General features: G+C 38.0%; 3 protein-coding genes and 1 pseudogene across 4 annotated transcripts; 3 read left to right on the top strand and 1 right to left on the bottom strand.

The window, feature by feature from the left end:
- The first annotated feature begins 16,587 nt into the window (after positions 1 to 16,587).
- LOC136217336 (cytochrome b561 and DOMON domain-containing protein At5g47530-like) lies at positions 16,588 to 17,789 on the top strand (annotated as a pseudogene).
- A 2,292-nt stretch (positions 17,790 to 20,081) lies between these two features.
- Positions 20,082 to 22,668, top strand: LOC136220885 (nucleotide-sugar uncharacterized transporter 2). The gene is made up of 7 exons (XM_066008714.1): positions 20,082 to 20,376; positions 20,795 to 20,946; positions 21,148 to 21,356; positions 21,443 to 21,536; positions 21,622 to 21,788; positions 21,872 to 22,042; positions 22,130 to 22,668. The coding sequence occupies exons 1-7, from the start codon at positions 20,295 to 20,297 to the stop codon at positions 22,416 to 22,418; spliced, it is 1,164 nt and encodes a 387-aa protein (XP_065864786.1). The 5' UTR covers positions 20,082 to 20,294; the 3' UTR covers positions 22,419 to 22,668.
- Positions 22,669 to 23,237: 569 nt separating this feature from the next.
- On the bottom strand, positions 23,238 to 30,781 carry LOC136219295 (GBF-interacting protein 1-like). 2 transcript variants are annotated; one of them, XM_066006650.1, is made up of 9 exons: positions 30,411 to 30,781; positions 29,638 to 29,687; positions 28,560 to 28,629; positions 27,812 to 27,941; positions 27,010 to 27,614; positions 26,578 to 26,839; positions 25,366 to 25,654; positions 24,220 to 24,678; positions 23,238 to 23,944 (listed from the first exon to the last, which is right to left on the bottom strand). In XM_066006650.1, the coding sequence occupies exons 1-9, from the start codon at positions 30,607 to 30,609 to the stop codon at positions 23,648 to 23,650; spliced, it is 2,361 nt and encodes a 786-aa protein (XP_065862722.1). In that variant the 5' UTR covers positions 30,610 to 30,781; the 3' UTR covers positions 23,238 to 23,647. The 2 variants fall into 2 exon arrangements, with proteins under 2 accessions (XP_065862722.1, XP_065862723.1); XM_066006651.1 differs by having other exon boundaries at positions 26,578 to 26,836; positions 30,411 to 30,780.
- Positions 30,782 to 33,463: 2,682 nt separating this feature from the next.
- LOC136217335 (uncharacterized) lies at positions 33,464 to 41,579 on the top strand (the record flags this gene model as incomplete). The annotated part of the gene is made up of 7 exons (XM_066003934.1): positions 33,464 to 33,525; positions 37,575 to 37,973; positions 38,337 to 38,608; positions 39,274 to 39,431; positions 39,531 to 39,600; positions 39,829 to 40,739; positions 41,511 to 41,579. Coding segments are annotated over exons 1-7 (1,941 nt in total), but the record flags the coding sequence as incomplete, so codon positions are not given.
- Positions 41,580 to 72,089: the final 30,510 nt, after the last annotated feature.

The raw sequence follows: 72,089 nt of genomic DNA, 5'->3' as shown, positions 1-72,089 counted from the left end.
ACAACAACTTCAATAGATAGTCTTTCAATAATAACAAGAATTCAAAAACTTATGCTTATAGTGGTTTTCATAACCATACTGTTGAGTCTTGTTTCAAGAAACATGGTTATCCGCCAAGGTACAAGTGAAGAGCCAAGAATGTTAAAATTAGTTTTGTTATGATAGAAGATGATGAGCAAAATCAGTATGTTTATGGTAATTATGAGAATTTGTTAGTGAGAAGTACAGAAGTTGAGAAGAATTCTATAGTTAATGCTTTTACTCCAGAGAAGTTACAACATTTTGCCTTCATAATACAAAAGCAACAACAAATGGTGCATAATGTTCCTGTTGTTTCGACCAAAGCCAATATTCATTCTAGAGATTCTAATACAATAACTCAAGGGCAAGTGCAAGTTTTTTTGTTGGTGTTATGTCCACTACTGGGTAAATTTCATCAATGGTGTACAATATTTGCCTCATTTCACACTTTGGTATACAACTTTCAATTTGTCTCACTAATATATATGAACTTATAAGTGACTTCCCACTTTGGTGTACAACAGGTAAAAATGACCGGTCAAACCGATCAAACCTGTCATTTCACCTTTTTTCAACTCATTCTTTAAAAACATGGGACCCACTTATGTTCAATTACCATTATACCCTCTCCTCCATCTTTTTCCATTATACTACAATTCCTTCTTCTTCAATTACCAAAACAGCAGCTTCCATAGTTTCTCTTTCTAATTTTCTATTTCTCTCTCTAACTACTCTTCTCTCATTAACTCCTCCCTTTCCTAACCCTTTGCCTCCCTTTCCACGCCTAGACATTTTTGTCGCCTAGATCTATAGAAGAATTATTGAATTGATCAATTAAATTGATAATGATAAACCCTAATAATTGTATGAAATCTAAGAAGCGAATCGAGGAAGAGAAGGAGAAATTGATTCAAAGGACAATCAGAGTTGTGCTTCGAAAATCGAAAACACAGAAGAGGAAATGATTAAAAATTGCACAAGAACTAACCTGAATACGAAAGCTAGAATTGGAAATTTGAGAAGCGAATCGAGTAAGAGAATGAGAAATTGATGGAACAGATGGGAAAGAAATTAGATTAAAAAATAGATCGGAGGTATGGAATTAATGGAAACTGGGAAAATAGACAAATTAGGGTGGAACTTTTGATTTGATTTCCGTTTGATCATAATTAAATTTACAAAATGATGCATCTGAAGAGAGATTGATAGTTATATACAATAGTTTATAGATCTGTTGTTGGATCCATCCTAATTGCTACTTCTCTTACTTCGCATCCTAGCTCCCCAGCTCATCGTCTCTGAATCATAAATTCTGCCATTGCTGCTTCTAATTAGTTCTTCAAGCTGAGATTTCCATCTGTCTTCCAACACTTCTCTATCAACATGATTATGACTCCCTTTCTACCACTGAACAGAGCTCTAGCCATGTCTCTATCGTACGAAGCTCTGGATTCAGGATCCGACAGTGTTGTAATCAGTAGTTAAAATTCCTCTGCACTCTAGTTTATTCATGATGGTTAGATGCTTGAATCGATAAGAAGCTCTACATCATGAATAGAGAGAGAGATGAGTTAGAGAGAAAGAAATTTGAAGAGAGAGAAATAGGTTAAAGAGAGGAGTTAGAAATAAAGAATTTTAAAGAGAGAGAAAGAAATTGAGGGAAGAAGATGAATAGATGGAGAGATAGGGGTATAGAAGTAATTTTAGATTAAGTGGTTGATTTTTTTTTACTTTTTGACCGATCAAAGCTGAGGTGACGCATTGACTGAGCGTTGACAGTCATTTTTACCTGTTGTACACCATAATGGAAGGTCACCTATAAGGTCGTACATATTAGTGAGACAAATTGAATGTTGTACACCAAAGTGTGAAATGGGGCTAATGTTGCACACCACTGATGAAATTCACCCGTCCACTACTTCAGAATCAAGGCCCAAAGAAGTCATGATAACGATCCTAGGTCCACGCTCACCGCACCAATGATAATATGGTAGGAAATTTTGTCTTACCTAAGCTAGTTAGGGATCCTTTATGTTTTTCTCTTGGAGTAGCGTAGGTAAATGAGTAAATTACACCAATGGTACCTGAACTTTACCCTAATTCACACTTTGGTACCTAGATTACATTTTGTCTCAAAAATATACCCGAAGTAACAATGACCGGACAATTAAGTATATTTTACCGGTTAATGGCCAGTCAGTGCGATTTTGATGAGTAAATTACACTGATCGTACCTGAACTTTACCCTAATTCACACTTTGGTACCTAGATTTCATTTTGTCCAAAAAATACACTTCAAGTAAAGATGACTCAATATTTTAGTATATTTGACCGATCAGTGATTGATCAACCCGAGTTTGACCATTTTAAATTAAAAATTGAGACCAATCATACACTCAATTAACATAAAATTATAATACTGTCATTGAGCTCATAAATGACAATATTATAGAGTAAATTACACCAATGGTACCTGAACTTTATCCTAATTCACATTAATGTAATTAACTAATAAAACTCGCGTTGACCGGTCATAACCGGTAAAAATATACTAAATTGACCGGTCATCGTTACTTTAGGTATATTTTTGGGACAAAATGTAATCTAGGTACCAAAGTGTAAACTACGTAAAGTTCAGGTACCATTGGTGTAGTTTACCCCAATATTATAATTTTATGTTAATTGAGTGTATGGTGAGTCCCAATGTTTAGTTCATGTTACTCGGTCACTAACCGACCAAATGAACTAAACCTTTCAGTCACCTTTACTTGTGTTATGTTTTTAGGATAAAATAAAATTCAGGTACCGAAGTGTGAATTATGGTAAAGTTCGGGTACCATTAATGTAATTAACTCATAAAACTCGCGTTGACCGGTCATAACCGGTAAAAATATACTAAATTATCCGGTCATCGTTACTTCAGGTATATTTTTGAGACAAAATGTAATCTAGGTACCAAAGTGTAAACTATGTAAAGTTCAGGTACCATTGGTGTAGTTTACCCATAGGTAAAGTAAGGGCTTTTTTCCACTGGGCGAATGTCCTACAAAACAAAGAAAAGCACTAAGTTAGGTCCATGGCAAGGACACTCCGACGCTCAAATCAGTTCTGGTCTTAAGATAGAAATAGTAATTCAAGAGAGATAAGTGTTATAAGAATATAATATACCTTTTGAAGGGGAGTGAGGCCCATTTATATAGGAGTGGATATTCCTAGTCTAAATAGGAAGAAACTAACTCTATGTCCAACTAGGAAATGACTCCAAGAACCTCGAAATTCCTAATTAGCATGCGCTATCTATGTGCCCTGTTTGGTTATACTAAACAAGAAGAAGAGTTAAACTGACCTTATGGGACTAGAAACTTCTAGATGACCGAACCCTGCACCGATCTGATCATCCACATGGAAGAAGTTAGTCTCAAAGCATAGCCTGAATCTTTAAGATTCGGTTCAAGAGAGAAGTCGAGTCCTTTTTTCCCCTTGTGTTATAAGTATAGCTCGAATCTGAACTTGTTCCTCTGTTTTCAGGTTGGTTTAATTGGATTGAGTTTTGGTGACATGTCAGTTTTTTAAAATTGTTAATCCATGTGAAAAATGTGTCTAACGTGTTGTCCATATGTCAATTATAGTGACTGTTATTTCCAGAATCTGATTAAAATGGCTACAAGAGAAATGAAACACAAAGTTGGAGGAGTTTAATGTTCAAAAATGAAATTTTGTGACTTTAGCATTCTATTTCTGAAATGAGTAAAATTAACCCTCCACTAAACATACTAGAATCTATATTTCTTCTTGTATTTGCTAACGACATGAATCTCAAAGTACTTGTTTGCTAAATCTAAAAGTCAGAAACATTATTTGCAATACCAACACACCACAAAGTTGTCGTTTTTTTAAGTTTAAAACTATACGAGATTAGACAAGTTTAAGAGATATCTCGATTATTTCTGATTAATAGATGTGATATAAAAAGAGAAGAAACTTTAGGATGGATATAATATTTTAATAATGATTATGACTTGTTTTGATAAAATGTTGATATCAATATTGAATTATAGATTGGTTTGATAAAAAAAAAGTTTCATAAGATTATGACTTTACATTGTTTATTTCGGTAAAGCATACATATCTATTATATATATAAAATACGGAAACAAACTAACACATGGCAGAATATTAAGCTCCCTAATATGATGTGGCATGCTAAAAAAGTAGGAGGGTTATGTATCAATTTAATAGAATTTTAAATTTTCTAAAAAATTATACAAATTTTTAATAGATTCTCGCACCTTCTTTTTTTTTTTTTTTGGCAATTGATATTATCTTGGAATGATAGAATGTCTAATTAATTCAAAAATAGTCCCTTAATAAAGTATAGGGTAAATTCCAAAAAAAAACCATGTGGTTTCACCGATTTCCGAAAAAACCCATGTGATTTGTTATTACAAAAAAAAGGACTGTGTTATACGCCGTTACCCAAAAAACGGAAAGGGCTTAACACCGTTAAAAAATCTGACGTGGCACAAGGGTAAAATTGGAAAATTGATTTTTTTTCTCTCTCTCTCTCTCCTCCTCCTCCTCCTCCTCCTCCTTCTTCTTCTTTTCTCCTTCTTCTTCCTCTCTTCTCTTCTTCTTCTTCCTTCTTCTCTTCTTCTTCCTCCTCTCTTCTCTCCTTCTTTTTTTCTTCTATTTTTTTTTAATTTTCGATACTCCGGAAATCTGGAAATTTCCGAAATCTGGAAATTTCTAGATTTCTGGAAAAATTTGGAAAATTTCCAGATTTCCGACGGAAATCTCAAAATTTTCCAGATTTCTTCGGAAATTTCCAAATTTCTGGAATCGAAACTTAAAAAAAAAAAAAAAGGAAGAAGAAGAAGAAGAATAAAAAAATAAAAAAATTCGTTTTTCCAATTTTACCTCTGTGTCACGTCAGTTTTTTAACGGTGTTAAGCCATTTTTCGTTTTTTTGGGTAACGGCGTATAACACATTCCTTTTTTTTGTAATAACAAACCACAGATGTTTTTTCGGAAATTGGTAAAACCACAAGGGTTTTTTTTTGGAATTTACCCTAAAGTATATATAATAGATCAGCACATATTTAGCGTATAAAAAATAGATATCAAATTGTATTACATGATGGAACCAAACACTTCTACCCCATAAACAAAATAAATAATATATAATAGGTACATAAATAATTTCAAACGATTTATCAAATTACAGTCCTTAATGGAACCAAACACTTCTAACCTATTATAAATAATAGATGACATCAAGTAACCATACACATTTTTCCATGAGTGAATTCTTTGCTGAAATAATATCTTATTTGTTTTTCCTGTTTTTATTTCTTAGTGTCTTTCAAATAATCTGAGATTTTTTGTTTTTATTTTTACAGGTTGAACAATCCAATTTGGCAGGAAACAGTTGATATATTAACCATATTCTAAGGAAAGTTCCTCCTTTTTAGCTTATAAAATGCATCATCCACGAATTGATCTAATGAGAACAAACTCTTTCTACTGCATCTTCGTGTTAGAGATAATGTTCCTATTATCTCTGTAAATAGATTCTTATCTAGTTAGAGTTTCAATTTGTCTATAACCCTAGCTAGGTAGAGTTCTAATACGACTATACTTGTGTATTGTATTCCTATACAAATTACTATTGGCTCACTATAAATACAAGGCCTCTGAGCCATAATCATTAAGGTGATTCAAACCATTAATTGTGTTATTACTTATCTCTCTCTATCTCCATAATCTTCCCTATATTAAACTATACATTCAACATGGTATCAGTAGTATCAACTTCCGCATCTTCCGAATCCTCTGATCATCCTCAATCACCAACCTATTCTCAGTACAAAACTGCAGTCGCCGCCGCCACCGCCGCAAATGCTGCTGCGTCCGCCGCCGCCGCCGGTGTGGCTGCTGTAACCATCGCACCTACCGCCGCTACAACATCCGCGGCCGCTCAGAACACGGACGATGCCCTCGGAGGCTCGTTTGCATCTTCGGGATGGCGGTTCACGTCACCCTTCGTCACCGGAGAATCCGACTTCCTAGCCGCACCCGCCGCCAAACCCGCCGCGACAGTTCCACCGCCACAGCAAACGGTGGGCGATTACTTCCCTTAGGAAGTTCGCAAAGCACTTTAAGCATACCTGGCGGCCAGCGCCCGTGCACCCACTACGGTTTCCCCAACGACTGCGGCTCCTGCATCGTCTGCGCAGATTGCGCAAATCACAACTGCGGCAGCCGCTGTGAACTCACTGCCTCTAGAGGTACAAGCTGCGCTCCTCGCATATCAGACGGCCAGCGCCCGCGGGCCCACCATCGTTCCTCCAACGACTGCAGCTGCTGCCCCATCTGCGCAGATCGTGCAAAATCCCACCATGGCAGCCGCTGTGGATTCGTTCTCTCCGGAGGTCCAAGCTGCACTCCTGGCATTTCAAGTGGCCAGCGCCCGCGCGCCGACTGCGCTCCCAACGACAACCATGGCTCCTGTCCAACCCGCGAGCCATCTCCCTTCCGCGGCTCCTGTACAACTCACGCAAGAACCTTTAGCGACAGCAGCACGTGATCAGCGGTTTGTGCAAACCGCAATGCTACCAACACCGATAACGTCCGCCGCTGACGCTGCGGTGCTAGCCGCAATTGCGGCATATCAGGCGGTCGTTCCGCCTTCATGGAATCAACAACTTCCGGTTCAGTAGCCATCTATTCAACCGCAACAATCCTCGACTCCTCCAACTCTATTTTCTCCATCAGTTCTTGCTGCCCTAGCAGCATATCAGGCAGCTGAAGCCAGTAACAAACATCAGGTTATTTCTGAATCTAATACTTCACCGTTTTGTTACAATACTCAATTAACCCATGATCCCTCACCATCTTTCTTCTCAAATTCGGTTCACAATACTGTTGATGCACCGTCAAACAATGTTAGACACAATTTTATTTCCTCCTCCATCCCTCATACTACAAACAATCCTATCCATCCAGAACCTATCTCCACTCATGTTGAACAACCAAGACAACCACCCACAAATATCAACATTAACATCAAATTAACCCCGCACAACTATAAAGCATGGAGAATGTCCATGGAATCTACCCTTCAAACCTATCATCTTCTTTCTCACATTCTTAGTTCAACACCACCTCCACCCAAATTTATTCCTAGAACAGGTTTTGTGACATCGGCTGCGGATTTAATCATAAATCCATCTTTTATTCAATGGGATGATGTAGAAAATGTGGTTAGGACTTTGCTCCTAAATTCCATCACCGAAGAGGTGTTTTCTGAGATTGCATATCTCAAATACTCACATGATATTTGGCTAGCTTTAGAGGATGCCTACGGGCTTATTACAGGCAGCAAGCAGTTTCAGATGGGAGTCGAACTGCATGAGCTTGAGCAAGGGGGAATGTCAGTCACTGTGTATATGCAAAAAGTGAAGTCCATCCTTGATGATCTGGCTGCCTCAGGGAATCCTTACCCTCGACATCTACTACCGTCAGTTCTTTACAAGGGTTTAGGAGAAGAGTATCGCTCCACTGTCCAGAATCTTGTAACTCAGCGCGGTACAAACATCAATTATCAAGAGATTTTGCACAGTTTGAAAACAGTTGAGGGCATGATTCAATCAACCAGAAAGACAACTCTGCTTCAAACCGATGGTGTATCAGCACATCGGGAGGCCAATGTGTCCACCATGGAAACAAATCAAGCAAAGAAGCAGAATCCAAAGAAGAGAAGAAGTGGCAAGTGCTACAATTGTGGTGATCCAAGTCACTGGGCTGATAAGTGCAAAAGACCAAAGAACAACTCAAGAGCACACTACAATCCTGGACCACAAGCGCACATGGCATGGCAACAACCACCAAATCCATTCATGGGTCCCAATCAGCCCTGGTATCCAGACACAGGAGCAACTAATCACATGACGGCAACTCCGAATCAACTTCATCAAATGCAGCCATATCCAGGATATGATACAGTTCAATTTGGCAATGGTCAAGGTTTGCAAATTTCTCACTTTGGAAATTCAAATATCAATAATTTGAAAATTAATGATGCCCTACTTGTTCCTAAGCTTACCAAATCTTTACTATCTGTTCAAAAATTTACCCGTGACAACTCATGTTTCTTTGAATTTTGGCCTAACCATTTTCTTGTGAAGGACCAAACAACTGGGGAAATCCTGTTACGGGGCCCGAGTAAAAATGGACTTTATGTGCTTACACCCACCCTGAAGGAGGTGCTAGTTGGAGAGAAGGTGTCTTTTGAAAGGTGGCATGCACGGCTTGGACATTGTCAGAATCAGACAGTCAGCTCAGTTCTCAAAGGAAACAATCTATCCTCTTCAAAATCAGTTAGCAATTGTTCTTTTTGTCCATTGGGCAAGCTTGCTAGAAGCCCTTTACCCTCTATTTGTCGCTCTAGCACATTTATTTTTTAGAACTTACATCTGGATGTTTGGGGGCCAGCTCCAGTTGTTTCTTATCTTGGTCACCGTTATTTTTTAATAATCATTGATGAATTCACTAGATTTGGATGGGTTTTCTGTTTAAAGAATAAGAGTGGTGTTTTTTCAACCTTCTGTGATTTTTATGCCATGATCTCTAATCAGTATAGTGCAAGGGTTAAGAATATTTACTCAGATCTTGGGGGAGAGTTCCAAAAACTACAACCTTTTTTCAAACGACATGGCATTATACACAAAATTGCATGCCCTCACACTCATGCACAAAATGATATAGCTGAGAGAAAAATTAGACATGTCGTTGACACCTGTCTTACTTTGTTAGCCAATGCAGCTTTACCTCTCAAATTCTGGAACTATGCCATGATACACAGCATTAGGCTAATCAACTACTTACCCACCAAAATACTGAACAACAATTCACCATATTTCTTGTTCTACAAGAAACAGCCTGACTATAAGGCATTACGCATCTTTGGCAGTGGTATCTATCCTCTCCTTCGTCCATACAACCAGCACAAATTTGATTTTCGTTCCAAGCTATGTGTCTACCTGTTGAGCGATTTCCGCAAGTGCACGGTACGCTTGTAGTAATAAAAGATATCGATCCCATAGAGAACGTTTTTTAACTAAACTTTATTTAATTCGGTTTTAATCACGTGTTTAGGTTTAATAAAAGAAATTCGTTTAATTGATTAAATTGGTTTTGGTAAATTAGGATTAGATAGAAGTATTATATCGAGTTTAGAGAACAGTTCTGTCTTGAGATTTTGATTACAAGACAGATACTTCCGTAATTGGAATAAATAGTAGGTATAAAACTTATTTTCATAAAGCAAAGAAAGCAACTTTAACTTTGTAAAGATTATGGACATGTAACAATATAAGGATTTACTCAATTAAATGGCTTTGAACCGTAGAAATCTCTCTAGATCGGAGCAGATTGCTACCTTAATCAAACTAGTATTTTATGTCTGATAAGCCGCGATCAGCGATCATGTCATCCATAAAAACTAAATCTGTCAATAGAACGTTTTAATAAAAACACCAATTTATCATTTTGAAAATCATTTTGTCAGAACAATATCAAAATAACAACAGTAAGAATGTATTGAGTAAATAAGAATATCATTAATGAAATGTGAATTTTCACAAGTTAACAGAGAAGTAGAAACTTGGATAGCATTGTAACGAAAACTTTGAGATCCGGGTCGTCAATCTTTCCCTCAAACTCCGTAGGTGCGTCAAACCTCATGCGCTTCAGCCGTCAATTCTTCTCGCTGGATCTTCGGAATAGAGACTGGTCAGTCCACTACCAGAATGAAAACTTGTCTCTGATCAACCTTAGAAACTAAACTAATACTGTGTTTATAACTAATCTAATAACAACTTGTGTATAGCAAGTTTGTTTACACAGAAATGAAATCTAACTTTCTGATTCTTTTCTGAATCAGAAACTCAACATAATAACTTTCTTCTCTAATTTCTCTAACTTTTCCAACCTCCTCAATTTCGGAAATGGATCACTTATTTATAGTTGTTGAAGGGTTGTAAATGATGGGTCGTGTCCGCTGGTGAAGGGTCGCTTTTATCCAAACGAACAGACGCGTTTCTCGGATAAAACATGTGATTTATGTGCAGAATACTTCGCTGTCGCGACTGAGATTCTGAAAATCTCAGTCGCGACAGGGGGTACAGGGGCGAGTTGAAGACTTCCTTCTTCTTCCGTGATGCCTTTCGTAAGTCGCGACTGAGATTATGAAAATCTCTTTCGTGACAGAGAGTTATCTCCCTGTCTCTCGACTGCTTCTCGTCCTCCTTGAGCGTTCTTCTGGCTGTTATGCGTTCTCGGTACGTTTTTTAGGTTTTTCCTCCATTTTAGCTCCGTTTTCGCTCCTATTTGGATTTAACCAAATAATTAAGTACCTTGCATCAAAGAAGTAAATAAAGACGTAAAAGTATTTCAAATGAATATAATTAGCACGATTTCAATGTAAATTTAATGTATTTATATAGGATATTTTAGGTATATTTTGGGCTTAACACTACCTTGGTCCATCAGAAAATCACTCTGGGGATATTTGTCTTGAGTATGCCACCGAACGCATATACATCTGCAAATTTGTGCAGCACAATGAAGAAGTATTTCCTGCATCTGCAGTCACTGCATCATCACCTTCATCTAGCAACTCGGGGGTAAGCACATCGTGTCAACTACCATCTTTACTCGGCCCGTATCCAGGTAATTTCTCTAATCCCAATCCTATATTGTCTACTTCTAACTTAGTTCCATGCTCCCAACCCAACACACCTGTCCACTCTGGACCCCATCCTGGTACCCCAATTACCCCTCCTGACTCTGAAGCCACAAACACTGCTCCACTACCTCCACGTCAGTGTCTGTCACCAGTGGTCACTGCTGCATCAACACCTGTTGCTCAGAATGATCCTAGCACACCAGTTGATGCTATGAACATCACCACACCAGAAGTATAAAATGCAGTACCTCATGAAGAGAACATCTTGCCACAAACAGAGTCTCCTCCTCCTGAAACTGCACCACCTGCTCCTGTTCCAACTACAAGGACCAGACCTTGCAATGCACCGCTAATTGGGCCACGTCAACATTATATGCAGCTTCGACAGTCGTCTCTTCACTCAAGAGGACGGTTTGAGGGACTGTTAGCTACACATCCAAATGGCACAGTGGATCCCACATGCTTCAGTAAAGCCAACAAACAACCTGAATGGCGTACAGCAATGTCTGCTGAGATTCAAGCTCTTCTGGACAATGGCACATGGCAACTTGTACCGAGACCACATGATCAGCATGTCATCACCTCCAGGTGGCTCTTTCGTACAAAGAAGAAGTCTGATGGAACCATTGATCGTCACAAAGCCCGTTTGGTAGCACGGGGATTCACTCAAAAAACTGGGATTGACTACAAAGAAACATTCAGTCCAGTAATCAAAGCTACAACCATTAGGTCTGTCTTTGCCATTGCAGCAGCAAACAACTGGTTCATCAATCAGCTGGATGTCTCTAATGCATTTCTTCATGGAAACTTATCAGAGACAATATATATGGAACAACCGCAGGGTTTTCGGGATAGTGACCGACCAGATCATGTCTGTCTTCTCAAAAAGAGTCTTTATGGATTAAAGCAAGCACCGCGAGAATGGTTCACACGCCTTCGAACATTCCTCCTTTCCCTTGGGTACAAAATGTCACAGGCTGACAACTCTCTGTTCATCAGACGCACCGACACTGAAAAGACTTACATTCTGTGCTATATTGATGATATACTCATAACAGGTAACCACCCTACACACATCACCAACACTATTACAGCCATCGAACATGAGTTTCCCATTCGCAATCTTAGCAAGGCAGAATACTTTCTCGGAATTGAGATCAGATATGAGAAGGATGGCATTCATATGTGTCACGCTAAGTATATGGCTGACATCCTAGACAGAGTGAAGATGATTGACTCCAAGCCCACACTAACGCCCATGGCCACCACGACAACACTTTCAAAGGAGCTAGGCACCAGCTTAACCTTTGGAGATGAATATCGAAGCATTGTGGGAGCACTTCAATACTTAACATTCACTCGTCCTGACATTGCATTTGCAGTTAACAAATTATGTCAGTTTCTGCATTGTCCGACTGATGAGCACTGGAAAGGAGTTAAGAGGGTCTTACGCTATATTTAGGGCACATCAGACTTTGGCATAGTCATGTCCATCAAACCAATATAGCACATCCATTGTTACTCAGACAGTGATTGGGGAGGGTGTCCTGATGATCGATGATCCACGGGTGCCTTCTGTGTTTACCTTGGATCCAGCATCGTATCGTGGCAGACCCGCAAGCAACCCACAATAGCCAGATCCTCAACAGAAATTGAATACAAGGCAGTGGCAAATGCCACAGCAGAACTCCTATGGTTCAAATCTCTTCTCTCGGATCTCGGATTTCCCTTGCCTACCCCGGTTCAGCTATGGTGTGACAATGTTGGAGCAATCTATCTCACCTCAAATCCAGTTTTCCATGCCCGTACGAAGCACATTGAGCTAGATTATCATTTTGTTCGTGAACAAGTTCATAGAGGTTTTCTCAGTGTCAGATTTATTCCCACCGATGATCAGGTTGCAGACATACTCACCAAGCCGCTAGCTCCGGCTCGCTTCACAATGTTACGCTCTCGCCTCTTTGTTCGTGCCCGCCATCGGCTTGAGGGGGGTGTCAGAGATAATGTTCCTATTATCTCTGTAAATAGATTCTTATCTAGTTAGAGTTTCAATTTGTCTATAACCCTAGCTAGGTAGAGTTCTAATACGACTATACTTGTGTATTGTATTCCTATACAAACTATTATTGGCTCACTATAAATACAAGACCTCTGAGCCATAATCACTAAGGTGATTCAAACCATTAATTGTGTTATTACTTATCTCTCTCTATCTCCATAATCTTTCCTATATCAAACTATACATTCAACACTTCGTTGAGTATTATAACATAGCGATTATGCTCTAATCAGTTGTTCATTCTCTGTTTTTATAGGATTGACGAGTTTAATTATTAAATCTACAAAATCAAATTCCAGACTTCAAAAGCACATGGTAAAATTTGAACAACACCTGACGAGGACTGTATTGATGCTGAGATTAAATTCAATGTCTTCATTAATGATTATTTGAGCAGGTATATTTCATTGCAAATCCAAAAAAACCTATCTAAATCCATTTTTTAATTCTTAAAAGTCTCATCATGAAACAGTTCGAGTTATGTTTCTGTATATTTCACTCATATAATGTTTTCATATTGCGTTTTAACATGGTTCTTCCATCTCTCACAAGGATTTTGAGTTCATTTTCAATTTCACAACAGGTGTCTGATTAAAATCGTGTTAATTGGGAAGGTATATTCATCCCGATGCAATTACCCCCTATCTTAATTCCTTAATGAAGTCAAAATTCAAGTATTCACTTATTTATTTTTGTTTCTTTATTTATTTATTTTATTTACTATTTGAAGATCTGATCAGTCCTATTTTTTCGATGCATTTATCTCTTTTAATTTTCTTATTTTATTGAAGATTGTATAATCTTTCTCCACTATTCTATAATATATGTGGTTTAGTAGATATTGTTTTCATTAAACTAATTAATCCGGAAAATGAATTAGTTCACTTTAAACTAAACTTCATTTTAATACATGATTATCAATTATAATTATGTTACAGTAACAGCCTATCAAACATGGGCAAACATTTCTTTATCTATTTCAAACTGATTTTCTTGAATTTCATATATTTGAATTTATTTTTTTTTTAAGATTACAATCTGGCCTTTTTAGCTTTCATTAGGTTTGAATATTCAGCGAGATACATTTAATCATTTTGTTGCAAAAGATATAGTTTAAATAACAATATATTTTATTATGTTTGATACATGACCAATTACGATTCTAGGTGATGTCTCTACAACAACTTCATAAAAGCTAAAGGACCTAATCCATTGAACATGTCTTCAATTTTGAATTGAATTTTAAGTTATTAATAAACCTTTAGTTTCATTTTTCCAATATTGTTTGCATAAAAATTGATTTCTTTTCAAATAACTACTTTATTATTTACGCTGGAAGCTACTAAAAGTTATTAAAAAGATACCATGGTATTTTATTGTTTTGTTGTATTTCATGGAAACAGATACACTGATACAAATTATTAAAAGTTGATATTAGAAAAAATCCGCAGCGGAACGAAATATTTAATTTGGATAAATAGAAAAGAAAAAATGGTAACAAAAAGAAAAATCAATTTTACATGTGCTGAAATTGATAATGTGGCGGATTTTATATATATATATAATTGATAAAATATTGGGTTAAGGTGCAAAAATACCCCTAACGTTTTGGATCATGAGCAATTTTACCCCTAACGTCTAAAATGGTACAATTTTACCCCTAATATGTTGGAAACCAAAAGCAATTTTACTCCTAACATTGATAAATTGGGTCAATTTGATAAATAATTCATCAAATTGTCTTCTCGGTCATGAATCTTGTCAGTAATAAATCATAAACATATGTTGGGATGTGAAAAAAAATAAAAAATATAAAAAATATATATACTGTCTTTTTGTACGAATTGGATAAAAAAAATTCAATTAATTCACCGAATTTATAAAACACACATATTTTGTTCCTTATTCTGCATCAATTGCATATCAGTTAGTTCTAAAAAAAGATTTTATATTTTTTATAATTTAATAATAGAATTGGAGATTAATATTTATAAATTCGGTGAATTTTTTGAATTTTTTTGTCCAATTCGTACGAAATACAATATTTTTTTTTTTTTTCACATCTCAACATATGTTTGTGATTTGTTACTGATAAAATGACGTGTGCAGTATAGATGACAATATTCATGACCGAGAAGATAGTTTGATGGATTATTTCTCAAATTGACCCAAATTATCAACAACAATAGTAAAATTGCTCTTCGATTCCAACGTTAGGGGTAAAATTGCACCATTTTAGACGTTAGGAATAAAATTGCTCCTGAGCCAAAACGTTAGGGGTATTTTTACCCCTTAACTCTAAAAAAAACTGTGCATTGCACAGGTGTACATCAAGTTACTACTTTAAATGGATTGTCTAGATAAATTAACTATTTTAGGTTATCAAACTATTTGTTTTATCAAATAAATGAATAGTACTCATACATCATACCGGCAAATATGAATAGTGATTGAAGAAAAATTTATATAGATTTATTTGTAGTTTTAGAATTTTACTCGAATAAGTTAAGTTATCCTAATTTACAAGGAGAACAAACTGAATTAAAAGCTTTTGAACTATTGGATTAGGGGGTACTTTACATTGATATAAGTCTAGGTGGAAAACAGTTTCTCTAAAATTAAGTACAACTATGAATCTTAATTTTCGAATTGTAATTTAGTGGGATATATAGGAAGTTTGATAATAAATGTCAAATCCAAATCAATTAAATAGATAAATTTTATATTTACGAAGTTACAAGTCGGTAAATAGAAAATGGGTTCGCACTTTAAACTCATAGGCGTCCATTATATTTTCACATTGCCCTATCTGATGTCGTTTAGGGTCAGATGTGACAGACGACACATTAAAAAAGATCTGCGCGGATTAAATTTTTTTAATGACATACTGCCAAACCCAATCAAACTTAAAAAAAAATGATCTTAACCCTTTCTCTTTTTTAATTTGGGTCGGGTTGGTTTAATCGGATTGGGTTTGGTGACATGTCAGTTTTTTGAAATCGTTAATCAACATGAAAATTTTGTCTAATGTGTCGTCCATGTGTCAATTACGGTGATTGTTATTGCCATAATCTAATTAAAATGACTACAAGAGAAATCAAATTTAAAGTTGGATGAGTTTAATGTTCAAAATTTTCTATTTTGGATACTTGGAGGACCATGGATGCAATCACCTTCCACTAGATAATAGGGATCCGGGGGGACGAGGGGGCTGGAGCATCAATTGATCGCCGAAAAACGTTAAAAATTCTATGAAAACCGTATACGAAGCTTTAGTTTATTTACAATAAAATAAACATCCACTGATAGTGAATTTTGGATCCGTTACTTACTAGACATACAATAAAATCTCTATTTTTTTCTTGTATTTTGCTAATGATGTAACTCATTTGTCAATATTGAAAACCCGAAACTGTTTACAATACCGATAAATTCATTTTTTTTGTTAAGTTTATCCTTTATATATTGTATGTAAATAATATTTGTCAATAATGGTGATATTGTTTTTATTTTTTCAAAACATTGAAATCATTTGTCAAGATCGAGAATTGGAGCCGCAAATAAAAAGATTGGAGATTATATTATAGGATTGGGTTTACAGTGAATGTAAAAGATATAAAAAAAGCAATCCTATTAAGATTAGGATTATAAAATGAATCAAAGAACCTATTCATATTAGGATTAGGAAATTTCATCAAAGAAAGAACCTATATATAGATGATAGAAATACCGATTCACAAAATACAGAGAACATCTTCATTCATTCATTGGATCATCATCTTCTTTGAAGCAATTTTATGGCCATGGCTGCTAAATGTTTGCTCTGGTTTTGTTGTGTTGTAATATGTATTTCAATTTCCCCATCTTTGGCTCAGACCAACACCTGCAAATTCTACTGTTTCTCGACAAATCAAGAGTTTCAATCCTGCACCGATCTTCCTGTACTGACTTCATTTCTTCACTGGACATACTACCCAACCACCATGACTGCCGATATCGCATTCCGCAAAACTCAAACATCCACAACCACTTGGGTCGTTTGGTCTCTCAATCCAACCGCCCAAAAAATGCTTGGATCCCAGGCACTCGTAGCTTTCCACAATTCCGCCGGCATACCAACCGCATACACCACTCAAATCGACAGTTATCAGCCGAGTATGCAAAACGGCAGCTTGAGTTTTGGAGTCTCAAACATCAGAGCTGAGTATGCAAACAACCAGATGATTATATTTGCGACATTGCATCTCGATAACAGTTTGATAAAGACGAATCAAGTCTGGCAGGAAGGTCCAATGTCCGGAACTAGTTTCAGCCTGCATTCAATGTCTGCTGCCAATCAAAGATCGGTTGGGACTATTGATTTTTCAACTGGTGCAACAACAACAACAGCTGCTGCTGCTGCTTCCAAAACCAAGAAAAAGAATGTTCATGGTGTTCTAAACGCAGTGAGTTGGGGTTTTATGATGCCAGTTGGAATAATGTTAGGTAGGTATTTGAAAGCCTTCAAAGTAACAAACCCTGCTTGGTTTTACCTTCATGGTGGTTGCCAATCGTCTGCCTATATTATTGGTGTTGCTGGCTGGGGGACTGGCATGTCTCTCGGCACTCGTTCTCCTGGAATAACATATAGCACGCATAGAATACTGGGCATAACACTTTTGTTTTGCGAGTCTTCAAGTGTTTGCTTTGTTTTTGAGGCCAAAGCCAGATCATAAGTACAGAATCTACTGGAACATATATCACCGCACTATTGGATATGCTACTGTGGTAATGAGCATCGTCAACATCTACAAAGGACTTCACATTTTGCAGGCAGACCATATATGGAAGAAGATATACACAGCCATTATCATTGTCTTAGCACTCATTGCTGCTGTTTTGGAGATAACCACATGGCTCCTACTTCTGTGCAGCAAGAGGGAGATAAAAGACTCATCATCATCATCATCTACTAGTGTTTAATTTTTTATCTTTCTCTATCTAGCTACTATATATATATTTAGACTGTTTTTTCTCAAGCTTTATTCTTTCTTTTTTCTGTCTAGAACCATTATTAAGATTTGAAATAGAGGATTACCATTTGATTTTTCTGCATCTTTTTCTGATTCTTTTAATGTAATGTAAAAACAGTTCTTTTGTGCATTGTTCTCTTTTAATTGCTAGTATATGTTTTTGTGATGAAGCATATATTGCATCCTCCTCATTTTATTGGCTACTACTTTCTGTTTCTTAAGCATACTTATATATATACTGCTCCAAGTAATTTCCTATAAAGAGATAGGAGAAGATTTCCATTTCCCTTTCCTCTTTTTCTTCCTCCTCTTAAACAAGTCAATTTGTTCAATTGTGTCATAAACGGACAAAATACATTCCTTACCTCTGAAAGCTAATGATATGATCAAATTTGTCTAGGTTTTATTAAGGGTAATTAATTTATTAGTCTTTATATTTTGACAAAACACACTATTTAGTCCCTGTATTTTCAAAAACACATGGTAAGGTCTCTAACCTTTTTCTCAGTGAACTGTTCAGTCCTTCCGTCTGTTTGTTAGATTTTTTTACTGTTTATGACTTCAAAAATGACTAAATTATCTTTTACTATTTACCTTCAAACTTCAGAAGATGAAATCCAATTTAGAAGAAGAAGCTATTTGTATGGAGAACAAGAAAAAGAACAGAATGCTTACGAATTTGAACGATTAAGAAGAAAATCAAGAAGAAGAATACTCAAAGTTGATTTCAGATGCATTAGAGTTTAAAGGAAATGAACGCAAGTCCAAATTGACTAACAGAATCTTCATGAGAGTCTAACGACAGTGATTAAACAGTTTACCGAGAAAAACGTTAGGGACTAAATAGTTCACCGAGAAAAACATTAGGGAATTTATCGTGTGTTTTTTAAAATACAGGGACTAAACAGTGTGTTTTGTCAAAATATAGGGACTAATAAATTAATTACCCTTTTATTAATTTTGAAAAAAAAAATTGGACTTTAATGTTAAAATTGTGTAAAAATAAAGTTTAAGAGTCACAATATGAGCTAGTATTTTTTTTTTTTAATGTACAATATGAGTAGTATTATAAACCATGAATTACTACGTAGTAGTTGTACACTTAACTCTTTTTTTAAACCTCACGACTTTAAAACGTGTCTATATATATTAGAAACAAACCTTACTAATATGGTCTAATCACTCTCTCTTTATATCCAATGTAGGATTCAACTCATTTTTATCTCATTACCATCTTTTAAGACCGTTTCTTATTTAAACCTTTTATACGGATGCTATCCCCATACAAAATCGGGTCATTTCAACCATAACCATAGTTGTTTCGTATCTTTTCACACTTTAGTGATTGTATATTGATGTGAGAGATTTATTTTTAGGGTATCTACAAAGAGTAGAGAACTAGTTTTGGTGACTCTATTATTTTTATATTAAGATTAAACTTGTTTACGAGTCAGATTGCTTTGGGGTTGAGCCGACCAAATGGGCTTTTGTCAAAAAAAGTCTAGCTCAGACTCTCATTCTAGCCCACTGCTTTTTCGGAACCGCGCTCAAAAATCAAATCGTAAGCTCGGCTCAAATAAATCCAATTAAAAATATATATTTTTTATTAATAAAAAAATTTAAAATTTATATTTAAAAATAAATATATAATAATTAATATTAATAGAGCGAACCGAACTAGGCCAGTTCATGCTATTTTATAAAACCCAAACACATCCTAAATATGGGCAGGCTTTAGCGGTCTGAGTCGGACCTGTTCGAAAGTCATTTTTCCTTGTCTAACTCGGCTCATTGGACACGGCCCTAGGCGAATCGAACGGATACCTTGTTCCATGAATGGATCTAACTTAATCTGTTGAATCAATTTCCAATCCTGTAAATCCCCATAATGCAGCCACAAGACTGATGTATCCACTCCTCCATGGTTGTTTTATGGAGAAAGAAGAACATCCAAGTTCCTTAATTAGGATGTAAGAATTTCACTTTCAAGTGGTTAACATTAAATTACTTAGAAATAGAAATAGTGAATCAGAAGCAACATAATAAAAGAAAATTAAGAAGGGCCCTTTAATTGTTTGATCTTATTGCTTATATCACAATTCATTCCATCATGTATTATTAATTGATGGATCTTTCCTTAACTTGTCAGCAAACCAACATCAATTAAAATAGAAATACGTGGCATTAAAAATCGTAAGTAGTATCTTTTTTAGTAAAAACAACTTTTGTGTTTTAAAAAAAATATAACAAACCATTCTAAAGATGAAGGACTCTCAATCTCATCTTCCTCCTATATCCAAACTCCTTTTGTTACGTATCTAATACCACCTGTTCTGTTATTATCTCATCATCATCTTTTCTAAATTCATTCCCTCAATATTTATTATTAACATGATTTTCATAAAATCGATGGTGAATTCATTAAAATTATGTGTTTGAATATGCGATCAAATCAATGGGGTTGTTTCAATTTTTATTTGGGATCAATACCAGAAGGTTTAACTTCAAGAGAAAAGATAGCGATGCAGGCGAAGCAGGTTTTCAATTTTTCAATTTAATCTGCCATTTAGTTTTCTAATTACTATATTATCTTGTTTAAATGCAAATCTCAGACCCGAATTTATAAACTTTTAAACCACGAAAACTGTTTGCAGATGTGTTTTGTACTTTGCCCTTTGGCATTATTATTTTGTGTGGAATTCAGCTGCCGGCTTTGTAGCTCAAACTTGCATTGATGTACATATGGATGCTTGTTTGGGCCTTATATATATATTGATTTCTATGCCTATAAATTTATTATCTTTGCCTGTCTATAGAAAATGGCAAATGTTTGATAAATTGTATATGATGTCCAACTATATCTCTGTAAAAACTGGTAATGGATATGTGAATTGATTCCCCTTCCTGATTTCAGATTTATCAGAATTCCTTGTTGCTCATTGTGAAAATTGGCAGGTAGAGCATTGGAAGAATTTAGAGGAACTCTTTACAATGATCTTCGAACTTCAGAAGGCGCGAAACGCCAACAGCAACGCTTATGTGGACCTGTTGCGGCAATGTCCTTCAATTTCATTGTTGCTGTTTCAGTTATTATGACAAACAAGATTGTTAGTTCTTCCCCCTCCTTAAATACTACAAAATTCTTTGGCTTTACGTTGGCGACAATGTTTGTCGCTAATATGTAGCTCCGTCCCCTTTGGCGACGGACGGATTTGGGGCAGTCGGTAGAGTTTTTGTTGTAGTGACAAATTTCATACTTTTGCTTACTTTTCCTGATATGTTTAATCTCAAATGTGTGTTGCTTACAGGTGATGGGGCAAGCTGGGTTTAATTTCCCTATCTTTCTCACGTTGATACATTATACTACTGCCTGGATTCTGCTTGCGGTTTTTAAGGGATTGTCGTTGCTCCCGATTTCGCCTCCTTCAAAAACTACCCCTTTCACTTCCATCTTCTCTTTAGGAGTAGTCATGTCGTTCGCTTCTGGCCTTGCGAATACGAGTCTCCAGCATAACAGGTTTCGGTTCTAGACTTTGAGCTAGCTGTGTTTCTGTTTGATGGATTTGTTTGTGTTTTACTTACTCTTCTGCTGCTTATGCTCAGTGTTGGTTTCTATCAGATGGCTAAAATTGCAGTCACTCCTACCATTGTCCTTGCAGAGTTCATCTTGTTTAGGAAAACTGTTTCGTATCAAAAGGTCAGAATTTTAATAGGTGGAAACAGGATCTCCTTTCGGTTTCTTAATTACATTTTAAGTACTTACAGTTACCAGTTTTCTGCAGGTTTTTTGTTTGGCAATTGTATCAGTAGGTGTAGCAGTTGCAACAGTTACTGATTTACAGTTCAACTTATTCGGTGCTTGCATCGCGATCATATGGATAATTCCAAGCGCCATTAACAAAATCCTGTGGTCTAATCTGCAACAGCAAGCAAACTGGACAGCTCTCGCGTAAGTACAAGTACTAGTTGATCATGTTTCAATTTCCTACTGAAAGCGAATCAAGTTAAATAACGCGAATATAACGATTGCAGATTGATGTGGAAGACAACACCGGTGACAGTATTGTTTTTACTAGCCTTAATGCCATGGCTAGATCCGCCAGGCGTTTTATCGTTTAAGTGGAATCTCCATAACGCGTCTGCAGTTCTCATATCAGCACTGCTTGGATTTCTACTGCAGTGGTCCGGTGCTCTGGCTCTCGGGTGAGCTTTCGAAAACGAGCAGATTATTTATCATTATAGACCAAAATGAGTAGACCATTTGAACTGATTAACAATGTTTGGATGCAGGGCAACATCTGCAACATCTCATGTGGTTTTAGGACAGTTTAAAACTTGTGTAATACTACTAGGAGGATATCTAATATTCAGTTCAGATCCAGGGTTCGTGAGCATTGTCGGAGCTGTTACAGCTCTGGCCGGAATGACAATTTACACATCGCTTACCCTGCAAGAGACTCAAGAACAATCAACCAAAACCAAGCAAGCCTTGCCTTTATTAAAACCGAAAACGGAGCCAACCCCAGATGCTCAAGATACTGCAGATTCAAACCCAACCAGTAATGTAATTGTTGTCTAGATTTTTCAGCTAAACTTATAGGAGAGGTAGAATTATAGGAATTTTTAATCAATCAACCAAACTTCAATCATTTTTTGGGAAAGTACAAAAACAAAACTTGTGTTTTCATGCCGACATTTTTGTGAGAATAGTACATGTGATTTTCAATGTTGGCCGAAGTTGACGGCATAATGGAGAGTGTTTATGTTCAATCAAATTTCTCTCATGTAATTTATTTAGACAAAATAAAGAAATACAACAAAAGAAGAGAAATTTCAATACAATAACTCAAATGAAACTCATTCTCTCTCAAAATTTAGCAATGGATATGGCAGCTTGAAGTGATGAATTATGGGTAAAAATAGCAAAATGAAATATTTATACACAGACAAATAATTTAGCAAAAATACACACTGATTTTAATAATATTCCTAAAAATTTCTTGTTTTGTTGCATCAAAAATCACAAATACAATTTGTCGCAAAAAAGAAAAAAGATTCTCAATTCTTAATATGTCAAATAACGAAACAGAGTTTTTTTTTTTTTTGTAACTTATCCCCTTATTATTTTACTAGCTCCCTCTTGCAACTCAATTATATAAATCACAACTCTGAAGATAAAGATTGAACTTTTTTTACAGTTTGGACAATTTTAACATCTCATCAGGTTAAACGGAAAGTCTAGGGTTCATAATATGTTTGGCCATATAAATACGAGAGCTTTTTAATCACCAACAAATAAACATGGCCATGTAGTTTTGTTATAATTAAGAATAACAAATTCATCATTTTCTCATAATCTAGCCAAGAAGAATTACACTAACCAATTAAAAAGAAACTATAACCGCCAATTTGGACACATCAATTACAATTTTTTATACTTCACTGTTCCCAAAATTTAATATACAGGTGAGACATCTGACATGGAAAAATTTGGAAAATCTCACCTACTCTCAATTTCCTATAACATCTAAACAAACGAACAAGTTTCAGTAAAACAGAAAAAAAAAAAAAAAAGGGTTCAGTACCCAAAATATTGGGAAAATGAGATCTAACAAGCTGAACAATGAAAATACCTGAACCTATTCAGAACTTAGTGTCAGCAATTTTGTATCCCCACCTACGATATTAGCCTAAAATGTCTGGGCCGCACTTTATATTTACACTCAGACCAGGCCAATGTTTCAGAAGCATTCTGAGGCTTTCCTTTGTTCAACACATTTCTTGGAATGCAATTGGGATTTCACTGACTTAATAACTAGCATTCCAGTTCATCTGCGCAATTTGAGTCTGCTGATAAGCACCGGCTGGGTGTCCCACGGTTTCAACAGCTGCAGACATTCCCTGAGTTTGTTGATGATGTGGATTAACAGTCGACGGAGCAGCTATTGTCTGTACGGGAGCATAAATTCCAGGATATGGACCGTGGCCAGGTTGGGCAGGGGAGAAAGCAAGGTGCTGTCCCTGGGGGGTGACATGATATAAAGAATTCAGGTGCAAGCTGGATACATCTTGCCCAGGTGCAGAAATCCAAGCTGAAACATCATTCTGCAAAACCAAGATCAGAATATAAGTCTTTCAGAAACATAAAATCACTATCGAAGGAAATTATTAAGGCTTAATCTTGCATGCAGGCATCGCAATTGAGAGAACCCATATATATCTGTCAGTTTCACATTCATATATAGCAGGGTTAACATTAGACAAACTCTAGCTTCAAATTGCAAAAATATAAGGCAAGGCTGCAGCAGTATCGAAATCATATAAATCAATGCAGGAGGGACAACTAAAAATAATATTGACAAAAAAGAAGTGAAACCAACCAGCGGTCCAGTTGCATAGATTTGGCTTTCCTTCAACTGTGAGGCTGATAGATCCTCATTGCTGGCGGAGTTCCCAGAGGTCACAGGTGGACCGGGATTGAAGCCAATAGGAGAGCCGCCATATGAACCGTATAAGGATTGAATTCCAATAGGAGTTGGGTTTCCAGTACTGGTTCCAGGCTTATATTGTGGAACAGGAAACTTCATTCCTGGTGCAGCAGCAGTTGGCCCAAGATATGCATTGCCAGCTGATGGCTGTTGAGGAAGTCCATTGTGGGTTAGGAATTGATGCATGGGCGGTAAAAAATAAGGGTTGTAATAGTGGCCATATGGGAAGTAATTAGGTGGATATGGTGGCCTAAAAAGAATTGGCTGCGGAGAAGCAGCTACAGGGTTCTGCACTGGTGGAGTTGGTGAGGGACTTGGATTCGGACTAGATGAAGTTGTCGGGTTCTCATTCTGCCAATCAAGATGAGACAATTTAGAAGAACAGCATATCAAGTCAATCCATCATAAAACAATGACATCAATTTGCAAGACACAAACAGCATCACAACACTTTGAGTAACCATATATCAGGAAAATTGAAAGCATAACTATACATAGTTCAACAGTCAATTCCCAAAATCTACTATCCTAATACCTAAAATATAAGTATTTTTGCTTCTGCAACTCGTGCACTTTTACCATCCAATATTAAACACTATATATATATATATATATATATATATATATATATATATATATATATGTAGAAAAGGCTTTATACTTGTCAATTGGGTCTTTAGACCTTCCAAAACATATCCAGCAACATCCCCATCGCACTCTTAAAGTTTTGAAGATTTTGTTGTATCTGATTGATTACGGGGGGTATGGATATTAAGGTTTAAGTTCTTCTCAATTTTATCAGTCAGTGTATGCTTTGCAAGTTATTGATATTTCTTCACATTCTCATTAAAAACGAAAGCCTATAAAGGTTATCAACTAAAATGATGGAATTAAATCCAAGTCACCAGTTTATCCCTTGTGTAGGTCTTAATTGTTAGACTGGTTGGAGAAATATCCAATTTGCATGACTCATGAACATACTCTCAGTGCAATTAATTTGGTAAAAGCTTGCTTGAATGAACAGTTTTTACGACTTACAACAAAACCTGAAACGCGAGAAACATCCCGTGCCTGAATCTCATGCCCTTCAAACTGTACAAAGTGTCCTGCCTGCATCGGCATGATTCCATAACCATAGTTTGGAGCAATTTGAATAGTGGGATTCTGATGGCCTTCTGTAATCAACATTATTTCCTGTGCTGCCTTGTCAAATTTTGAGTCTGAAGTGGGAGCAGCCTCACTCTCTGGCTTAGGTAGCTTGTCAAACACTTGAGAAGACTCTAGTTGATCAGGATGATCCACTACAGTTGAGGTGATGCTTTGATCACTGGAAGCAATTTATAGAAAATGATTGGAAATCTTAGTAAAACAAATATACCTTAAGTTCTCAATTACATCTCTTTTATTACTTTCTTTGTCTAGTGAATGAACTTGTTTACCATATTGCATATAAGGTTGAGGTCAGTCTAAAGCTACAATTAAAAGCAATTCATAAGATATTATCAACATTTGGTTAATAAGGATAACAAGCTCCACAAATATATCATTACAGAACTACTAGGCCTAATTAGCTACACCAGACCCCAAGAGAACATCAATTCTAGGTGAATTTTCTGCTAAACAAGCATCTCAGATACTAGGAAGTACTGATATGGGTACCTGTACTAATTTATTTATATATATAAATAACATTCATAAGTCATTATAATTATAAACCGTAAATAACATCCATAATAAGTCATTAATGCATCAAAAAGAAACATTTAATACTTCAAACTATTTGAACTACCAAAAAGTTAGATTTTGATTTCTTTTTTTTTATTTTATTATATATCAACCTCTCTTTTTTGTAAAATTATTTAAAAAAAAAACTACCTTCTAATTGAGTAACTCAAAAGTTGTGTCCCCGACGTGTCCCAAATGTGTCCCCATATTAAAAGAAAAAAAGGAGGGGACACTTATTTTGGAGTGTCAAGCGCATGTCCCCAAGTGTCCCCGGAGTGTACGATACTCGTACATTAACCTCCTAGAAGTTAGGTGCTTCCTAGCTATGAGACGTATTAAAATAGAGGACAAAATAAATGTTTTTTTCTTTTCTTTCTCATGTTTTAATTGATGGTTAAATTGAATCAGCATAACAAGTTAACTGATTAGAACATTCCTAAGACCCAATTTAGGAAAAGATCTAAAACAAAACTTCCTATAAGAAGATTACAGTCGAGTCAGAAAAATAATATAGTGATCACCTACCTAGAAGAAGGTTCCCTAGCAGTTTCATCATTCTCATGTGATGATCCAACAGCATTTGCAGAGTTAACTTCACAACCATTATCACTGCCACATTTTGTCCCAGGTCCAGAAATAGAATCGAAACTTCCAAAAGTCAATCCACTTTTCACAGCTTCGGGGACTTTGAAGTGATCGGGAAATATAACGTGTCCATTGGCAATGGTTTGCTCTGGTAACAATATAGAAGTCTTTTCGATTTGTGCGTCCTCTGATGAGACAACTGCTGACAAAGCATCATCAAAATTTAAAACCAAGACTGTGAGCCCACTAACTCCACAAGAAATGACAGTAGAACAAAATGCGTATAACCAAAACAGAGGAAGGGCACAAATTAGATGGAAATGTCATTCAGGAAGTTGAAACCAAAAACAAAAAAAAAAAAAAAAACAGTACCTTTTAGAGGGGCATCTGATTCTTTTGATGAAGGCATATCATCGACAGAAGAGGCAGGCACAATAGCCAACAAACTGTCATGAGAAGGCAAAGATTGCTTTGGAGTTTCAGATAAGTCGTTTATCTCTGCAGCCTTTAATTTTGTGGTTTTTTCTTTCACAGGGTAAATAATAGTAGAAGCTGTCTTTTCATTCTTCGGCAACTCTGACTCAATAATGGGGGGAATATGTTTATTTCCCAGCATGGGATTTTGTTCTACAGCACTAGGCTGACTTCTCACTTCACGTTTTATTGCGCCCACAGCACCAGGATTCCGAGCAATAGAAGGTGGCAACACAGGATCCGAAGCAGAAGAGTACACGCCGGATAAAGAAGCTGGAATAGCTGGAGATGTGGGATTTCCTTGCTGTGTTTGAACAACAGATTCAGGCATCTGATCAGGTGCAGATGAAGGTAGCAGAGACAAAGAGCTTATCTTCTTTACATCATCATCTGAGATATCATGAATAACATTGACATCTTTGCCAGCAGGAGAGTGGGGTACACATCCAGGGGAACTCCCATTGATTAATGTTGAAGGACCATTAGGCGTGACAGTTGATGCTCTACAAAAGTATATGATGTGATTATTCTTTTCATTGTTATACAAAAATATAAATCAGCCCTTTCCTTTCCAAAAGAGAGGAATTAAAAGAAAGTTTCAAAAGCCGCAGCAAGATAAGGAGGGAATGAATTGAGACAAAGCAAAAACCATATTGAAACTATAATCCATAAACCAACAAAGATCAAAGGATGAAATTACTTGGTCTCAGGTGCAGTTGCATCACTCTTCACTTTTTCCTTAACTGGCAACGAGGTTGAAGAGCCTCTATCTGTCTTTTGGTAGACTCCATTTTCCCTTTGATGTATTGCATTTCTCATACCCGCGCCATCTGAGAAAAGCATTGCACAGGTCAATTCATCCACCATAGAAACATATCTCCGAAGCTGATTCATTTCTCAAATTCTAAGTTGCTTGACTTTGCAATATCTAAGTGAACAATTTGCATAAGCCAGAAAGTTATGTGTGGTAAGATAGCCCATAGGAGAGAGAATTTTCACATAAGAAATAGCAATTCAACTTGAAATTATAAACGTCACATAATTGCTTTTCCTTAATAGTTCTCAATAGTTATAGAAAACTAAGATCTTGGCTTGCACTTTACTCAATTACAACATAATGATTATCTTACCAAGAAGGCGGATTGATTACAGGGAGCGCCGGGATATATGGTTGGTGGAACCATAAGAAATGATAAGTGATAATAAAATCTTAGTCACATAATCAATACCTTAGCTTTTGCTAATAATCACTAAATTTTTTTCCAGTTGTGTGATTTCTTTTTATTCAAAGGAAAGGCCAGCGAAGAAAGTAGCATGCCTTAAAAGGGCTTATATTATGAAAAAGATCCAAGATGAAATCATAAAAGGATTATGGCTCGGAGTGAAACTAAGGTAGACATAAATAAATAAATTGAACTTTCTTGAATAAATTGCATGCCCGAGAGTACCAGCGTAGACATGCTTTGCAGAATGGTTTCCCCGACCACTCCTAGCTCCTCGACTTAAGGTGCTGGAGGTCTGCAGCAAAACAGACACTGTATTATGAAGGATTCCAAGTTTTCAAAGGAACAGCAAACTAAATAAACAAAGAACCAGGTGATTGAATTAGATAGTATTGTCATTACAAGTTTTTAGTAATATCATTAATCAATTTTTTTGCATGTATATATTGAGTAGAAGAGTTCCCAAGTTTCAGAATGTTTCTAAAACTTAAACTCTCAAAAACTTGTAGGAAACATTTCAGGTCACTTTTCTGTAATTTAAAAAAAAAATAGAAACTCATATCTTAGAATAAAATGCATTTTAACTGATGGTTAACTGATAGCTTGATCAAGTCATCATGATCCGCCACATCGCATTGACTTCCTAATCGTTTCTAAATCTTCTTCAAGTTTTCAAAGTGAAACCCCTCCTTTCCCTCTAACATAATATTTTTCGTTTTGTATATAAAATAATTACCTTGTAATTTTAAAATTCATTAATATACCCCTATAGTTTAATTATTTACATGTTCCCATATGTTTCTATTTCCTATATATTTCACAAATCTCATTTCCCAGTGTACATTTCAGTTTTCTTACAACATAGGTTACCCATGGAAAACAAAACCAAGTAAAACACAATAACATAATTTAATCAAGAACTAGGTGAACTTCACTTGACAATGCTATCTGGCGAGCAAGCCTATAAACAGATGCATTTAACAATCTAGGATGAACTTTTACACAAAGATATTAACCCAGGCTGCAATTGACATATCTTCAACATCAGACTGTTTGAAACAATTGGGAATTTTTTGGAAACAAGAGAAACAACACAAACCAAATGCTTCCCCACTCTCTAAACAGATAGGTACTCAACTAAATGATTAAGCAGAGAAGTTTAGCATGTCAATATGTTGACTGCCAATTTCATACTGTCTCTAATGCAAATACTTAGCATTTAGTAAAGCACTGAATTAAGAAAAGAAACCAGCATCCATGTCATAGATAGTTCCAACTGTTGTGGAAGGACAAAATATATTACCTCCTTCTCCTTCTTCTTATCACGCTTTCTTTTGACCTCATGAAATGTATCTGCCAGCCAAAAGATTGATCTTTAGAAGGTGCAAGATATCAAAATACGCTAATGCGAATGTTGTAGACAAAAGAAAAAAAAAATCCATATAGAAATTGTGTGGATCAGAAACCCATACAGCAAACTTGCTAGATAAAGCCCCAAAGATTAGTGCAGACGGCATAAAAAAGGCATCAGTTACAAGCTCAAATATTGAAGTTCGGGATGAAATATTAATTGTAGAGTCCTGTTCTCAATTTAATATTTGCACGAGGCATAATAAATTTTTGAGCAATTGAAAAAGAACCTAATATATATAAGGGAAATTATCTTCATGGTGCGCTCAAACAGAACTTCTGATAACACTTAAGTATCACAGTTCTGAGAAACCTAAGACATTCTAAATTTCTTCATGACACAACCATAAGTGAGGAAAAAAGGTAAAGCATAGCTAATTCACTTGCTCAAACTATCTAGAACACAAAATAATATTCAAGAACCAAATTTCCCTCTTCTGCAAGATTTCAGAAAAAAAACATTGTCTATAAGTTAAGACCTTAACAAGTCGACGACTTTAAACATCACACATACAAAACCCACAAACAAGCAGCAAAACCAAAGCAGATCACAAGCCATAAAACACAAAACACTAATCAAATCTAATACTAAACAGGTAAAAACAGAAAAACAAATAGCCTAACGCAAGAGCTTGGGTAAGCAAAAGCCAATATATTCGAATATACCTAAATAAAGTAGCTTTTGGGTAGTATCATTGGGATCCATAGAACAGTCTTGAAGAACAGAGTAGATGTCTTCATCGGTGTGTTGTTTCCCTGTGATCTCCCTAATGCTTAGTATGGTTTGGCGCACACTTTCCGGGATCTTAACCCTAGCAGCTCCCCCTCCTCCTCCTTTACCACCGCCGCCGCTGGTTCTACTCATATCGTGTATGTTTCTCCAATGTTTGGAGAGGTGCGTATGTGTGTTCTTTTGAATTGAAAAAGGAGAAGGAAAGAGTGTGCAGAGGGAGATTGCGGGAGGAGAGGGATTGATTGTGATTTATATTAATTTCCTTGACCTAACAATTATAACAAGGCAAAGGTCCAAGGTGGTGCGAATTCTGTGTGTGCTTATATATGCCCGACAACTTCATCAACCTTCCCTTTTTTCCTACATTTCTATCAAAATGAAAATTTTATTTATTTTTTGGTTTTATTTTTTTTCAAGTTTTTAATATTTGTTTCACCCACACTAAACCTTTTCAGGATTAATGAAAGTAAATAGGAGTAATGGAAGTTAGCCTTTTTTGGAGAGTTTTTTTAGAGTAAACGAAGGTTAATGGAAGTTAAATTTTTACTTCATTTAACCTTCAAACTCTAACCTCCAAATTGAGAGTTAATGGAAGTGATGTAAAAATTTTAAATTTTTTTCTCTTCAGAGAAAATTTAACTTTTATTCCTCTCCATATTTAAACCCACAAACGAAGTTAACCATTTAGCCTCATTTACATTTTATAAACTTCCAAACAATGTTAATTTTTAACTTTCATTTCCATCCCTTCCCTTCCATTTCCATTACCTCCTTTAACTCTCACTTCCATCAACCTCCAAACTCCCAAACAAATGCTTAATAAGGGTCAAATATACAAATTTAAAATAGGGTAAGTAATTTATTAGTTCTCACTTTTTTACGTAACACACTGTTTAGTTTCTTTATTTTAAGAAACACATTATAAGGTCTTTATCTTTTATCAATATTAACATTTTGGTCCTTTTATCTATTTTTTTAGATTTTTAATCGAACATATCTTAGCTTTTAGAATAGTCATAGTACAATACAAAATGACCATTTTACTTTGTTATTTTCTGTCTGTTTATACCAAATATAACGGTTAAAAGTCTAAAATAAATAAACAAAATGACCAAATGGTTAACCATGACAAAAGATATGGACCTTATAATTTGTTTTTAAAAATAAGAACTAAATAGTATGTTAGGTAAAAAGTAGAGGACTAATAAATTATTTATCCTTTAAAATGTGTTCTTTTGACTTAATGAATTAAATTAAATAAATTAAATAATTAAATATAATTAATTAGATTTGATTAATCCAATAATTAGAATTAATTAATTGTGAGAGTTTGATGAGCAACAGAGATTGAACCCACCAATAACTCTTTAAGATAAATAGTAATTAGTATAAGATAAAGAGCAGAGTGTGATAATTCTTTAAGCAATAGCAAGCCCAACCAATAATGCCACGGTAGATATTCGTTTCTTAAAACAATTGTTCGCAATGTTTGGAATCATGTTTCCCCTACAATTATGTTGGGACTAATTGAGAGGGATCAACATAGAGAAAGCGCCAGCAAGAAAAGAGCCAGAGGTTGGTTCTCAATTAGCATTGCCCGTGAGAAATAGAGCAAGCTGGCCAAAACTACGAGAGAAGCCGCGTTTCTTCAAGACAGCAACTTACTCCATGAATTGAGGATAGAATGGAACATGGGAGAAGAATGTGGGTGGTTCAGGGACGTGGTATGAATCCACAACGGAACAAGAGTTCATTGCACAAAGAGAGCCAATTAAGAGAACATGTGGTAGTGGAGGAAGGACGTAGGAGAATCGGTTATTAGCACCACGAAGCCCCAGTATTTAAGGAAGAAAATAAAGAGGATGAGAGATTCAACTCAACCAATTCAACAACAATGAAATCAAATCAAATCCTAATGGAATTCAAACAATTCTCACATTACGGACTCTAGCTATTCTACAACATTAGTTTTATTCATTTGAATCTTACTTTCAACTTGTAAGCTCTAGCTATAGTCTTTCAGTTTGATTAATATAAACATCTCAATTCAGTTCAAGCAACATTTTCTCTTTTTAAGTTCTTTCGTTTACAATATCTTAGTGTAGTTATAACCAGTCTTCTAGGTTCCACTACGAACTTTAAGCATTACGTCCTTTAAGCTTTTTACACTTTCGTTTGATTAGAAGTTAGATCTTAGCTCTCAGCTCTTTTTGTAGTTTTTCAACAAAGCTACTGGCACGCTCGCAATCCGATCCAATCCACACCAAAAAAGGCACGAAACAAATTTTGGCACGCCTAGTAGGACCCTGTTGAGATGGCAACCAGAAAGCCGAAGGAGAATACTGTTGCATCGGTGGATGCAGACTTGTATGGAGTTACAGGACAAGGAGAAGGTCATGTGGAGGTGATTAATGAGACTGAAGCAACATTCCCAGAGTTTCAGGATGTGGGACATGTCAGACCAAACAGGGCAAGGGAGCACAACGAACAAATTCTGGAGCTGGAGTCATCTCTAACTGTGGCAGGTGCTTTGAACAACTTGTAGAAATCCCTAGACCTGATGATCAAAATGATGGCAGCAGGTTTCTCTCAAAAACAACCAAAATCTCCAGTCGGAGCCAGAAAAGTCACTATAGAGGTCAATAAGGTCGCCTCACATGCTAAAGGGAAAAAAGACGTGATCTCACTGGAAGGTCCGTCGGAGAAGTACCAGATACCACCATTAAGAGAAGACGGAATCCACAAAGGCTCTTCAAATGGGGGAAGAAACCCTGGTGGGGTCGGAATTACTCAGTCTACTCCATCAATGACGTATTTTCAGGCACACATTAGCATGCAAACAGGTCCCCAACTTTATCACCAGGAAGATGATATGCCGCATGAGCAAGGGGGCAAGCTTCGAGGGGGAGGAGGTAGCCTATGTGGAGCTTCTTATGGCCCTTAATTTAGTTCCCACTTGAACCAAGTAGGGAATCCAGCTATGAACATGGAATTAGTAAGAGATATGGTTCAAGAACTCTATGGCCCCGGGCTCCGACAAGTAGGGAGGCAAGAGTTCCACAAGCCATAACTTGTGGCTAAAGACAGAGATAACCCTTATCCCAGGGGATATCGAATTTCTGACTTTACTCTTTTTTCTGCAGAAGAAGGTCAATCTATACTGGAGCATGTGGCTAGATTCACTAGCATGTAAAGGAACAAGCTTGTCCTTTTCCTAAAACAAAACTATAAGTCCTTCTAAGGGTTTATCTCTTAAAATTAAGGACCATAATTAAATTTTGATAACCAACCTTTAGTTTACCCAAAAAGTAACATTATGAGCAATATCGTATTGGATTAGGAAGAGAGTAATTGAGTACTCTAGGAGACTATAATCGCCTGTCGGCCACTCCACCTCTAAACTGCCCATGCTTCACCTTTCCTAAACTCACACTTAGCAGTTACACTTTCCCCTATTTAAGAACGTCACATCACACTATGCCATTTTCCCTTTCACATGACACAAGATACATGACAGACATTTGTTTTCATGTCGTCTGAATTTTTTCCGTGACAGTATTTTAAAATTATATCATTTGAAGACGTAATTAAAAATGCGCTCAATTCACATGTGGCCTTCCGATGATAGAATCCTGTCATCTAAAGAAAACGCATGTTTTTGTTAAATTTCACTTGCTCATCAGATGACACCTGTAATAAATGACTATAATTGTATGAGGAAAACAAAAAAGCGGCAAATGAAATTTCACTTACGCGGCCACATACCAAATTTAGGCGCTCGATTGTTTGACTCAAATTCCAGCTCATATATAAACCATTTCTCTCATCCAAAACCCTATTTTAGGTTATGCAATCTTCATCCCTTTCATTCCTCTCTATCTCCATGGTTGATTTCTACATGCAATCAGTGAGCTCGAAACACGGTACTGGTAAGCCATCTTTTCTTCGTTCCTGGATGTATTAGAGCTTTATTGTTCCTTACTCTATCTTTTCCTCATCCGATTTACTTTTGTGTATGTCGATTTCAGCAGCTGGAATAAGGTTCTATTGATTTTCATACCTACATTGAAAGGGTTAGATCTCTCGCTTAGATACACCGATTATATTGTATTCATTGTTAGATTCACTGTTGAAAAGCTTGGGTCTTTATCTTTTTTAACCTACAGCAATACAGTGCCTGATGCTGAAGATGTTCTGATTCCTTTTTATTTGAACATAATATTTACAGTGATAGTAAGAATGCTACATGGGAAGGCTGACTGAAGAGATTGTCAATCGGTTCATGCGTTTAGCATATGGGAAGATTTCTTTAACTTATTGAGTATATATTATTGTTATGTTGTTTTGAACTGATTGGTTGCATGTATGATGTTGTTGTGGGTGGTGCTGCTGAGATGGGTTTATAATATATCCTCCACTTGGCTTGTTATCTGATTGAGTATGTGTATGTGTATGAATCATGTTGGCTTGTTTATGTTTGATGTTCTGTTTAGGAAGCTAGAACTGATTGAGTATGTGTATGAAGCATGTTTATGTTTAATGTTCTGTTTAGGAAACTAGAACTCATTGAGTATATGTATGATGTTGTGGGTGATGTTAAAATAGGTTTACTATATATCTTCCACTTAGCTTGTTATCTGATTGAAACCATCCAGAATGGTGATCGGTTTTCGATGCTATCAACATAAGTTATGCACTTGTGGTTAGAGCATCGCAAACTTCATCACCGTGCTCACTTTTCAATGAGTACAATCCAAGTGGCAAGTATATTGTAAAGGGTTATGTATGTGCATTTGCTATTAACTGATTGGTTGAATACTTTAACCATGCATAAAGTGATTGGTATGTGAGTTATATTGCTATGAAATGATTGGTATGAACTGATTGGTTAGGTAGAACTGTTTAGGAACCTATAACTCATTGAGTTTGTGTATGAATGATCATTGATCATGTGGCTGATTAGGCATACTCTTAAGCTTTTAATGTTCATTATGATTGGCAATACTCTTATACCTATGAGTTATACTGCTATAACTGATTATGTATGTGTATGAAGCATGTTGGCTTGTTTTATGTTCTGTTTAGAAGCTAGAACTGATTGAGTTTGTGTATGAATGTTCATTGGGCATATAGCTGATTAGTTATAGTCTAAAGCTGAAAATGTTATGAACTCGCCTGATTCCTTTTTATTTGAACATGAGTTATGCTGCTGAGATAGGTTTATAGTATACCTTCCACTTGGCTTGTTATCTGATTGAAACCATTCAAAATGGTGATGGGTTTTCGATGCTATCAGTATAAGTTATGAACTTGTGGTTAGAGCATCACAAACTTCATCACCGTGCTTACTTTTCAATGAGTACAATCCAAGTGGCAAGTATATTGTAAAGGGTTATGTATATGCATTGCTATGAATGTTCATTGGGCATGTAGCTGATTAGGCATAGTCTAAAGCTACGAATGTTCATTGTGATATGGGATTACTTTCATACCTACGAGCTATACTGCTAGAACTGATTGAGTATGTGTATGTGTGTAACATCCCTAAACCCTAACATATACATCTTCCCACATTCATATATGTTTTCATGATTGAATACATACATTTTAGATTCATCTTATTGGCATCGGAAGTTTCGTATGCATAATGCAATTATCATACGATTAGTAGACGATTAGTGTGTCATTAAGATGTAACGATTGGTTAATTGAGTTAGGACTTAAATGAATGAATGAACATGTCCTTAATTGATTAAATTAGACTTGTGGAGGGCTGGAAATGAGTTTTGTGAACAAGCACCTCACTTAAGCATGATGTCACCCAAGATTGAGACAAAATGCACCTCTTCATTTCAAATGGATGTACACAACTCATTCTTTATGCTTTCCAGCCACAATTTCGACCAAAGCTTCAGCAAACTTTCCCTTTTCATACCCTAACATCCTCCAAAGAAAACTCTTCCAATTTCTTCCATTGTCAAGCCAAACAAGTTAAGTTAGGAAGCATACTAGGTGATAGACACAACTTGAAGGAGGGCAAGGTGCAATTGAACGCACACCCGATCGTGTTGAATAGATCGAACCAAGTGCGACGGTAAGCATATTGCTTATATATGTGTATGACTGTATTGTGCCTTGTGACTTGCTGAGTGTGAGATGTGGTTGAATCTGATGTGAATGATGTGGATAATGTTTGAGTGTTTGTGATACGTCATGATTGATAAGAAAGTGATATGATTGAGTATGTTGCAGTGTTATGAGTGAATACGGCATGTTGAGCCTTGTGCACATTCTGGAACTGAATAATGGTTGGATTATAAATGAATATGAGCTTGCTTAGATGGATATGTGAAATGGTCCAAGTTGAGAGTGCTATCCGAATATTGTGAGCCGGAAGCACATGTGTTGAGATATATGAGTACGTGAGTTGAGTGTAACTCCTCCGTAGCACAGATGATTGTATTCCGAATTTAGTGAGCCGGAATACAGATTGGGCCCAAGGACCATTTTATATATATTATTTAAGTACAGCAAGGCCTTTCTAAAATAAGTATTACTATAATAAGTGAAACAGGTGAATAAATTCTAACTTGGTATTGATGATATATTTTGATTTGTGCTCTTTACATTACTTTTGTATACATATATGCGTAATATGATTATTGAGTAGGCAGCTCACCCCTTGCCAACAGATTTTACAGGTTAGGATGAGTTCTTCTTGCTTAAGGTCGCACCGGCAGTGTCAGTCCATTCTCATCTAAGCATTTTGGAGTCTTGTGATGTACTTTTGTTTTGTAAATCCTCTATGTAGGATAATGACTTAAACGTGTATTGTAAATGCTTTCTCTTATGTATAATATGTAAAGTTTATATGAGATTGAAGTTTATATGATTGCGAATTGAAAGCATGTCTCTAACTGATATTGTGTGAGATATCATGTGATCCAAGTGAGGGGGTTACATTTAGTGGTATCAGAGCGGGTCTACTTTCCTAAGGATTAGGTTGTGTATGACTTGTTTTGGATTCCTAGGTTAAGACCACATAATCATATATTTTCTTATTCTAAAGCATGTTGACATGGTCATGTTTCATGTAGGGTTATGGAGTCTAATGGTGAGAATGGACAATCCGGTAATGTGTCTAGTCATGGTTCGGTTGGTCATATTCATGAGTCTGGGGGCTCAGAACATATAGGAGCTTCAGGACATGCAGGTTATCCACAGGGTTACAACCAGTTTGAAGAAATGATGGGAATCTATTTGGCTCGAGGTCAGCCTCAACCACGTGTTCAAGCTCGTCGAGATGCGCCAATCTTTGATAAAATTTTTGAAAGGCTTAAAAAGATGGGTGCAACAGAGTTTGAGGGTAGCACAGATCCTGATATAGCTGATAAATGGTGGGCCAAGATTGAAGATGTACTTGAGAACACAGAGTGTCGTCTGGACTCAATGGTCAAATATGTTTCTAATCTTTTCACTGGTGAAGCTTTAGAATGGTGGAGATCTATAAAAAGGACAAGAATTAGAACTGAAATAACATGGGATATTTTCAAGAAGTTGTTCACTAATAAGTACATGTCAATGATATACAAAGATAGGAAACAAACAGAGTTTTTAACCCTTATGCAGGAGGATATGTCTGTGGCTGAATACGAGCTTAAGTTTAACACCTTAGCCAAATATGCACCTGCAAATGTGGCTACAGAAGAAGCAAAATGTCGTAGGTTTGAACATGGTCTACACCCAGATGTTAGAATGGGGATTCATGCACATGAAACGAGCTTTAGATTGTTAGTAGAATCTGCACTCAGAGCTGAGGAAATTGTGAAAGATAGAGAACAACTTTTTGTAACCAAAAGGGCTAGATTTGATACAGAGGGTCAGTATAGCAGGCCAACAAAGAGAGGTGGATTCTCAGTTTCTTCTAGAGGCTATTCTCAACAATTTAGAGGTAGTAGTAGTATCCATCATGGTGGGACTAGATCACGGGGTGGATTTAGAGATGTTTTGAGTAGTGCTCCATCTGTGGGTAGTAACGGATTTTCAGGTGGTCGGTTTAATAGTGGGTATAGAGGAGGAGCGAGAACAACATCTTTTCCAGCTTGTCAGACATGTGGACGGGTACACAAAGGTGAGTGTTGGGGACCTTCCCTGGTTTGTGGCAGATGTGGCCGATCTCACACAGGAGAGTGTTATGGTTCATTTAAGAAGGGCACATGTTTTGAGTGTGGAGAAACAGGCCATTATCGTAACAATTGTCCCTTATTAGTTGATAGAGGAGAGAGAGTTCAACCTCAGTCTAATATAGGAGGTGGTGCAGCTGGAGTGGATAGAGGCAGAGGCAGAGGTCGAGGAGGAGGTAGAGGGGGTAGACATGATGCTCCTATGGGTGGACAGACACAAAATTTACCACGAAATAGAGCCTTCAATATGACGAGGGGTGAAGCTCAAATAGCACCAGAGGTTATATCCGGTACAATTTCTATCCTTGATATGTTTTGATTGACCCTGGATCCACTCATTCATACATAACACCTGAGTTTATATTGAAAACAAATGGGAAGGTAGAACCATTAGGATATGATGTGGGAGTTATCCTACCAGTTGGGAATAATGTTATTGTAAATCAGGTTCTGAGAGATTGTCCTATAAAAGTGAGGGGAAGTGAGTTCCCTATAGATTTAGTAGTTATGGGGTTTAGAGAATTTGATATTATTTTGGGGATGGATTGGCTGTGTAAATATGAAGCTAAAGTTGATTGTTGTTCAAAGGAAGTTGTGTTACATTTTAATTCAGAATCAACTGTGTTATTTGTTGGGGAGAGAAATGTTGTGCCGTCTTGTTTAATATCTTCAATTCAAGCAATCAGATGGATTAGAAATGGGTGTGAGTCATATTTAGCTCATGTTGTGGACACTAGGGAGGATGGAGGCAAATTGGAGAATATTCCAGTGGTGAGAGATTTTGCAGATGTATTCGTAGATGAACTACCAGGATTACCACCTCATAGGGAGATTGATTTTCCTATTGAGACCATGCCAGGAGTATCTCCTATATCAATTGCTCCATATAGAATGGCTCCAATGGAATTACAAGAATTGAAGAAACAAATAGAAGAACTACGTGAGAAGGGGTTTATACGACCTAGTACTTCACCGTGGGGAGCACCTGTATTATTTGTGAAGAAGAAAGATGGTAGTATGCGACTGTGTATCGATTACAGACAATTAAACAGAATGACGGTGAAAAACAAGTATCCATTGCCTCGAATTGATGATTTTCTAGATCAACTTAGAGGAGCTCGTCATTTTTCAAAGATTGATCTAAGATCGGGCTATTGGCAGTTGAGAGTTACAGAAGCTGACATACCTAAAACTGCTTTTCGTACAAGGTATGGTCATTTTGAGTTTCTTGTGATGCCTTTTGGCTTGACTAATGCTCCTGCAGCTTTCATGGCATTAATGAACAAGACTTTTCAGCCATATCTAGATAAGTTTGTTGTGGTGTTCGTTGATGATATCCTAGTGTACTCAAGGACTGTGGGTGAGCATGAACAACATTTGAGAATTGTTTTGAAAATTTTAAGAGATAATCAGATGTATGCAAAGCTGAGCAAATGTGAATTTTGGATGGATGAAGTTGTATTCCTTGGTCATGTGGTGTCAGGTGAAGGGGTTCAACCCGACCCTTCCAAAATTAAAGCTATTGATGAATGGGAACCGCCAAAGAACGTTACAGAGCTTAGGAGTTTTCTTGGGTTAGCTGGTTATTACAGGAGATTTGTAGAGGGTTTTTCTCTGATTGCAGGTCCATTAACTAAATTGCTGAGAAAGGGAGTTGTATTCCAGTGGAATGATAAATGTCACCAAAGCTTTGAGGAACTAAAGAAGAGATTGACTTCTGCACCAGTGTTAGTGTTACCTTCTGAAGGTGGTGGCTTTGTTGTTTATACAGATGCCTCGGGACAAGGTTTGGGCTGTGTTCTAATGCAAAATGGGAAAGTCATTGCATATGCTTCTAGGCAACTGAGACCTCATGAGATGAATTACCCCACACACGACTTAGAGTTGGCAGCAGTCATCCATGCATTGAAGGTATGGAGACATTACCTATATGGGGAGACATTTCAGATTCTCACTGATCATAAGAGTTTGAAGTACATCTTTACACAAAAGGAGTTGAACCTAAGACAAAGGAGATGGATTGAGCTATTAAAAGATTATGATGGTACAATAGATTACCATCCAGGAAAAGCTAATATGGTTGCAGATGCTTTGAGTAGAAAGAGTGTTGATATTGTGGCTAGTATGAAGAGTTATAGTTTGAATTCACTAGTGGAGATGCGAGCCATGGATGTGCAGTTAGAAGTAAATGAAGTAACATGTTTGATGGCTACACTACGGGTAAAACCAGATTTGAAAGAAAGGATCCAAGAAGCACAATGGCATGATCCTTATTTACAGAAAATGCGAGATCGTGTACAACAAGGTAAGAGACCTGATATTTCTGTGGAAGATGATGGGCCTATGATGATAGGTAGTCGATTTTGTGTTCCAGATGTAGCAGATTTAAGATCAGAAATTCTACAGGAAGCACATAATTCTCCTTATGCTATGCACCCAGGAATGACAAAGATGTACAGAAATTTGAGACCTTTTTACTGGTGGCCTACAATGAAGAAAGATGTATCTACTTTTGTTTCCAAATGTTTGACATGTCAACAGGTTAAAGCTGAACATCAAGCTCCCGTGGGAAAACTAAAACCTTTAACCATACCAGAGTGGAAATGGGAGAGGATCACTATGGATTTTGTGATGGGATTACCAAGAACAAGGCGTAGACACGATAGTATATGGGTGCTAGTGGATAGACTTACGAAATCTGCTCACTTTCTACCGGTTCAACAGACAGACTCGATGGATAAATTGGCTAGACTTTATGTGGAACAAATAGTGAGGTTGCATGGAGTACCTATATCTATTGTTTCAGATCGTGATCCTAGATTCACATCTAGATTTTGGGGCAGTTTACAGCACTCCTTGGGAACAAAATTGCATTTCAGTACAGCTTTTCATCCACAGACATATGGACAATCAGAAAGAACTATTCAGACCTTAGAGGATATGATGAGAGCTTGTGTTCTTAATTTCCAAGGTGAGTGGGATATACATTTACCTCTTATGGAGTTTGCTTATAATAATGGTTATCATTCAAGTATAGGCATGGCACCTTATGAGGCATTATATGGAAGACCGTGTAGAAGCCCTATATGTTGGGATGTTGAAGGAATGAGGCAATTGGAAGGACCTGAGTTAGTCCAGGAAACTGTTGAGAAGATCAATGTCATAAAGAAGTATTTAAAAGCTGCACAGGAACGTCAGAAAGCCTATGTGGATCAGCACGGAAGGGAAATGGAATATAAAGTTGGAGATAAAGTGTTTTTAAAAATATCCCCATGGAAAGGAATAGTTCGTTTTGGCAAAAGAGGGAAATTGAATCCAAGATACATCGGGCCTTATGAGATCATTGAGAGAGTTGGACCATTGGCTTATAGGTTAGCTCTACCACCAGAATTGTCTTTAATACATGATGTATTTCATGTGTCAGTATTAAGAAGATATAGATCAGACCTAAGTCATATGATTCCTGAACCTGAGATTGCAATAGTGAACACAGACTTGACTATTCGTGAGCAACCTTTAGAGATTTTGGGACGAGAAATGAAACGACTCAGAAACCGTGAAATTCCAATGGTTAAGGTGAGATGGAGTCATAATCAAACACTTGATGAGGCAACTTGGGAGGTAGAAGAAAATATGAGGACACAATATCCTTACCTATTTGAAGCTTCTGGTAAGTGAATTTCGGGGACGAAATTCTTTAAGGGGGGAAGAACTGTAACATCCCTAAACCCTAACATATACATCTTCCCACATTCATATATGTTTTCATGATTGAATACATACATTTTAGATTCATCTCATTGGCATCGGAAGTTTCGTATGCATAATGCGATTATCATGCGATTAGTAGACGATTAGTGTGTCATTAAGATGTAACGATTGGTTAATTGAGTTAGGACTTAAATGAATGAATGAACATGTCCTTAATTGATTAAATTAGACTTGTGGAGGGCTGGAAATGAGTTTTGTGAATAAGCACCTCACTTAAGCATGATGTCACCCAAGATTGAGACAAAATGCACCTCTTCATTTCAAATGGATGTACACAACTCATTCTTTATGCTTTCCAGCCACAATTTCGACCAAAGCTTCAGCAAACTTTCCCTTTTCATACCCTAACATCCTCCAAAGAAAACTCTTCCAATTTCTTCCATTGTCAAGCCAAACAAGTTAAGTTAGGAAGCATACTAGGTGATAGACACAACTTGAAGGAGGGCAAGGTGCAATTGAACGCACACCCGATCGTGTTGAATAGATCGAACCAAGTGCGACGGTAAGCATATTGCTTATATATGTGTATGACTGTATTGTGCCTTGTGACTTGCTGAGTGTGAGATGTGGTTGAATCTGATGTGAATGATGTGGATAATGTTTGAGTGTTTGTGATACGTCATGATTGATAAGAAAGTGATATGATTGAGTATGTTGCAGTGTTATGAGTGAATACGGCATGTTGAGCCTTGTGCACATTCTGGAACTGAATAATGGTTGGATTATAAATGAATATGAGCTAGCTTAGATGGATATGTGAAATGGTCCAAGTTGAGAGTGTTATCCGAATATTGTGAGCCGGAAGCACATGTGTTGAGATATATGAGTACGTGAGTTGAGTGTAACTCCTCCATAGCACAGATGATTGTATTTCGAATTTAGTGAGCCGGAATACAGATTGGGCCCAAGGACCATTTTATATATATTGTTTAAGTACAGCAAGGCCTTTCTAAAATAAGTATTACTATAATAAGTGAAACAGGTGAATAAATTCTAACTTGGTATTGATGATATATTTTGATTTGTGCTCTTTACATTACTTTTGTATACATATATGCGTAATATGATTATTGAGTAGGCAGCTCACCCCTTGCCAACAGATTTTACAGGTTAGGAGGAGTTCTTCTTGCTTAAGGTCGCACCGGCAGTGTCAGTCCATTCTCATCTAGGCATTTTGGAGTCTTGTGATGTACTTTTGTTTTGTAAATCCTCTATGTAGGATAATGACTTAAACATGTATTGTAAATGTTTTCTCTTATGTATAATATGTAAAGTTTATATGAGATTGAAGTTTATATGATTGCGAATTGAAAGCATGTCTCTAACTGATATTGTGTGAGATATCATGTGATCCAAGTGAGGGGGTTACAATGTGTATATGTATGAAGCATGTTTATGTTTTATGTTCTGTTTAGGAAGCTAGAACTGATTGAGAATGTGTATGAATATTCATTGGGCATGTAGCTGATTAGTTACATGTATGATGTTGTTGTGGGTGATGCTGCTGAGATAGGTTTACAATATATCTTCCACTTGACTTGTTATCTGATTGAAACCATTCAGAATGGTGATGGGTTTTCGATGCTATCAACATAAGTTATGAACTTGTGGTTAGAGCATCGCAAACTTCATCACCGTGCTCACTTTTCAACGAGTACAATCCAAGTGGCAAGTATATTGTAAAGGGTTATGTATGTGCATTGCTATTAACTTATTAGTTGAATACCTTAACCATGCATAAAGTGATTGGTATGTGAGTTATGTTGCCATGAAATGATTGGTATGAACTGATTGGTTAGATAGAACTATCTAGGAAGCTAGAACTCATGGGAATACTCGTATACCTACGAGCTATACTGCTAGAACTAATTGAGTATGTGTATGTGTATAAAGCATGTTGGCTCATTTTATGTTGTGTTTATGAAGCTAGACTGATTGAGTATGTGTATGAATGCTCATTGGGCATGTAGCTGATTAGGCATGGTCTAATAATATGAATGTTCATTGTGATATAGGAATACTCTTATAATGTTCATTTTCACTTGGCTTGTTAACGTACAAAAAAAGCATTCAGCATGGTGATAGGTTTATGATGCATTCAGTAGAAAGAGAGTCCTTTATGGTGACAGCATCATAAACCTCATTACCAAGTCCATTGTTCAACGAGTACAATCCAAGTGGGAGGAACATTGTAAAAGGGTCAATTTAGGCTATCTGCATGTTTTGATATGTCGATAAGATGTCTTTTGATATTACTTGAATATACATATACATACGAACTGAATAGCAGGCTCTACGTTATATTACAAAAAGGGGGGATGAGTGTTTCCTTTCGGTTATAATTGAATTTCCAAAGCTCCTTTACTATCTGATAGTAAAGGAAATTTGGAATTTGAGGAGAACCACATTTGGAGCTCACATTGCCTTTCGATTCTCCTTCAAATTCTAAATCTCCTTTCTCTTAGTCAAGATAGTTTAGGAAAATTGGAGCCCCTCATATCCACATTGCATACTCCTCAGTCCATCTCTAAGCAAGCACATCATACTCTTCCCTGTTGCTGAGGTATTGCTCAGCAACTGCTTCTTGCCCAGGAAATGGCGCCTCAATATGGGGCTGTAGTAGTAGATCATATATGTGCCACAACAGCTACAAAATGCATAGAATAATTAGATCATAAACACGACTAAGTGTTTATCAAATGAAATAGATAAATGGTGGCATATCTATACCATGGCAGTGGGAAAGGGAGGGTGAGTAAGGAGACGGAGAAGATGAATCATCTCCTGAGGAGCCACGTTAAGATGATAGATCTTATTCTGGAAGCGAAACTAAGAATAAGAAGAGACATTGATTAGTGTATGTGTATACAATGGCATGTAGGTTCATATATCTTAATGAGAAGTTAATATTACTGTTGGAGGTCTGTTTGGGAAATCCGGAGGGTAGCTGATTCTGATTTCAAATACACCCCTTTCACATGGGGTGTATTGTGGGCCTTTTATTCTGATTGACCATTTGAAGAAGTTATCATCTAGAGGACCTGTTATCATCCAATATAAGAAGAATCATTACAAATAGACAAAAGAAATTAGGAAGAGTTGAAAAACAATATATGGGTTGACATACCATCAATAGCCAGAAGCCACCCTGGGCTCTCACTGTACAGTTTCTCCATCTCAGCAATTATCTGTTGTTAAACAAGCGCAAGGTGATCCATTGTACAATGTAAGTTTTCTGGGTTGAATGTATGCACACTGAACGATTGTGATGCTTATTATTTATAGTGATATGATAGTGGTGGCTAAGTGAAAGGTCGTGAAAGGGGAAAGGTCTTTACTTAGTGCGTTTAGGGTTATGTGTAATGATGCTAGTGTATTAATGACATGCATTGGGTTTTGCAAATATCAAGACTTTAGGATTATAGGCCTAATAATGACTCCAATATATGGAGATACATCAAGATCGATTTGTTTCAGAATTTGGATATGTATTGGTTATTTTTTTTAGTTTTAATTCAGAAATGTATGTGTACAAATATAAACAAATTATGAGTATTGGTCTCTAATAAAATTAAAACCATTGATATACAAAATTTCATATTCATATTTGAGTATGTTTCATTATTCAGGTAAAAACCAGAAATTCATACGAAGAAAAAGGCAAAAAGTGACATTTTAATTTTAAAAAATGTCATTTAAACAACAATAAAAAGACATTAAAATAAACGAATCTATCATCTGAAAATAAATCCTTTGACATGATTGATTAAGACCTATGCAATCTAAAACAAGCTATAACGACAGAAATTATTATAAGAACTATCATCGCAAATTCAATATGCCAATTTCCCACACGTCAACTTGACGGTTTTAATTATTAGTATGTCATGTGATGACATTAAAGGTGACGGTAATAATAAATAAGCTGCATTATAACAAGATTAATATGACAGTACGCAAATAGGATAATGTCATGTATCGTATCTTCACATGACAGAACGTAACCGTCGTCTGAAGGTGCAACAGACGGCAGCGAGCCCCGTGACAGATTTATATCTCGCAGGACGACGGTTTTTAACAATCGTCTAAAGGGGGTTTTGGCGTAGTGTCATGTTGATTCCACTCACTTTGTTTTTGCCTATATAAGTCACATCAGAATTGTCCTTTGCATGCAACTAAGGCTCAACTTCCCTTTCTCATTGAGCTTTAAAATTTTCAAGAAATACAATGCCAAAGGGAAACTAGGTTCGGGCTCTTTGTCAATAAGGAAGGAGAGAAAAGCAAAGGTGCTTCAACCTCCTAATAGAGCACTACTTTTGACAGAGTCAGATGAGGATTGCATGCTCAACTACCTTCCATAATGCTGAGCAAAAGGCCAAATTTGCCAAATTTAGTGATATGATGTTTGGTCATGTTCGCCCAATCTGTTAGGACATCCTCAAAAGGTTGGTCTAGATGAGGAAATTCGAACTTTACTTGCCGGAGTAGGACTATAAGCATTTTCTGGTATTTCTGGGTCAGTTTACAAAGAGCTCACTCTTGAATTCTTGACAACATTCACAAACAAACCCAATGTTGAGGATCTTAATGATGATACCCATTATGTTTTTCATTTTGATGGGTATGAGATTCATGATATCTTTAAACATGTTCAAACTTTATTTAAGGGCAATTGCAGATGGAAAACAATCAAAGGATGAATACAGGAACATCTTGCAAAAGATATCAGTCGAGTTCAAGCTTAGCAATTTTGGGAAGAACTCGCTATATTAGACTTATAATCCAAGTGATTCCAAGGCTTCAAATCTTAAGCACATTGTGAGCGAGGATTTCCGTCTAGTTTCTATGATGAATATAATTACCCCGTAGCGACTGATTTAATCAAATGGACCAAAAGTCACATTCCCGATAAAATTCCATACTCGGAATCCATCCCAAAGGAGATATCAATACCTTACTTATTTTATTTGAAGAGCTATCACTTTATATCTTTGTATTATACTTTTATTGATTTTATCTTATTTTTTATTATTCCCTCCATTCCATTATATAGGTCATTCTAGCCAGGGGCGGAGCCAGGGGGTAGGGGAGGGTCTTGCTGGTCCCGTGTGATTAGTTCCAAGGGGAGGGTTAGGAACTAATATACTTTTTCGCGTTTTAATTATACTGACTTAAAATAATGCTTTGAGTTTCTTAACTCAGTTTTGGTCAGCACGGCCGAGTGAGATGTAAGACAGCTTTAGTCAAAGCTGACTACAACTGTTTTACTTGTGAGTTGGGAATTGACACTTTGAGGTCAGCTTCCAACTCAGCACTTTGATTTACTCAGTGTCAGCTTAAACAATTTATGTACTGAGTAAATATAGCAAGCAACACATACAGATATATAATGAGAGAAAGGGTTAGAAATAACTCAGCAGACTTATCCTGGTTCGGCCTCTCCGCCTACGTCCAGTCCCCAGAATCCTTCCGGGCTTTTTCAATCCACTATCGAGCTCTTTAAAGGTAGAGCACAAACCGTTTACAAGGCAGTTGAATATGCAAGAGTACCATCCTCTATTCGTCTACTCAACTCTACTAAGCGCTACAACCCAGCACTTAGATTTTCTCTACCACTGAGTACTTAAAACCGAGTACTCAGCACCACGCTCTCAATTTTACAATTGATAAAAATTTGTTCTTTTCTCAGACAAAGAACACTTTAGATGATTACAAAATCAATCTAGCTTTTACACAGAGATGGAAATTTGGTGTAAGATCTCTTTCTTGTTTTGATGTGCTTTGTATGTATGTTATTTTTCTCTTGCAATTCGGCAAAGGATCCAAGAATGAACTTGTCCTTTTATAGTTGAAATCTGAAGACTAAATCATTTGAATTTGGATCTATCCGTTGGATTCAAACGACTCTTCATGCGACAATGTTCTGGTCAGCTTCAGATTTGCACACCAATCTTGTCGTCTGAATTTGGCAGGCGTCAGGCTTGTCTTCTTCCCGCAGGTTTGTCTTCTAGTGCCAGTTTCGTCTTTTAGCTAGAGGACAGTTGACCCATGCGTCTCGAAACTATATCCTTGCATGATTCCAAAGCTTCTGAATTGGCGCAGATCACTGTCGGATCTTGTCTTTTAGCAAACGGATCATTGGTGCTGTCCTGAAGAGCACTCGGCTTTACTTTGGTAGCCGTTGGCTTTGATCGTTGCTATTTACGATACTGAGTTCCTTTTTACTCAGCTTCCATGGTCAGCTTCGTTGTGCAAGATATTGTTCTAAAGAAGACTTTTCCGAGTTAAGTTTTCCTTAGCTTTTGTGGTCAGCTTCATTTGCAAGTTTCAGTTCTGAAGAAGACTTTCCTTCTTTCATACTGAGTTATACTTTACTCAGCTCGTGCTATGTTATCATGCTGACTACGTGCTGTCTTACTTTGATTCTTGTTCTTATATATATATTTTTATTCTCAACATTGAACAAACACATTAGTACAATTAAATCAAAGCACATAAATTTAATTGTCTTAATCATGGATTAACTTAAATAATTTTGTCAAATCAAAATCATTTAGAAAGGTGTTTCAACAAACTCCCCCATTTTGATGTTGGCAAAATATTTAATTATGGAACTCAGTTTTGAGATTCCCCATGATTGAGTTATCTTTCATTCTTCTGAAGTTACTCCCCCGTAAGGGTTGCATCCATTGACTTAACTCTAAACCTTCTAAGATTTAATCGAGTAAAAGGTAAGATATGCCTGTACTGACTTAGTTCAATTTTAGACCTTCCAAGATCTAATTCAGATGAACCTAGGTCAGCTTTCAGAAGAATTCAAAATTTGGAACATATTTTTACTCAGTTTGATACACGGTCAGTTTAGGTATCAGAGTTATGAAGGATTATTTCAGAGCTTATTGAATCATGTATCAGAGCAAATGAAAGGATGTATCAAAGCTAATATGTACTGAGTATATTTTACTTGTATGTCCCTTCTTAGTTTTGTTTGTTTGTTCACTTAAGACATATCAGCATATAGCACAACAAGTAAGCATCGCATATAGATAAGTCAGTTTTGAATGAAAAAATGCTTAAAATAGATAGATTGTCAGCATACAAAATACGAAAGAACATGTCAGATAAACTACAAGTCAATTACTAAAACTAGACAGTCTATTTCTTCCTGTTGACTTGAGCTTGGTGAGCAGGATTAACTTTGCCTTTTCTTTTGGCAGTTCTTTGTTGCTGACTGCCAGAAGCTTCCCCCATTTGCTGAGTTCCATCAGCTTGTTCTTTCTCCCCCGTTTTGCCAGCATCGGGTTGAGGAGGAGAGAAGGTGTCGTTAATAATAGCACGAGTTAGTTTTGCTGAGTATGCTTGGAGTTGACTCGTACTCAGCTGAAGACCGTCAAAAACTACCACGCCATCATCCAGAGTGGAGGCAGGGATTCGAATAGAGGCACTGAGCATACTTAGAAGATACTCTTGTGATTTCCCGATCCATGTGATGGTGTCAGTCATCTTGGCATAAGCTTGATGATACATCTTGAGCAGAGCTGAATCATAGAACTGGCGTTGGGCATTTGTGGCTTGGGAGTATTGCAGAATTTCATTAGTCTTCACCAGGTCAGTGTCCATTTCTTCTTTACTCAAGTTGAGTAGACGAACAACTTCACTAATTTGCTCAATGGAATACTGGGAGGAGGAGGAAATTAATTCACGAGCTCTGGTCAGCTCAGAGTGTAGCTGGGTGAAATGTTGATTAACCTCAGCAGAGGTTGCATAAGTTGAGTTTACAGCTGAAAGGTTGTTGATTTGTCCATGTAGGGAATTTATGTGGTTCACCATCATCAGCTGGAGTTCAACCAGCTTCGTTATTGCGTCTTGCTTGGGTTGTTGAGATTGAAAGATTGTCATGACACTTAGTAAGTCTTTGAGACTCTTGATTTCAGATAGAAGCTGAGTGACAGAAGATATGTGTTGAGGCTCAACATGAGTAGACCCAGCAGCATCAGCATGAGCTTGGTTAAGATCCTAGAGGAGGGATTGAGCTGACTCAATGATTCTGCGCCCAGACTCAGTTGTATTCAGGTAAGCATAAGTTGCATCAGGAGTTTGCTCAGCGGCCAGAATTTGAGTAGCACCAGATGGTGGAGGAGTATGGTGCTTTCCAGAACCAGATGGGCCAGCTTGGTCAATAGCTGGACTTTTGTTCAGGTCAGCATTAGGAACTGACTGTTCATCATTCTGCAAAACAGGATTAGGAAGAGGTGGATCGGCAGGGATATTGTCCTGCTCAATATTGGTCTGAAGTTGAGTTGGTGCAGGAGGAGGCACTTCAGAGCCAACTTGGGTAGGATTTTCCTTTGCTCACTCATTGTCTTGAGCAGCTTGGACTTCGAGCTCTTGCTCGGCAGGAATTGGATCTTCAAGAGTCTTGGCTTATTCCTCAGCTTGAGAAACAGTGGCTTGCTTTTCTTTAAATTTGTCCAGAGTGGGCTCAATGACGGTGGAGAAGAATTCAAACTAGAGTCCTGTCAGATTAGTTATTGGTTCTCTGAGTGGTGAATCATCCACCAGGTCTAGAGAGTTGGACTTTTGAGCCTTACGTTTGAAACGTTTCTCAGAACTGACCTTGTTGGTTGGAGGTGAGGGGTCAGCAGCAATAGAGTCAAAGGACTCAGACGAAGAGTTTAACTCTAGGGCAGCATTAAGATCCTTGATTGCTTGAGCTTTCACTGTTAGATCAACTTGCTGTTTAGTTGGCTCAGCATCAACCGACTTTGTTTGCATAGCAGCAACATCATCATCTTGTTCATCATCAACATTAGCTGTTCTCTTAGCATCGAACTGACCTCCAAAATCTCCCAGTTCATCTTCCTGTTCAGTAGGGGTTTTCTCAAGATCAATCTCTTGACTTCTCATAAAGTGGGAATCGTCAGAGACGACGAAGTCAAGAGGTGCAACATCAATCGGGTTCAGATCAGATGTTTTCTTCTTCTTCCTTAGTGGTGTCTCCGGAGCATCCTCACTTTCTTCTTCCTCAGGCTCAGCAGCCCTTTTTCCTGCTAACTTAGCTTCCTCAGCAGTAGCTTTTTGGGCACTTGAGATAACCCGAATTTTCTTTGGAGCCGTGTTGATATCCTTAGCGGCATGGTCAGCTTTTCTCTTTTTATCCTGTCTTGTGCGGTCAGCAGGAGGTTTCACCACAACTTTCTTTCCCTTCTTGGTTGGCACATCCTGTGCTTCTTCAACCGCAGCCCCTTTTCCTTTCTTTGGTACGATAGGTTGGTCATAGGCCAGTCCGAATAGAATGCCGGCAGTAATCTCCGTACCCCGGACTTGAATTTCCTCTGCCAAGCTTACTCGGTGGTCTTGGAGAATTTTTGTAATAAGGGATCCCAGCCTGAGTGTCCCAGTGCTCCGTTGAAATGCATCGATAAGAAAGACGAGCATATTGAGTGGTTGGTAGGTCAGCATGTGCCATATGAAGCACTGCTCGAAGTTGGATGCGGAGGATTGGGAGTTGACCTTAGGGAATAAGAAATTGGCCAGGATATAGTGGGCCATTTTTTTTATTTTGACCCATACAGGTGCTAGCAATTTCTCCTTTGTGATCCTTCGGTTTATAGAACTCAACGGGGTAGTCAATCTTACCGGAATCGTTTGTGGTTCGGAGTTCGGTTCCCTTATTCTTCAGTTTGAACAGTGTAGCGAGATAGGGAGGATTGACAAAGATTTTCTTTCCCTTGACCTTGGTCACCATGTAGTCACTGTCATCATCAGCAGCTTTTAGGTTAGCGTAGAATTCCCTTACCAACTCAGGATAGGTGGCTTCACGGATAGAAAATAGCTCACTCCAGCCATTTTTGGAGATCCATTCGCAAAAGGGTTGTTCAGCTTCTACAAACCCCTTAGAGAACCAGCGAGAACGATCGATCTTCCAACCCCTTACGCTATTAAAGGCTGGAGAATAGGTTCTTTCCCTTTGTTTCTTTTCCTTCTTTTTCTTCGCCTGTTTGGATGGTGTCGCTTGGTCAGCTTAGGTACGTTGGCTGGAGGTGCTGACCTTAGCTTGGTCATCCTTACCATGACCTTGAGACTTGGTGGGAGTCTTGTATAATTCCTGCTGAGCAGGAGATGGAGGGTTTTCGTCGGAGCGATTTTGGTCGTAATCGGCACCGGAGATGTTCTGAGAGTCCGACATGATTTTCCCAGGGATTTTTGAGAGAATTTGAAGCTTTAGGGATTTAGAGAGAGAGAGAGATGGAAATCAATTGCCAGAGATTTCAGATGTAAAAAGATGTGAGTGGGAATTCGTCCACTATTTATAGGGGTGTCGAGTTGATCTGATACGTTGGAGTAGCCGTTTTACCTCGAGATGATCAAACGACAATAGTTTGGCATTTATGACATGTTCGGCGCATTTGTTTTCTAATTATTGCACCTACGTCATCCTAGGTGGCTATTTAATGCGCGTGTGCTAGCATTTATTGTGCAATAGGATTTTACTCATCATTTGGAATTCCGAACGTTTGAGATGCTGAGGACTTAGTTTTACGTAGAAGAAATTTTCATACACAGTAACTTAACCTATAGTAATCACATAGCATGTATGTCAGGTCAGCATAAGGTGATTCTATGTTTATTCGAGTTGGCTCAGTTTAAATAAGTTACTTAGCATGCAATAACTACTCAGCATATAGTATAATCACTCAATATTGATTTAGCAAACATTATTGAAGAGGATTACACATACCGATAGCTTCCCTTAGTATGCTGAATTGCTCACGAGCCAAAGGCTTAGTGAAGATATCCGCAAGCTGTTCATCTGTTGGTACGTAGGTCAGCTTGATCTCACTCCTGAGTACATGATCTCTGATGAAGTGATGCCTTATGCTGACATGCTTCATCCTGCTGTGTTGGATTGGATTTTTGGATAGGTCAATAGCGCTTTTGTTATCGCATTTGACTTCAATTGTTTCTATTTTGACTCCGTAATCCTCAAGCTGTTGCTTAATCCATAGGACCTGGGCCACACAGCTTCCAACAGCAATGTACTCAGCTTCAGTTGTAGACAGGGCAACTGATGACTGCTTCTTGCTGAACCAAGATACTAGACAGCTTCCAAGGAAGTGACACCCTCTAGAAGTACTCTTACGTTCTAGCTTATCCCGTCCATAGTCAGCATCAGTGTATCCAATGAGTGTGAAGTCATTTGAGGTTGGATACCACAATCCTGCATTAACTGAGCTCTGCAAATATCTAAAAATTCTTTTCACAGCTATAAGGTGTGATTCTCTGGGGTCAGCTTGATATCTAGCGCAATAGCATACTGAGAGCCAATCATACCTCGATATAACTTGCTATCTACTGACTTACCTTTCTCATCCGTGCACAGGACAGTGTCAGTACCCATTGGGGTTGATATGGGCTTACAATCTTCCATATCGAATTTCTTTAACATTTCTTTGGCGTACTTAGACTGACTAATGAAGATGTCATTCTTCCCTTGCTTGATTTGAAGTCCAAGGAAGAAGTTGAGTTCGCCCATCATAGACATTTCGAACTCAGTTTGCATCTGTTTACTAAATTTTTGCACATAGATTCATCAGTGGCACCAAAGATTATATCATCTACGTAAATTTGTGCCAGCAGGGTATTTTTACCCCTTTTCTTAATGAACAAGGTTGTGCCAGCTTTACCTCTGACATAGTTCCTGGTCACCAGGAAATTGGTCAACCTCTCATACCAAGCACGTGGTGCTTGTTTCAGGCTGTATAGGGTCTTCTTGAGTTTATAAACGTGGTTTGGAAGTTTTGGATCTTCAAACCCAGGAGGCTGACTAACATATACCTCTTCGCTTATAAAGCCATTAAGAAATGCACTTTTAACATCCATTTGATATAGCTTGAAATTCATGAAACTAGCATATGCACATAATATACGTATAGCCTCTAACCTAGCTACGGGTGCAAAGGTCTCACCATAGTCAATGCCCTCTTGCTGACTATAGCCTTGGGCTACAAGTCGGGCTTTGTTCCTGACTACATTGCCTTGCTCATCTAGTTTATTTCTAAAGACCCACTTAGTTCCTATGGTCTTTTGATTCCTAGGTTTTGGTACTAAATCCCATACCTCGTTTCTTTTGAACTGATCAAGCTCCTCTTGCATAGCATTGATCCAATGTTCGTCGTGCTCAGCTTCTGAGAAGTTCTTTGGTTCATGTACTGAGACGAATGCAACATTGCTGAGATATTTTCTAAGCTGATCTCTCGTCATCAGCTTGTTTTCAGCAGCATCAAGAATGGACTTCTCTGAATGTCCTCTTGGAATTTTGGTTTCTTTGGGCAATGTTGAGTTGTCTAGAATAGGTGTTTCTACAATATCTGCAGGAGTAGATTGGTCAGTAAAGGTAATTTCGGTTTCGTGTTTACCTTTGGTTAGTCCTTGTACTGATGACTCAGTGGCTCCATTTTGGTCAGCGGAAGCTAAGCTTGGGTCATCTTCGGCGGACTGAGTTGTCTTTCCTGTAGGGTCAGTTTCGTCGAACTCAATATGTAAAGATGATAAGTGTCTATTTCAGCGATAAAATACCCACTTATTATGCTATTTGTTAGCCGGTTTGATTGTTATCACGGGGTTTATTGCTTGTTTTGTGTATTATGCCTCTACAGGGACTTATTATGAAGAAAGGAGCTGAATTGGGGCTATTTGGAGCTAATTTGGCTAAAGATAAAATCTGGAGCTGTTTTAAAGACCTGAAGTCGAAGCTGGGAGTTAGTCTTGCCCAAGACTAAGAAGCAGGCGGACATAAATCTTTCCAAATATGTCAAGTGCGAATCTGTTCAAATTTATCACGTTTTCAGATGTCTATTAAGGAGTTTTGAGCCTACAAATCAGGAAGGAAGAAGTCAAGTAGTATTAGGAAGTTAGAATATTTATTTTTTATAATTAGCTAGTATTTATCTCCTAATTAGGGTTGGAGAACTCCTATAAATAGGAGAGGATCTATCTCTAATGGGAGTTCGGTTTTAAATTCAGTTTTACATTCAGTAATTTTCATTCCGTTTTTAGTTTTTAGGTTTAGATTTTATTTTTATTTTGTTCTCTCTTTCACAAGAGAGAAAGGTTGTCCTCCATGGCTATTCATAGCTAAACTTCTATTTTCAGTTAAGGGTTAATTCAAAGGAGGTTTTCTTCATTATTGTGAGACTGTTGTGCTTTAATTCTTATCTTACCGCTTATTTGTTCATTGCATTTTAGGGATTTATTCTCAATTGATTATTCATACTTTGAATGATAATTGCAGGTCATTCTTTGAATTGGATTGTCATACGGCTGAATTGGCAAAGTTAGAGTTTTACCTAAACGAACCAATCATAGTAGCAATTGATAATATAAATTAAGTTAGTTTTGTATTTGAAAGAATAGATTCAGATTTGACAACCTGAGATTGTCTTTCATGTGACATTAATACAAAAGTAATTGGGTTTATTTGAGTCGAATGAACAAATAACTTAGTTTCTGAATCGTCTACGCTGAGTGTCAGTTGGCTAAGATCGGGTTCTTCTAATTCATAAGGCTGTCAATAGATTGAATCTTGACCGCTGAGGCTGGATTATTTATTGATTAGGAACTAGTTATTTGCCGTGCTTGACTAGTTTAATATTAAGGAAGAATACTCCAAACTGATCTGGTATGTGTATAAGAGTCTATTTTATCTGTCAATGATCAAGACTAATTGAATTCCTTGCCTGAGAACCCCTTAGTTGAAATCTTCTTTATTTATTATATTCAACTTCAATTTTGATTTTGTTATTTCTGTTAACTTAGTTCATCAATCTACTCAAAACCCCCCATTTTATTTTACTTGTCTTTTTGGTTATTAATTTAGTTAAATCAGTACTAATCCTTTGGGTTCGACCTTTGCTTACCCTTGTGTAAGCTGGTAACTAAGGGCTATGAAGTTATATTTATTTTTAGTGGATTCGACACCCATCAACAGACTCTTCTACAACCTGAGTTCGCTTATTATACACCCTATATGCTTTACTGTTAGTTGAGTACCCGAGAAAGATCGCTTCGTCAGCTTTAGCATCGAATTTAGCAAGGTTTTCTTTTGTATTGAGTATAAAGCATTTGCACCCAAAGGCACAAAAGTAGCCAATGTTGGGCTTTCGTCCTTTCCAAAGTTCATAGGGGGTTTTCTTAAGAATAAGTCTAACTAACGCCCTATTAAGTATATAGCATGCTGTGTGGACAGCTTCACCCCAAAAATACTTTGGAAGCCTGTTTTCGCTCAGCATTGTCCTAGCAATTTCAACTATTGTTCTGTTCTTCCTTTCAACAACCTTATTTTGTTGAGGCGTTCTAGGTGCAGAAAAATTATGGTCAATGCCACTGACTTCACAGAATTCGTCAAACTGTTGGTTTTTGAATTCTCCCCCATTATCACTCCTTATATGAGCTATTCTTAGATCTTTGTCATTTTCAAACTTTTTAATCAATGTTGTGAACATCTCAAATTTTTCATCCTTGCTACTCAGCAAGATGATCCAAGTATGCCGAGAGAAATCGTCTACAATGACTAAGGAAAATTTCTTACCTCCCAAGCTGAGTGGCTGGACAGGTCCGAAAAGATCCAAATGTAGTAATTCCAATGGTCGCTTGGTTGAGACAATGTTTTTACTTTGAAAAGACTTTTTCGTTTGTTTGCCTTGCTGACAAGCATTACATAATTGATCTTTTTCAAATTTAAGTTTGGGCAATCCCTCAACTAATTGCTTTCTTGCTAATTTGGCAAGGAGGTCCATGCTTACATGATCAAGTCTCATATGCCATAGCTAGGAGTTATCCTCCTTTGACACTAAGCATATATTTTTAGAAAACTGATTTTCTAAACTCAACATGTATACATTGTCAACACGAGGGGCAATTAAAATTAAATCGTTTGTTTTTCCCTTGAGTATCCGACACTGAGTGGCATCAAATACAACCTTTCTACCGCTGTCACACAGCTGAGCTACGCTTGTAGACACCGGGGTCGGAGGACCGATGAAGAAAAATTATAAAAAGGGATCTGAATCAGTCGATTAAAATAAATGAAGAGTCAATAAAAATAATAAATAAAAAACGTTGTTCAAAGGAACCGTGGAGACCGGTTTGATCAAATTCGGAAATCGAATCGAGATGACGGGCGAATCGGTTCCGCGAATGAAATCTTAAATCATTTCGCCAAATTCGGAGTATTTCATTATTAATAAAATCTCGGGTCGATAGGGGTTTTGTTTTAGAATTCGAACAATAAAAAATTAGTTTTGTAAAAAGATCGATGTTGTAAAAGCTAATTTTATAAAATCGGTGTTGACGAAAATCATTTTTGATAAAAATCATTTGTGGATTTTAGTTAAGTTTAGGTGTATTTTTATTTATTTAAATATTTTTATTTTTTATATACGACTCGGGGCTGCCATTTTCGTCACGGGTCGTTGGACGGCCCGTGACGGGGGCTGGGCCGCCCAAGGCCCAGCCCCATGGCACTTGGCTTCGGCCAAGTGCATTTTGCTACACTTGGCCGAATGCCAAGTGCACTAATATTTATTAAAAAAATGTAAAATACAATAAATGAAATTAAGCCAAATTAGCTTACCCTTGGCTCCAAGTCAAGGGTAAGCTAATTTAGCTTTGCTTGGAGCCTACCCTTGGCTCCAAGCCAAGGTATCTTAATTGTTAAGGCTCCATGCCTATAAATAGGATGGAGCCTAATGCATTAGGAAATGAGAAAAATGAGACCCGAACCCCTGGAGAATTTCACCGAGACCCGAATTCGCCCAAAAATTCAAAAAACACAACTCTAAAACACAATCAATCGACTGATTTGGAATCCGTTACCAATCAAGAGGTAACAATCTGAGGAACTAGACCCGTTTATTCTTTCATTTTTTTTCTTTGTTATTTAGATCTCTTCATTTATTATTTATTTTTCCATTTTCATTGTTTAGATTTGTTGAATCAATTTCTGTTTTTGCTTAATAATTTTTTTTGTTTTGGATTTGAAATAAAAAACTTCGTTTTGGATCCCAATACGAACCGTGACCCGATTTAGGGGTAGTTCGGGAGTAAAACGTCGTAGATCCGTTATTTATAGATGTTTTTTTAAACTGTTTTTGGGAATAAAACTTCGTTTTGAGGTTCCCCATTACGAACCATGACCCGATTTGGGTAGTTCGGGGATCAAAACGATGAAATAGAGTAGATCTAACAAGTTTTGACAAATCTGAAAAAGGGAAGGACTGATCTTGAATTTTGGCATTTTTTTTGGTTGTATTGTTTATATATATATATATATATATATATATATGTATATACGTATATGGAGGTAGGTAATAGGATTTTATTTATGTTTATATAGCTTTATGTATGGGTTTCATGGGGGTTAGTATTTTTGGTATCTTTTTCTAATTCTTCACAAAACCAGGGATTGATCTGACGTTTTCCACTTTCGTTTCCTTTATATATACGTACATATACATGTATTGGGCCATATTTTATTATTTTATTTGTGGGTGTTTTAGTGTATATATTTATATCATGTATGGGTGTAGTTATATTATTATTTTTTGATATTTTTACTGATTTTTAGAGATGCAGGGACTGATTGGGATTTTTTTGCACTTTATGGGTTATGGGTTATTTATTAATTTTAGAGTGTGTTTTAATGGGTTTAAAGGGTGAATATATATATATTAGGGTATTATTTGGTATTTTTAATCTCATTTATATATATATATATATATATAATTAGTTTTTTACTCCATTTTAATCGTTTAGGACGTATGGGTATAATAGTTATTTTCCTTATACATATATGTATATGTTTACTAAGTATTTTCCATCCTTTGGGTATGTATATATATATTCTTAGATATTTTAGGATAAATGATTTTTGGGTGGACATGGTGACTTTATGGTTGCATTTTAGTGGTTCGGGATATTAATGGATTAAGTCAGAAAGGGAAAAGGAGATAATAAGTAAGGAAGTTTTAATTTGGTTTCTCATAATCAAAAGCATTTTTAAATATTTCCAAATATAATCAAAAGTTTTGATTTCTTATTTTTTATCTTCAAACGAATTCCGAAAATCTCACATTTTAAAACTTTAGTCCATTCCAACGGTGGACTAGGCGAACATGTAAATAAAAAGGTTTCCTTAATTAAAATTTTCTTTCCTAATGTAAATAAAAGAGGTTTTTGACTTGATTTCCCTTTCAAAGTGATTTTGTATAAAAATAAATGGACTTGTATGCTTAATCACGTTTTCGGTTGAATGTGCATTTGTCACGTTTTCAAGCACTCGAGTCGTTCCAACGGCGATTCGAGTGAAAAGCATGTAAATTAACGGGGTTTTGAAACGTACCTAAATCGTTCCAATGGCGATTAAGGTACGAACTATGTAAATAAATTCGTTTTTGGGGAGTGAGATTAGTATAGATTTAATGTATGATATAAAGCATAACTCGCATTGTAAATAAATTAATTCTTTCCTCTACCTCCCTCTTTCTCCCATATACTTTAAATCTATGCAAAATGAGTGATTCTTTACCAAAATGGCTTCAAATAACATGCTCAAAACGGTTTTCAAAGCGAGAAAGAAAAGGTTTCAAATGAATTTTAAACTTAAAGAAATATGCGATTAGTCCGTTATCGCCTAACACGCTAAGTAGGAGGCCGGTGGTTCATAACTGGGCGATGTCGAGGTGCCTAGTAGCCTTTCTCTGGAAAGGAACTAGCCTTCTCGGCTCGTACCTAAGTTTCCCGAACCCTCACCGGTCTCCCGCAAGAGATCGGTGTTCATTTTCCATTCGTGGGTGACGACTCTTCCATACTCCGAGCTTCGGCCCTGCCGAGCAGCTTGATTCCGCGATTGGTTGCTTTCGGCACCAATCACAACATCTGTCGTCAACGGTGTCCACCCCCCGGTCCGCCCGGGCGAGGCCGCGGCACCTACAAGTGGCGACTCTGCTGGGGAAGCGAGAAATTTGATTCCGAAAGGCGTGTATTAAGCCCTTAACGGGGACGGATCGTATTATTTCTTTTCGTATGCATTCATAAGCATTATTGCAAACCTTTTGGGTAATTTTCGTGAAACCTCTAGCGAGAGTCCATTCATCGCTCGAAAGAGGCTAGCGTAAGTTCCCCCTTACAGTAAGGCGCCAAAGGGTCCCCATCCATTCGTTAGGGGCGAATTTGTGCGGTCCTGTGAGGTCCCGCGATCAGCCGTGTCAGCATATAGTAGCCTTAGAAGTTTCCATAGGATTACCCGTTACCATTTTTGATGTGATAAATGAATCAATTCGTGTTTTCAAATTGCCATGATACGTGTCTAATCCTAAACTATGTAAAGAAATGAAACGATACGTTAATATATACTCTTGAACCGATATATAAACTACCCCAAAACATCAAAACGATTCGAACTAAAGACGACTTAATCATCTCGTATGAATGAACTTGCGTGACCCGCCTGGTCCCTTTCCGTGTCCCGAAGAAGGCACAAGTTCAGGAAATGCGTTATGATATAAGCACGTATTAGTACAAGTCGGTTTGGTACTAAAGATAGTTATATCTCAATTCAAAAGACTATATTAACGGTAGCCATTATTCACATTCTTTAATACGTTGGGATGAAGCGAGATTGTGACAAAATGAAACGAAGAACATTTCTGTTTTGAACGACCTCGTTGTAACGTAAAGAGTTTCGTAAACGTCGCCTGTCCCTTCTGAATAAAAAATGAACTCTTACGTTATACCTTGCGTTGTTCTCAAGAGAAATGGACATATCCGCAAAAGTGACTAAGAAAATAAAAGAAAAAGAAAAATAAAAACGACCAAAATCATTCCGTATCTACGATATATGTCAATCCCGAGAGTAGTTAAAGAAAATGAACCAATGCAGTTGAATACGTGCCTCGAACTGGTATATACGCCGTTTAAAATCACGAAGCCGAATTGAGCTAAACTGTATAATTGCACCATATGGACGAGACTGTGGGTTTGACTAATGGCTCGATCATTTCGACCGTTACCAAAACTACAAGAAATATGGCCCGATCTGCGTGTTTTCTTAACTCGTGCCTAAATGAAAAATAACGGTAATATCCCTGCTTCGAATAAGCATGCGATTAAACGAAACGTTGATTTTCTATAACCACGCTAGGATGATATATCCCGTAAATTGGAAGAAATAAAGAGTTGTTATTAGCCGAAAGATTATCGTGCGCTCAAATAAGACTCGCCGTCTTTTCACGTAGCTAAAACGAGCAAGCGGATTCTTGACGCTAAAAACAAACACGATACACGATGAGTCCGTTCCCTAAAAAAAGGGTGATTTCATCACTAAACAAACACGTGGTTGCATCTCTCGATAGATCCAAAGGATCCCGTTGTAATCCAAAAATCGAGACACGAACCCACGCGAATAAAAGGGAACGAGTCATTGTCAATAACGAACGATTGAACTGAAAAGATAACTCGTACCATGTCTAAGATCCGAGATGCGCTCAAAGGGTGTCAAAACCCGAACTAATGCATCTCGCGAAATAACGAAAGACAAGTTATTCGAAGGGACAATCCAGTTGGTCGATATCTTAGTCACCGAACGTTGATACGTCAAAACAAACTGTATTGTCTGATGGATGATTTACCTTTTCTGCAATAATCGACGGCATCACGCATCCTCTGGACCACGATGTGAGCCCATACCAAAATCCTAAGAAAGAGACTTGGACCAACGAGTGTGTGGAGGAATAAGGATGGAAGAGAGATAATGTGATGATTGTGATTATTATTTAACGTTTTCTTTCTCTTATCGCGATCTAATTACGCGTTATGTACGATTTTTGCTAACTAGTTTGTTCGTGTGAATTTATATCTGGTTGTACATCAGTCGAGTCAGATTTTAGTCATAATGCATCCTATGCTTAGCGAATCATTGCAGTCATACCATATAGAGTGTCTCATGCTAACCGAATTGCGTGCAGCTATTATAGGTTTTGTAGACTTAGGACGTATTTATTAGGAATGTGAGAAAGAGTCGACCCCAGCGTTGCGTGTTCATTAGGAGGCATACCAGTTATGTCGTCACGTATCCCACATGTCTTTGCCTTGTCGTACATGTGTTTTGGGACGTATCCTATGTGTCCCTGGCATGGCTCGTGCGCCTTTACAGTGTCGTTTGTATGCTAGCTAGGAGGCATGTCCGTTATGTCGTGACGTATCCTATGCGTCTTCGCCTTAGCATACTGTACGTATGGTAGCGTACCTCGTACATTTCTCCAGTATCGTAGGCACTATTCAGAAGGTACAACCCTCATGTCATGATGTATCCCCTACGCCTTTGTTTTGGCATACCCCGTATGTCGCGACACCTCCCAATATGTCCTTACCCTGTCAAGAGGCGTACTGTTCTCTTGTGACGTATCCCCTATGTCCTTACTGCGTCATGTCATCACGCATCCACCTGTCGGGAGTCCCACCTGTCATATGGTGACATATTCCTTGCGTCTTTACTTTGTCGTACCCCGTAAGACGTAACGCACCCCATACATCTTCCATTAATCCTTCAGACACCGATCAAGAGGCGTACTTGTTATGACGTGACGTATCCCAGGCATCTTTTCGCTGTTGTGCCTCGTATATTGTGACCCATTCCTTATGTTGCTACCATGTCATTACACACCAGTCAGAAGGTGTACTATGTGTGTCATGACACAGCCTGTACACCTTCGCCTCATTCCTGGCACCGAGCAAGGGGCATGAGCTTCATACCCTGTATGTCATGGCGTATCAGGTGCTTTTTCACCATGTTATATACGTTAGACGAAAGGCATACCATTTGGGCTGTGACATTTTCCCTATGTCTTCGTCGTGTTATACTCTGTATGGGATACGCCGCGCACATCTGTATCGTCCTGTTTATACCATTAAGGGGTATACCCTATGCATCGTAACATATCACATGCGTCTTTGCCACTATGCTTAAGTTATCCGGAGACGTGTCCCATGTGTCACAACGTACTCCGCCTCCCTCTATCATGGTTAGGAATACTGGTCGTTAGATATGCATCCTTGCCAGATCCAAACTGCTTGGTGGTCATACCTCGTTTGTCATAACATTCGCATCGTGGGGCAAATTTCGTTCACTTTCTGCATGGTCGACTCGAGACATACTATGTGTGTCGCCACGTCGCTGACAACTTATCGATAGTTCAAAAAAAAAAACATTGTCACGACATTGGTTCCCCCGAGACTCGAATTAACCATTCGTCACATGTCTCATACCCGTCCTACTTACGCCTCAAGACATACCATGTATGTCGCTACACTTTAGCCAACACATCTCAAGATTATGACTGGTAGTTTGGACTCAAATGGAATCATGATCTCCCGGGTCGTCGTCACCTCCCTTTCGTATCTCAAGACATACCCAGGTATGTCGCCATGCTATACACAATGCCCATGTGATTCCAAATTACGTCGTTATATCATCCGTGCCTCTCATCTCATAGGTCGTCATCATGACCTTCGTACGCTAAGACATGCCACGTATGTCGGCGCTCCGCGCACCTATACTCTAAAGTTACGTGGTTGTAAGATCGGAACCTTAGGGTCGAGTGAACTGTTTCACACGAATCTCACTTACCTGTCGTCATTCGCATCCGGGGGATGTAGTCTATACATAGCACCTCCGTATTTCAGAGTTGTGGATAATGCCCTGAGCTCCAAAACGAACCCTTAACTCGTGTGCCCCGTGTACCTTTAGGTGTGCCCCGTGGGTCGTCATGGTGCCCCCTCGTATTTACATCGTCCCACTGTCCGGACTCCAGGTTCACATTGACCCTCAGGCGCACGTTTCATACGAAGTCATCGCGTCACATCCGCACTTTAACTGGCGCCTTATGTGTCACCTCGTCACATCTAGTAAATCCATGCGTCATTGTACTAACCTCTTAGCTAGTAGGTCATCCTCATGCCCCATTGGTACTCTTGGTCGTACCTCGTATATCGACACGTCATTGTACTAAGGTGACCCGCGCATCCTTGGCCTTCTTGAGACACCCTGTCACATCTTCAAAACGGCCAAATCAATAAGACATACCAGGTGTGTTGTCATTTATCGTAACACGTTAGTATTCCAAACATGTGACAATGGTGCTTCGAGCACGTATCAGCTTTCGGTGCATATCCCATATGTCACCGCTTGCGCTTTAGTTATACGTTGGGCCTTGTCAAAACGCGCCCCGTGTGTCGCCTTGTCATCGGCAATAGTTATAATCCGCGAATATGTCATTAGGCTATCCAATTCTGGACCGACCTCTGACGCGCGTTCCGTAGGTCATCCCTCGCACCTTACTCACATATCAAAGGCTAAGTCATTTATGTTGGTCCCTTGTTTAGTTGCAAGTATAGTTCCAATGGGGGGGTTAGGAACTATTTAAACTTTTTGCAATTTAGGCAGACTTCTTTTTCTAAAGAAAAAGATTTGAACAGCGGCGCTGAGTAAACAATAAGATATTGGCTTAGTCAATAGGTGACTAGGTCAGTTTCTTAGCTTGAGTCAGGAAATAGCACTTAGAGTCTATTCCTGAGCTCAGACGTTCAATGCGCACAACTCAACTTGACCTCTTTACTTGGTCAGTTTTGATTATTTAAAGCAAGCAATATAAATAAGGAGTTAAGGTAAGAAATACTTCACTCAGCAGATTTATCCAGGTTCGGCTTCTTCTAAGCCTACGTCCTGTCCTCGGAACACGTTCCGAGATTTCAAATACTCTACTGAGCTCTTTAAAGGTAGAGCCTCAAACCTTTTACAATATCAGCAATTGAGTATGACTAGGGTACCTTCCTCTATACTTCTACTCAATCCTAATCTCTCCGCTGAGTACTTAAAACCGAGTACTCAGCCTCTCCTTTCTATCTCTAGAAATGATAAGTGTTTTATTCTAATACAAAGATGTGCTAAGACACTTTAGACGATTTACAATCACTCTAGACTTTTACACAGATATGAGAAATATAGTGTAAGAATTTTGCTTTGCTTCTTGCTTGCAGAACTTGCAGAGATTTGGTCAGCGTAATGTCTTGATCAAGTTCTGTGTGTAATAAAGCTTGTGATGGCACTATTTATAGAGACGTCTGGGCATCGGTCATTTCGAATTTTGAAATAACCGTTGGAGGGAAACGGCTATATGTCGTTGTCATCCTGACTTGCTCAGAGCTCCCGGCCAATCACAATCGTGTATCTTCTGTCCTCGGTCAGCTCAGCAGATGGTCTCTCCTTTTATGGTAAAGTCAACTGGACAGCATATTGTGTCGTCTGAACTTTACCAAAAGAGGAAACACTTTGTCTGGAAGTTTTCCTTCGCCAGCTGCTGTCTTGTACGTTTGTCGAGACTACTCAGCAGCTTCATCTTGAAGTTGTTCCCGAAGGTCTTCTAGATCCTTCCGTTTGCTGAGTTGCGTTTTGTTCAAAACGGCAACGTCTTGACATACGTGGGCTGAGTGTACTGAGTTGTTTGACTTGGGCCTTGGCTTCCGTATTGGGCTTGGGCCTTCCAATCCTTATGACTTATAACATTTATACTAAACATTGAACAAACACATTAGTAGAATAAATCAAAGCATTTAAACTTAGTGTGTTTAGAATATGTATTTTAATTTATACTTAAACAATTTTGTCAAATCAAAATTATGTGGAAAGGTGTTTCAACAAACTCCCCCATTTTGATGTTGGCAAAACTATTCAGCAAGGAACTCAGTATGAGCTCCCCCATGATAGTTGACCTAGTATAATTTAGCAAACTCCCCCGTAAGGGTTGAGCTACTGACTTAGTTTTACTTAAGACATTTAAGGATTTAAATGAGTAAGTCTAAGGTCAGTTTTCAGATATAGGTCAGCTATATCACATATTCTATTTACTCAGTGTTAGGCGGAAGTTTTAGACATATAGAGCGCGCTGAGTAATTTGTTGTTCAATGAGTTCTTATCAGAATATTTCATAAGTGTATAGGTTCATGTCAAACATGTTGTCAGCATATCATTTAGTCAATAAATATTATAAGTGTTAAACAAAGCTGACATAAATGAAGATACATAATAACTCAGTACTTATTAGCATATATCATAACTCAGTATTTGAATAAGAAAAGTAAGTATGATATATAAGTTGAAAGAAGTCAGCAGTTACACAGCAACAGAAATAAACATAGCACATAGATTACAAATTTTAAGACCTAGCCTATCTATTTCTTTTTCTTGCCCTGTGACTGACTTCGCTCGTACTGACGTTGCTCATGCTGAGCTCTAGCAGCTTGCGCTTTCTCCCCCGTTTTGTCAACTTCAGGGAGCTTAAACGCATCGGTTAAGACAGCGCGAGTCAGTTCTTGTGAAAGCTCTTTTAGTTTGTCGGCACTTTCATTGACGCCATCAAAAATGGCAACTCCATCAGCTGATACTTCGACTGGTATATGAAGATCAGCAGCACTGAGCATATTTACACTGAAAGCTTGAGCTTTGGCTTGCCAGATGAGAGCTTCAGAGAGGCCAGCAAAGACTTGGTGGAAGGTTTTCAAGAGAGCTGAGTCATAATGATGACGCTGGATATTATTATGACGGATGTGGTTGAAAGATTGCTGTGCGAGAGACAGCAACTCATTCTGCTTCAAAGCGTCAGTATCCATCTCTTGCTTGTTGAGGTTAAGTAGCCTGATGGCCTCACCGATTTGCTCGACTGAGCACTGACTATAGGACACCATTTGCTCATTTGTCTTAAGTTGCTCAGTATGAAGCTGAGCAAAAAGCATCTTGAGTTCTGAGGAAGTGGCGTAGTCAGTGTTCACAGCAGACAACTTCTGAACTTGTTGATGGAGTGAGTTCAGGTGTTGAATTGTTGACAGCTGTATCTCTGCCAACTTGGCAAGTGAATCCTACTTAGCTTGCTGGGCTTGGAGTGACAAGACTACATTCAGCAGATCCTTGAGTCCCTTGACTTTGTTGAGAAGTAGAGTGACCTGGGAGAGCTGAGTTGTCTCAGGAATTGAAGATCCAGCAGCAGGCGAAGCGGAGTGTTGAAGATCGTGGATGAGTGCTTGCACTGAGTCAATGAGCTTTTTGCCGGACTCAGTGGCATCCCGATGTACATTAGTATGATAAGAAGAAGGTGGAGTGAAGGGAGTACCCTGGTCAGTGACTGGATGAGTTGGCTCAATCTGCACTTGAGTTGGAGGAATTATTGATTGATCAGCAGAGAGGTTGTTGATGGAAGACATAACCCGAACACTGTCTGTGCTGACAGCAGAAAGATGGGGAGTCAGCACCATGCTTGAGGAGACAGCATGAGCAGTGGTCGGTTCAACCTGATTAGTTGATGTGGTTGAAGTGTTATGGTCGGCATGTTCCTGTTGAGAAGAAACAGAGGCTTGTTTTTCCAACGGCGCGGAGGAAGTTGAAGTGGATTGCCGCTTGAAGAATGTCAGTTTGACAGTAGAAGGATCCTTTGTTGTCTTGGAGAGGACAAATTCAGGAATAGATGGTGATTGCACAGGAGGTTCACTGACCATTTTCTCATTGGCCTTAACCAGCGTTCGCCTTCTACGCGGTGGAGTGGTATGATGAGCAGGTTCTTCTGAGTGAGTAGGAGAAGGTTCCTTATGCTCAGTATGGGTCTGGTCAGCTTGCTCAACTTGCTCAACTCCAGCAGCTAACTCGGTGTCAGTTTGCACAGCTCCACACTCTAACCCAGTGTTAGCATTTTCAACCTCGATTTCGCTGTCATACTCTTCAGACTCCTCAGCGTCATCCTGACCGCTGGCTTCAGCTTTTTCTTTAGCAGTGCTGTCTCCATCAAGTTCTTCCTCAACTTGGGAGATGAAGTGGTCATCTAACTGGACCTCAGTTTCCTCAGCATCAGTACCCTGGCATTGAGTGAAATGAGAATCACTCGGTACGATGAAATCAGTGGGTATGGCATGTAGAGGAGTCATAGATGAAGTCTTCTGCTTCTTCTGAGAGAGCTCAGCAGCTTCCTCAGTTCCAGGCACATCTTGCCTGGTTCTCTTTTCAGCTGACTTTCCAACTGACCTCTGCCTCTTTGCAGGAGACTTAACATTCGATGAAGGAGTCTCAGCAGACTTTCTCTTGCGAGAAGCTGGGGCCTTAGATCGTCACCCTTTTTGAGGCACAGCAGTGGATTCCTCAGCTTGGTCAGTTTGACCAGCAGCAGCAACTTTTCCCTTCTTCAAGGGTTGTCCAAATTTAAGTGCCCTCAGTGAGGCAGCTGTGATCTCAATTCCTCTGAAGGATTCCTTGCCTTTGAGATCAATCTTGTGGTCAAGAAGAATTCGAGTTATGAGTGACCCAAGTCTCATCATACCCATGCTGCGTAGGAACCCAGCAACTAAGAAGACCGGCAGGTTGATGGGGGTGTACGTCAGCATGTGCCATATGAAGCACTGTTCAAAGTTGGTTGTTGATGTAGTGCAGTTGATCTTTGGGTAAATGAAATAGCTCAGAAGGTAGTGAGCCATCTTCTGGTGCTGTCCCATTGAAGATGCTGAGATCTCTCCTGAGTGACCATCAGGTTTGCAGAAGGTATGGACGTAGTTGGTTTTGTCCTGATCTCCTGACTTCCTCAGCCTTACTCCCTCAGTTTTGAGCTGGAGGAGATTTCCTATGTACAGAGGGTTGATGAAGATGGTTTTCCCTTTTACTTCAGTGCTTAGGTAGTCGGCGGAGTCACTGGCAACCTTGAGGTTGTGGTAAAACTCCCTCACTAGGTCAGGATATGTCTCATCCCTGACCGAGAACAGCCCAGTCCATTCGTTTTTAGAAATCCATTCGGCAAATGGCTGTTCGTTCTGTACAAAGTGCTCCGAAACCCATCTGGAGGGTTCTATCTTCCATTCAGATATATTGTCGAAGACTTTGGAGTAGGTTCTGATCTTAACAGCTTTCTCTTTGCCAGAAGTTTGGCCAGTTTTACCCTTGCTCGGTGTAGAAGGGTTTTGTGATGGTTCATCGGAGCTGGACTTTTGGTGGCCGGCACCGGAGACTTTGAAAGATAACTTAGTCATTCTTCGGAGATGGAGGAATTAGAGGAATTTGAAAGAAAAGAAGTTCTAAGTGATTTCTTTGCCTTAAGAATTGATTAAGCGTAAAGAGTAAAAGATGGGGAAATACCCATAATTTATAAACGAAATGAACGGTGTGGATCTTAATCAAATCCATGTGTCAGTTTTGCCTTGGGATCATGTACCGACAATGATCCTGGCATTTATGACACATTACGGCGAATACATCATCCTAGGCTATACGCGTGCTTTGCATTTATGCAAACGGATTAATCACTCAGTATTTAGAATGTCAAGCGTTTGATATTCTGAGTGGTCAGTGCATTATTTAAGGATGATTTTACGTTCAAGTTCTAAATTAATTTACCCAGTGTGCAAGTTTTCTCAGTATTATATATTCAATCAGTTTCAATGAGATACTCAGCAAACAAAAAAATCATTCAGCATGTAATTTACTCAGCATTCATATTCATTTAGCGCAGGAATTTACTGAAGAGGATTAAACATACTAATTGCTTCTCTCAGTATGCTGAACTGCTCACGGGCCAGTGGCTTCGTGAAGATATCAGCAAGCTGTTCGTCCGTTGGGACAAAGGTCAGCTTGATCTCACCCTTTGAGTACATGGTCTCTAATGAAGTGATGTCTGATGCTGACATGCTTCATTCTGCTGTGTTGAATTGGGTTCTTGGAAAGATCAATTGCGCTTTTATTGTCACATTTGACTTCAATTGTTTTCGTTTGAACACCATAGTCTTCAAGCTGTTGCTTGATCCATGGGACTTGAGCAACACAATGACCAGCAGCAATGTACTCAGCTTCAGTGGTGGACAGGGCTACTGACGCCTGCTTTTTGCTGAACCAGGATACAAGACAGCTTCCTAAGAAGTGGCATCTTCCAGAGGTGCTTTTTCGTTCCAGCTTATCTCGTCCATAGTCAGCATCAGTGTATCCGATGAGTGTAAAATCATGAGTATTTAGATACCACAAACCTGCGTTCACTGAGCTTTGCAAATATCTAAGGATCCTTTTTACAGCAATGTAATGAGATTCCTTAGGGTTAGATTGATATCTAGCACAGTAGCATACTGAAAACTGAATGTCCGGTCTACTGGCTGTTAAGTAAAGTAGAGAGCCTATCATACCTCGATATAACTTGCTGTCTACTGACTTACCATTCTCATCAGCGCAGAGGACAGTGGCAGTGCCCATAGGAGTGGATATTGGCTTGCAATTTTCCAAGTCATATTTCTTTAAGATTTCCTTGGCATATTTGGCTTGACTGATGAAGATGCCATTCTTTCCTTGTTTAATTTGAAGACCGAGGAAGAAGTTGAGTTCTCCCATCATGGACATTTCAAACTCAGTCTGCATTTGTTTGCTAAACTCCTTGCACATTGATTCGTTAGTTGCACCAAATATTATATCATCAACATAAATTTGGACCAGCAGGGTATCTTTACCCTTTTTCTTAATGAATAAGGTTGTATCAGCTTTACCCCTGACGTAATTTTTAGTCAGCAAGAAACTGGTCAGCCTCTCATACCAAGCACGTGGTGCTTGCTTAAGGCCGTACAAAGCCTTTTTGAGTTTGTAAACATGGTTTGGGAACTTAGGGTCCTCAAAACCTGGAGGTTGATTTACATAAACCTCCTCGTTTATAACTCCATTAAGAAATGCACTTTTGACATCCATTTGGAATAATTTAAAATTCATGTAAGATGCATATGCACATAATATTCTAATTGCCTCTAGCCTTGCCACTAGGGCAAAGGTCTCACCGTAGTCTATACCTTCTTGCTGACTGTAGCCCTGAGCTACAAGCCTTGCTTTGTTCCTGACTACGTTTCCTTGTTCGTCCATCTTGTTCCTGAAGACCCATCTTGTTCCGATGGTCTTTTGACTCTTTGGATGAGGCACTAACTCCCATACATCATTTCTTCAAAATTGATCGAGCTCCTCTTGCATTGCGTTCATCCAGAATTCATCGTACTCAGCTTCAGCGAAATTCTTTGGTTCTTGTACTGAGACGAAAGCAACATTGCTGAGGTACTTCCTGAGTTGATTCCTCGTCATCAGGATATTCCCAGCAGAATCAAGGATTGCACTTTCGGAGTGCCCTCTTGGAATCCTTATTTCTTTGGGTAGATTTATGTCTTGTGCTGTTCCTGTTTCAACAATCTCTGCAGAAGTAGATGGGTCAGTAAAAGTAATCTTAGGTTCACTCTTACTCTTGGTCAGCCTTTTCATGAATGACTTAGTAGCTGATTCTGGGTCAGCGATGGTTACTGAGTTTGGATCATCTTCGGTCAGCGGCTGGTATCCACCTGCAGGGTCAGTTTCATCGCACTCTACATGTATTGACTCTTCTAAAACTTGAGTTCGCTTATTAAAAACTCTGTATGCTTTGCTGTTTGTTGAGTAGCCCAAAAAGATAGCCTCATCAGCTTTTGAATCAAACTTTGCTAAGCTATCTTTGGTATTTAAAATAAAACATCTACAGCCAAAGGCACGAAAGTATCCAATATTGGGCTTTCATCCTTTCCAAA

The sequence above is a fragment of the Euphorbia lathyris genome, chromosome 2, assembly GCF_963576675.1.
Source record: "Euphorbia lathyris chromosome 2, ddEupLath1.1, whole genome shotgun sequence".
Classification (NCBI taxonomy): domain Eukaryota; kingdom Viridiplantae; phylum Streptophyta; class Magnoliopsida; order Malpighiales; family Euphorbiaceae; genus Euphorbia; species Euphorbia lathyris.
The sequence above is the reverse complement of the archived record's forward strand: the minus strand, read 5'-3'. Positions and strand labels throughout refer to the sequence as shown.

Excerpts from the sequence above, each read along its gene's own strand:
- LOC136220885 (XM_066008714.1), top strand. The coding sequence starts at position 20,295 with ATGGGGTTGTTTCAATTTTTATTTGGGATCAATACCAGAAGGTTTAAC. Across the intron at positions 20,377-20,794 it reads TAGCGATGCAGGCGAAGCAG|GTAGAGCATTGGAAGAATTT; the intron begins GTTTTCAATTTT and ends GAAAATTGGCAG. Across the intron at positions 21,789-21,871 it reads GCAAACTGGACAGCTCTCGC|ATTGATGTGGAAGACAACAC; the intron begins GTAAGTACAAGT and ends TAACGATTGCAG.
- LOC136219295 (XM_066006650.1), bottom strand. The coding sequence starts at position 30,609 with ATGAGTAGAACCAGCGGCGGCGGTGGTAAAGGAGGAGGAGGGGGAGCT. Across the intron at positions 27,615-27,811 it reads GCAACTGCACCTGAGACCAA|AGCATCAACTGTCACGCCTA; the intron begins GTAATTTCATCC and ends ATACTTTTGTAG. Across the intron at positions 24,679-25,365 it reads CTCGCGTTTCAGGTTTTGTT|AATGAGAACCCGACAACTTC; the intron begins GTAAGTCGTAAA and ends CTTGATTGGCAG.